Source organism: Dermacentor silvarum, chromosome 1 (assembly GCF_013339745.2).
Source record: "Dermacentor silvarum isolate Dsil-2018 chromosome 1, BIME_Dsil_1.4, whole genome shotgun sequence".
Lineage (NCBI taxonomy): Eukaryota > Metazoa > Arthropoda > Arachnida > Ixodida > Ixodidae > Dermacentor > Dermacentor silvarum.
In genome coordinates this window covers 53,439,719-53,506,650 of record NC_051154.1, presented here as the reverse complement: position 1 = coordinate 53,506,650, position 66,932 = coordinate 53,439,719, and the positions used below count along the sequence as shown (strand labels likewise).

The following is a 66,932-nucleotide window of genomic DNA, read 5'->3' as shown; positions in this document are numbered from 1 at the left end:
TTCACCTCGTTTTATGTTAGAAACGCCATTCCCACTCAGCAAGCACGCAGAAAGTGGCTGAAGTGGCAAAGAAGCTATAGCGCAATAAGAGGCAGCCATTGGGCGCTAACCTACCTCATGAAATTCATTTATTTGGTTTATCCACTCGCGAATGCGAAAGTAACTGGCAAAATCTTTCTTTTGATTGTTATTTTTGTGCTCTTAGCGGCACATCATTTATCTCGTATAACGATCTTGTGTTGAGAACTAAAATGATCAACGACAAGGAGTGTTTGCAAAAGTTGTCCACCTCTGCGCCCGGCGCTCCATATGAGCATTTCCTCAAACCAAAGTTGTGATGGTGTCCAAGTGTCTCTGCCCCTGCGGCTAAGTTGGAGCCGGTGGCCTTCTGTCACGCGCCGGCGCGTGACTCGGCTAGCGGTTCGCTGAAAACGACTCGCGCACCATCAGAATTGTTGCTTGAGGAAGCTCTCATTCGCAATCTCGCTTTTGATTAAATACCAAAGCTAAAGGATGCAGAAAACAGAAAATACTCAAAACACGATCAATTTCTTTCTTTTGTCTTTTTTTATGTGACTGTAACGCTTGGCTTGTGTCCTTGCTTTTCGTCCCCGTGTTTTTTAGTGCTTAATTGATAGATATAGTGTAGCGGTTGTAAAGAGAAATTTTGGAGTGGCAACGCTCGCAGATTTTTACCGGCAAAGATGAAGTCAACGCTCGCCCCTACTTCACCCTTGGAAGCGTGCTGTACTACACGGAGAACAGTTGCAGTTCAACTGCCCTTGATATCTTAATATATATTTTAGACTCATTGGAAAATAATGGAATGCTGTTTAGGGCTAAAATATTGCCATAGGCTGAGTAGTGACACCCTTATCTCCAATACAAGTTGCAAAGACGTCCAAGCTTCATCCTAAAACCATCCACACAGACAGGGACATCGAGAAACATGTCTACGGCAAAATTGGCCTTTTTAAGTCATTGGAAGTGAGAAGAAAACGTTTCCTTCTCTGCACCAAATGCCTGCGTTAATCGATTCCCCTGGTAAGACGGCGGCGGCCGACTTCCCCTTAGGACATCATCTTCACTCCACAAGTTTTTTTTTTTTTTTTTTAACCTTTTTGGTTTAGGTTCAGCTCTACAATCCAAGAACTATACTACTATACTACAACTAACTAACTAACTACAATACAAGGTCGCCGGGCAATGGCGTTTAAAGAACATTTACGAGAGAAGCTTTGCGAATTCAGCCCCTGCTACGTCGGCCTCGCGACCATTCTGTTGTCTACTCGGTGAGAACACACTCACCCCAAAGCCATCACCCTCTCCTCAGCACATGTTTCGGCCATTCACCTCGTTTTATGTTAGAAACGCCATTCTCACTCAGCATTGCAAGCACGCAGAAAGTGGCTGAAGTGGCAAAGAAGCTATAGCGCAATAAGAGGCAGCCATTGGGCGCTAACCTACCTCATGGAATTCATTTATTTGGTTTATCCACTCTCGAATGCGAAAGTAACTGGCAAAATCTTTCTTTTGATTCTTATTTTTGTGCTCTTAGCGGCACATCATTTATCTCGTATAACGATCTTGTGTTGAGAGCTAAAATGATCGACCAGGAGTGTTTGCAAAAGTTGTCCACCTCTGTGCCCGGCGCTCCATATGAGCATTCCCTCAAACCAAAGTTGTGATGGTGTCCAAGTGTCTCTGCCCCTGCGGCTAACGTTGGAGCCGGTGGCCTTCTGTCACGCGCCGGCGCGTGACTCGGCTAGCGGTTCGCTGAAAACGACTCGCGCACCATCAGAATTGTTGCTTGAGGAAGCTCTCATTCGCAATCTCGCTTTTGATTAAATACCAAAGCTAAAGGATGCAGAAAACAGAAAATACTCAAAACACGATCAATTTCTTTCTTTTGTCTTTTTTTATGTGACTGTAACGCTTGGCTTGTGTCTTTGCTTTTCGTCCCCGTGTTTTTTAGTGCTTAATTGATAGATATAGTGTAGCGGTTGTAAAGAGAAATTTTGGAGTGGCAACGCTCGCAGATTTTTACCGGCAAAGATGAAGTCAACGCTCGCCCCTACTTCACCCTTGGAAGCGTGCTGTACTACACGGAGAACAGTTGCAGTTCAACTGCCCTTGATATCTTAATATATATTTTAGACTCATTGGAAAATAATGGAATGCTGTTTAGGGCTAAAATATTGCCATATGCTGAGTAGTGACACCCTTATCTCCAATACAAGTTGCAAAGACGTCCAAGCTTCATCCTAAAACCATCCACACAGACAGGGACATCGAGAAACATGTCTACGGCAAAATTGGCCTTTTTAAGTCATTGGAAGTGAGAAGAAAACGTTTCCTTCTCTGCACCAAATGCCTGCGTTAATCGATTCCCCTGGTAAGATGGCGGCGGCCGACTTCCCCTTAGGACATCATCTTCACTCCACAAGTTTTTTTTTTTTTTTTAACCTTTTTGGTTTAGGTTCAGCTCTACAATCCAAGAACTATACTACTATACTACAACTAACTAATTAACTACAATACAAGGTCGCCGCGCAATGGCGTTTAAAGAACATTTACGAGAGAAGCTTTGCGAATTCAGCCCCTGCTACGTCGGCCTCGCGACCATTCTGTTGTCTACTCGGTGAGAACACACTCACCCCAAAGCCATCACCCTCTCCTCAGCACATGTTTCGGCCATTCACCTCGTTTTATGTTAGAAACGCCATTCCCACTCAGCAAGCACGCAGAAAGTGGCTGAAGTGGCAAAGAAGCTATAGCGCAATAAGAGGCAGCCATTGGGCGCTAACCTACCTCATGAAATTCATTTATTTGGTTTATCCACTCTCGAATGCGAAAGTAACTGGCAAAATCTTTCTTTTGATTCTTATTTTTGTGCTCTTAGCGGCACATCATTTATCTCGTATAACGATCTTGTGTTGAGAGCTAAAATGATCGACCAGGAGTGTTTGCAAAAGTTGTCCACCTCTGCGCCCGGCGCTCCATATGAGCATTCCCTCAAACCAAAGTTGTGATGGTGTCCAAGTGTCTCTGCCCCTGCGGCTAACGTTGGAGCCGGTGGCCTTCTGTCACGCGCCGGCGCGTGACACGGCTAGCGGTTCGCTGAAAACGACTCGCGCACCATCAGAATTGTTGCTTGAGGAAGCTCTCATTCGCAATCTCGCTTTTGATTAAATACCAAAGCTAAAGGATGCAGAAAACAGAAAATACTCAAAACACGATCAATTTCTTTTTTTTTTTTGTCTTTTTTTATGTGACTGTAACGCTTGGCTCGTGTCTTTGCTTTTCGTCCCCGTGTTTTTTAGTGCTTAATTGATAGATATAGTGTAGCGGTTGTAAAGAGAAATTTTGGAGTGGCAACGCTCGCAGATTTTTACCGGCAAAGATGAAGTCAACGCTCGCCCCTACTTCACCCTTGGAAGCGTGCTGTACTACACGGAGAACAGTTGCAGTTCAACTGCCCTTGATATCTTAATATATATTTTAGACTCATTGGAAAATAATGGAATGCTGTTTAGGGCTAAAATATTGCCATATGCTGAGTAGTGACACCCTTATCTCCAATACAAGTTGCAAAGACGTCCAAGCTTCATCCTAAAACCATCCACACAGACAGGGACATCGAGAAACATGTCTACGGCAAAATTGGCCTTTTTAAGTCATTGGAAGTGAGAAGAAAACGTTTCCTTCTCTGCACCAAATGCCTGCGTTAATCGATTCCCCTGGTAAGATGGCGGCGGCCGACTTCCCCTTAGGACATCATCTTCACTCCACAAGTTTTTTTTTTTTTTAACCTTTTTGGTTTAGGTTCAGCTCTACAATCCAAGAACTATACTACTATACTACAACTAACTAACTAACTACAATACAAGGTCGCCGGGCAATGGCGTTTAAAGAACATTTACGAGAGAAGCTTTGCGAATTCAGCCCCTGCTACGTCGGCCTCGCGACCATTCTGTTGTCTACTCGGTGAGAACACACTCACCCCAAAGCCATCACCCTCTCCTCAGCACATGTTTCGGCCATTCACCTCGTTTTATGTTAGAAACGCCATTCTCACTCAGCATTGCAAGCACGCAGAAAGTGGCTGAAGTGGCAAAGAAGCTATAGCGCAATAAGAGGCAGCCATTGGGCGCTAACCTACCTCATGAAATTCATTTATTTGGTTTATCCACTCTCGAATGCGAAAGTAACTGGCAAAATCTTTCTTTTGATTCTTATTTTTGTGCTCTTAGCGGCACATCATTTATCTCGTATAACGATCTTGTGTTGAGAGCTAAAATGATCGACCAGGAGTGTTTGCAAAAGTTGTCCACCTCTGCGCCCGGCGCTCCATATGAGCATTCCCTCAAACCAAAGTTGTGATGGTGTCCAAGTGTCTCTGCCCCTGCGGCTAACGTTGGAGCCGGTGGCCTTCTGTCACGCGCCGGCGCGTGACTCGGCTAGCGGTTCTCTGAAAACGACTCGCGCACCATCAGAATTGTTGCTTGAGGAAGCTCTCATTCGCAATCTCGCTTTTGATTAAATACCAAAGCTAAAGGATGCAGAAAACAGAAAATACTCAAAACACGATCAATTTCTTTCTTTTGTCTTTTTTTATGTGACTGTAACGCTTGGCTCGTGTCTTTGCTTTTCGTTCCCGTGTTTTTTAGTGCTTAATTGATAGATATAGTGTAGCGGTTGTAAAAAGAAATTTTGGAGTGGCAACGCTCGCAGATTTTTACCGGCAAAGATCAAGTCAACGCTCGCCCCTACTTCACCCTTGAAAGCGTGCTGTACTACACGGAGAACAGTTGCAGTTCAACTGCCCTTGATATCTTAATATATATTTTAGACTCATTGGAAAATAATGGAATGCTGTTTAGGGCTAAAATATTGCCATAGGCTGAGTATATAGTGACACCCTTATCTCCAATACAAGTTGCAAAGACGTCCAAGCTTCATCCTAAAACCATCCACACAGACAGGGACATCGAGAAACATGTCTACGGCAAAATTGGCCTTTTTAAGTCATTGGAAGTGAGAAGAAAACGTTTCCTTCTCTGCGCCAAATGCCTGCGTTAATCGATTCCTCTGGTAAGATGGCGGCGGCCGACTTCCCCTAAGGACATCATCTTCACTCCACAAGTTTTTTTTTTTTTTTTTACCTTTTTGGTTTAGGTTCAGCTCTACAATCCAAGAACTATACTACTATACTACAACTAACTAACTAACTAACTAACTAACTAACTAACTAACTAACTAACTAACTACAATACAAGGTCGCCGCGCAATGGCGTTTAAAGAACATTTACGAGAGAAGCTTTGCGAATTCAGCCCCTGCTACGTCGGCCTCGCGACCATTCTGTCGTCTACTCGGTGAGAACACACTCACGCCAAAGCCATCACCCTCTCCTCAGCACATGTTTCGGCCATTCCCCTCGTTTTATGTTAGAAACGCCATTCCCAATCAGCAAGCACGCAGAAAGTGGCTGAAGTGGCAAAGAAGCTATAGCGCAATAAGAGGCAGCCATTGGGCGCTAACCTACCTCATGGAATTCATTTATTTGGTTTATCCACTCTCGAATGCGAAAGTAACTGGCAAAATCTTTCTTTTGATTGTTATTTTTGTGCTCTTAACGGCACATCATTTATCTCGTATAACGATCTTGTGTTGAGAACTAAAATGATCAACGACGAGGAGTGTTTGCAAAAGTTGTCCACCTCTGTGCCCGGCGCTCCATATGAGCATTTCCTCAAACCAAACTTGTGATGGTGTCCAAGTGTCTCTGCCCCTGCGGCAAACGTTGGAGCCGGTGGCCTTCTGTCACGCGCCGGCGCGTGACTCGGCTAGCGGTTCGCTGAAAACGACTCGCGCACCATCAGTATTGTTGCTTGAGGAAGCTCTCATTCGCAATCTCGCTTTTGATTAAATACCAAAGCTAAAGGATGCAGAAAACAGAAAATACTCAAAACACGATCAATTTCTTTCTTTTGTCTTTTTTTTTATGTGACTGTAACGCTTGGCTCGTGTCTTTGCTTTTCGTCCCCGTGTTTTTAGTGCTTAATTGATAGATATAGTGTAGCGGTTGTAAAAAGAAATTTTGGAGTGGCAACGCTCGCAGATTTTTACCGGCAAAGATGAAGTCAACGCTCGCCCCTACTTCACCCTTGAAAGCGTGCTGTACTACATGGAGAACAGTTGCAGTTCAACTGCCCTTGATATCTTAATATATATTTTAGACTCATTGGAAAATAATGGAATGTTGTTTCGGGCTAAAATATTGCCATAGGCTGAGTAGTGACACCCTTATCTCCAATACAAGTTGCAAAGACGTCCAAGCTTCATCCTAAAACCAGCCACACAGACAGGGACACCGAGAAACATGTCTACGGCAAAATTGGCCTTTTTAAGTCATTGGAAGTGAGAAGAAAACGTTTCCTTCTCTGCGCCAAGTGCCTGCGTTAATCGATTCCCCTGGTAAGATGGCGGCGGCCGACTTCCCCTAAGGACATCATCTCTACTCCACAAGTTTTTTTGTTTTTTTTTTAACCTTTTTGGTTTAGGTTCAGCTCTACAATACAAGAACTATACTACTATAGGCACCGGGCGGCCGTCGTAAGGCGCCAGCGGCGCGCCGGCGAAACGCTGGCGAACAGCGCCGCGAACGGCAGCTATCAAAGCACTGGCATGTGAAGCAGACGACGGGATGAAGGCGCTCGGTGCTTCCAGTGATTTGGCACAGCGGGTTTTAAAGGCTGACGCACCGGAAAACGCATTTTTGTGTGTCTGCTTTTGAGAAAGGTCGTCACCTGTACGAGGCAGATCACATTCGTGGCATCAGGTAGTACATAAAGCAGAAAACGAGCGCAAATTGCGATGCAAATGCACCACGCGAACGGAGCTCACCGCGGCAAGCTAAGACGTGGAACTCCAGCAGTTATATTCCAAATGTTTTTTGGCTTTGCGCTTTAACATTACCGCGTATTTAATCATGGAAATATGCGAATGACACAAAAATTATGGACAGAAAAAAAAGGAGACATACGTCTTCCTTATTCTGTTTCTTGAGCTGCTTCGCCGATCACACATGTGTCAGTAAGTTCCCGCTCTCTGTCCGTTGTAGTTCTTTTATCTTTGCAATGCTTCCCCATTCTTAATTGCTTATAAACTAGCCCAATCTTCAGTCACGGCCCATTTTAAATCGCTTAGCGCGACTGGAGCCGTCGGTGGCGGCGAGTGTGAACACGCCACTGCGTTGGCGTTCGCCGTCGATGCACAGCACAGAGGTGTGCCGGACGCAACCAGAGTTGGGAATTGCTAGGAACGAAAATGTACATTAAAGGAAGACTGATACACTGATAAGACGGTAAAATGACTACACGTCTGAGTGTTCGCCTTCGGTGCCCAAGCTACAGAGCCGTTACACTGCGGAGGCGAAGACAGGTAAGCGGGACATGAAGCTCTTGCGTATGAACGGCTCTTTTATTAACGTTAGAACAACTACATCATAGCAAATCAGCGTCGGAAATGTACAGTGCCCAGCGATTGAAGCGCTGGCAGCGCGCGGCTGCCGCCGTTTTTCTTTTTTCTTTTCTTTTCGTGCCACAGGTGAGCGCCGTGGGATCAAATGCAGTCATAATGCGTTACGAAGGTTCTCGCTTTCACTCTACACCACAATGCATCAGTTTGGTGTCCCCAGCGCTTACAGTCAGTGCAAAAAGCGCTGGCGACCATGCGATTCGAGTATCGCGTTTCAATTGCTGAGCACTGAACGCGCTGTTGCCTACAGACCGCACATATACAGACTTTCCGCCTGAAAAACGCGATGCCGCGATGAACAACGGTTAAATTGAATGGCCTAACCAGCTTAAGTCATGTTTCAGTAACTGTTTGTGCACCCAAAAACGCAACATGTTTGATCAGACTTGGTTTCACGGCAGCGCCTGCTGCGCGCGGCCCAGCCGCAACATGCCATTACATTCGCGGCGCCTCCGCATGAAGGCGCCACCGGTCCAAATTCATCCCGCGCCCGGTGCCTATACTACAACTAACTACAATACAAGGTCGCCGGGCAATGGCGTTTAAAGAACGTTTACGAGAGAAGCTTTGCGAATTCAGCCCCTGCTACGTCGATCTCGCGACCATTCTGTCGTCTACTCGGTGAGAACACACTCACGCCAAAGCCATCATCCTCTCCTCAGCACATGTTTCGGCCATTCACCTCGCTTTAGGTTAGAAACCCCATTCCCACTCAGCAAGCACGCAGAAAGTGGCTGAAGTGGCAAAGAAGCTATAGCGCAATAACAGGCAGCCATTGGGCGCTAACCTACCTCATGGAATTCATTTATTTGGTTTATCCACTCTCGAATGCGAAAGTGACTGGCAAAATCTTTCTTTTGATTGTTATTTTTGTGCTCTTAGCGGCACATCATTTATCTCTTAAAACGATCTTGTCTTGAGAACTAAAGACAATGATCAAGGACCACAAGTGTTTACAAAAGTTGTCCACCTCTGTGCCCGGCGCTCCATATGAGCATTTCCTCAAACCAAAGTTGTGATGGTGTCCAAGTGTCTCTGCCCCTGCGGCTAACGTTGGAGCCGGTCGCCTTCTGTCACGCGCCGGCGCGTGACTCGGCTAGCGGTTCGCTGAAAACGACTCGCGCACCATCAGAATTGTTGCTTGAGAAAGCGCTCACTCGCAATCTCGCCTTTGATTAAATACGGAAGCTAAAGGATGCAGAAAACAGAAAATACTCAAAACACGATCAATTTCTTTCTTTTGTCTTTTTTTATGTGACTGTAACACTTGGCTCGTGTCTTTGCTTTTCGTCCCCGTGTTTTTAGTGCTTAATTGATAGATATAGTGTAGCGGTTGTAAAAAAAAATTTTGGAGTGGCAACGCTCGCAGATTTTTACCGGCAAAGATGAAGTCAACGCTCGCCCCTACTTCACTCTTGAAAGCGTGCTTTACTACACGGAGAACAGTTGCAGTTCAACTGCCCTTGATTTCTTAATGTATATTTTAGACTCATTGGAAAATAATGGAATGTTGTTTCGGGCTAAAATATTGCCATAGGCTGAGTAGTGACACCCTTATCTCCAATACAAAATGCAAAGACGTCCAAGCTTCATCCTAAAACCAGCCACACAGACAGGGATATCGAGAAACGTGTCTACGGCAAAATTGGCCTTTCTAAGTCATTGGAAGTGAGAAGAAAACGTTTCCTTCTCAGCGCCAAGTGCCTGCGTTAATCAATTCCCCTGGTGTCACAAAAGAGCGCGTAATCCAAGCGCGCGCCGCGTATCACGCAAGCCAGCGAAAGAACACGCCGGCCCCGCGGCAACTTCAACAGAGGTGGACAGCGCATACGCCTCAAACAGCAACGCTAACAACGGCGCCGAAACGTCTGGAAGAGACTCGACGGAGCGACGTTAACCGGAGAGAGAGAGAGAGAGCACACGCGCGCGCCGAGACACCTTCTCACCCGGCGAGTCGACAGACATAACTGCAGCGTGAACGCGCGCCAACAGCATGAGTCATCACCCCCCCACCTCGAGAATGTTCCGATAGCAGCGGTCGAAGGTACGAGAAAAGAGTAGAAGCTTCCCAAGCTTTGGCCATGCTACGAGATCACGACACCGATAGGAAGGTTCGAGAACGCCTGTGGAAGCTATATTACCGCCGTGCGAGAATCGTCTAGTGGGAATCCAGGAATTCAGGAGTTCAGTCCGCACCGGTGAAGTGATGCAACGTGAAGACCGAGCGTCTGCGGAAGGGGATTCTCCGGCAAGCTAGTCGACGGGTTCTTCGAGCGTCTGCATTTCCGGAAGAAGTTCCTTCTTCGAGATTTGCCCCCAAGTTACGCCGAGATCGTCTGACTCCAAGACCAACCAGCACGGTGAATACGATTGGACACTTAGTGTTCCTATTTATTTTGTACTTTACGTGTTGGACTCTTAGTGCTTGTCGTTAATCATTTTCTTGTGTTTGTTAATACCCATCTGATTTGTATTGTGTTGTGTCTAGCCTAAGTGTGCAAGTGTGTGTGTAACTGCCTTGTGTGAAGAATATATTTTGTTGTGTTTTTGACAACTCTGGGCTCTGACTCGGTCTTTGGACAGCAACCGGCGTTCGCTGGCGCACCAGAGGGCCCACTCTTAATTGTCCTTGCTTTCGTGGGATTATTTTCGGAAGCTGATAAGTCGGCTTTGGAATTTAGTCCGGCGTCTGCGCCTCGTTCACCGGGGTCTGTGACAATATTTCTGGCGTCCGCGACAGGACCTTTCTGGTGCAAATTGTGTGTCCATAGTAGGGAGAAAGAGCCTTGGGTCGTTTACATTGCTATTGTAAACGATTTTGAGTGTTGCACCACGTTTTGCTAACTTGTGTGCAGAGAGCAGTTCGATTGTTTAAATCTAGGCAGATAGTTTTTGCACGCGGCTAGATTTTTGAAGGGCATTATGGATCTCGAGAAATTAGTTGCCCTTGGTGAGAAGATGGGTCTTTGCGGAGCAGAACTACGGAAGTGGGTTAGCCAGAAGGAAAAAGAAGCTCTAGAAAGAGAGAGAGAAAGGCTAGCGGCCGAAAGGGCCAAAGAGGAAAGAGAAGCAAAGGAGCGAGAAAGAGAGGCGATGGAGCGAGAAATAGAGGCGATGGAGCGAAAAGAAGAAAGAGAAGCAAAGGAGCGACAGATCAGAGAAGAAAGGGAAGCTGAAATAGCTGAGAGAGAAAGACAGAGACAGCATGAGTTAGAACTCGAGCGACTTCGATTGCAGCAGCGTACAGACGCTCCCGCCCAGGCAAGAGTCGATAGCACTGAAAGGGAAGAAACTAGCTTCCGTCTGAACCCAAGCAAACTGCTTGTGGCATTCGATGAAAGAAAAGATGATCTGGATGCTTATTTGCATAGATTTGAGACAGTTGCTAAAAGCCAGAATTGGCCAGAGGATCAATGGGCCACTGCGTTGAGTACGTGTTTGAGCGGTGAAGCACTTAGTGTGTACGGTAGGCTGACGCCAACCGATGGCTCTAATTATGGAAGGGTGAAAGCTGCTTTACTGAAGAGATTTAGGTTCACCGTAGAAGGCTTCCGAGATAAGTTTAGGACTGGAAAGCCCGCCGATGGCGAGACTGCCACGCAATTTGCAGGGCGCGGCTCAGTCACTATTTTGATAGGTGGACTGAACTTTCAGAGACTGCACAGGAGTACGGTGCACTTAGAGAGCTTCTGATCAAGGAGCAATTCCTTATCAGTTGCCACCCGAGCCTGTCACTCTATCTGAAAGAAAGGAAAGCTAAATTGCTTCAAGATATGTTGGAATTGGCAGACCAATTTTTGGAAGCACAGGGAGGCACCAATCTCTCCAAGATCAGAAAAGAGGAGCCAGGGGACGCAAATAAACCGACATCCGATGAAAGGAGAAACCCTCAGAAGCCGGTTCCGAGGTGTTATCTCTGTAACCGACTGGGCCACCATGCTAGCAATTGTCGGACCAATTTTTCGCGCCCCAACGAGGTTAAATGTTTTAAATGTGGGCGAACGGGGCACAAAGCCGATTCATGTCGCAACGGAGTGAAGGAAACTCCCCAAGCATCCTGTGTGTATGCCCCGCCAAAACATCAAGAAGAAGACATAAACGACGGCTTTGTAGAACTTCGAGACGGAAAAAAAATTCCGGTCGTTAATGCGGTGATGACACAACGCCCAGAATTTTCCGATAAGGGCATGCCCGTACTTGCCGGGAAAATAGCAGACAAACAAATCACGGTGTTACGAGATACCGGCACCAGCACAGCGATCGTGCGAAGGGACCTGGTCGAAGACAGTGAGCTCACGGGTGAAACCAGTTTAGTTTTCCTGATCGATGGTACGACTAGGAAGCTTCCTGAAGCCAAAATTGAGGTCGAGACCCCCTATTACAATGGGAATGTCACAGCGCTTTGCATGGACAGCCCACTGTATGACCTAATTCTAGGGAACATCGATGGAGTTCGCGCCCCAGACGATCCAAAACCTTTGGAGGAATCAAGGAAGCTCGAACCCTCGACGATCGAGGAAGCTCGCGGAAATCCATCAGCAGCTGACGAGAACAACGCGGCAGCTGTCACCCGAGCTCAAGCAAAGGCTCAGGCAAAACCTTTCCAGCGCCTTTCCACGCCCAATTCCGAAAATAAACCGACCGGGACCCATAACCAAGTCAAACACCAACATCGAAAAACCAAGGACAGGAAATTCAAATTTAAGAACCGATGACGGTTAGTGTGTGGTGCAAAGTGTTTTGATTGAGTGCACCGAGTGTTTATTTATGCATCATGGACATTGTGTTTGTTTGTGTTCTGTAAACTACCCTGTCATAGTTTTGTATACTTGTTGCACGTGTTATATTTGAAATGTTTGTCTTGTTACGCGAGATATGAGATTTTGTATAGTATAAGTGTAATCATTACGCGAGAGATGTATTATTGTATAATATAATTGTACTAGTTACACGAGCGATGTGTTATTGTGTAGTCCAAGTGTGCTTGTGTGATTTGTGTTTGTATTCGATGTATCGCGAGTGATGTGTGATTTGTGGTGGACTGAATTATGGACCTACGGACTCGTGCGTAGTGGACTTTTGTGCGCGCTCCTTTTGTGTTTTCTTGAATATTATTGCATAATATTCTTAAAGTGGGGGGCAGTGTCACAAAAGAGCGCGTAATCCAAGCGCGCGCCGCGTATCACGCAAGCCAGCGAAAGAACACGCCGGCCCTGCGGCAACTTCAACAGAGGTGGACAGCGCATACGCCTCAAACAGCAACGCTAACAACGGCGCCGAAACGTCTGGAAGAGACTCGACGGAGCGACGTTAACCGGAGAGAGAGAGAGAGAGCACACGCGCGCGCCGAGACACCTTCTCACCTGGCGAGTCGACAGACATAACTGCAGCGTGAACGCGCGCCAACAGCATGAGTCATCACCCCCCCCCCCCCCCCTCGAGAATGTTCCGACAGCAGCGGTCGAAGGTACGAGAAAAGAGTAGAAGCTTCCCAAGCTTTGGCCATGCTACGAGATCACGACACCGATAGGAAGGTTCGAGAACGCCTGTGGAAGCTATATAACCGCCGTGCGAGAATCGTCTAGTGGGAATCCAGGAATTCAGGAGTTCAGTCCGCACCGGTGAAGTGATGCAACGTGAAGACCGAGCGTCTGCGGAAGGGGATTCTCCGGCAAGCTAGTCGACGGGTTCTTCGAGCGTCTGCATTTCCGGAAGAAGTTCACCGGGGTCTGTGACACCTGGTAAGATGGCGGCGGCCGACTTCCCCTAAGGACATCATCTCCACTCCACAAGTTTTTTTTTTAACCTTTTTGGTTTAGCTTCAGCTCTACAATACAAGAACTATACTACTATACTACAACTAACTAACTAACTAACTAACTAACTAACTAACTAACTAACTAACTAACTACAATACAAGGTCGCCGGGCAATGGCGTTTAAAGAACATTTACGAGAGAAGCTGTGCGAATTCAGCCCCTTCTACGTCGGCCTCGCGACCATTCTGTCGTCTACTCGGTGAGAACACACTCACGCCAAAGCCATCACCCTCTCCTCAGCACATGTTTCGGCCATTCACCTCGTTTTATGTTAGAAACGCCATTCTCACTCAGCATTGCAAGCACGCAGAAAGTGGCTGAAGTGGCAAAGAAGCTATAGCGCAATAAGAGGCATCCACTCTCGAATGCAAAAGTAACTGGCAAAATCTTTCTTTTGATTGTTATTTTTGTGCTCTTAGCGGCACATCATTTATCTCTTAATACGATCTTGTGTTGAGAACTGGATGCCCAATCAAGGAGCAGAAGTGTTTACAAAAGTTGTCCACCTCTGCGCCCGGCGCTCCATATGAGCATTCCCTCAAACCAAAGTTGTGATGGTGTCCAAGTGTCTCTGCCCCTGCGGCTAACGTTGGAGCCGGTGGCCTTCTGTCACGCGCCGGCGCGTGACTCGGCTAGCGGTTCGCTGAAAACGACTCGCGCACCATCAGAATTGTTGCTTGAGGAAGCTCTCATTCGCAATCTCGCTTTTGATTAAATACCAAAGCTAAAGGATGCAGAAAACAGAAAATACTCAAAACACGATCAATTTCTTTCTTTTGTCTTTTTTTTATGTGACTGTAACGCTTGGCTCGTGTCTTTGCTTTTCGTCTCCGTGTTTTTAGTGCTTAATTGATAGATATAGTGTAGCGGTTGTAAAAAGAAATTTTGGAGTGGCAACACTCACAGATTTTTACCGGCAAAGGTGAACTCAGCGCTCGCCCCTACTTCACCCTTGAAAGCGTGCTGTACTACATGGAGAACAGTCGCAGTTCAACGGCCCTTGATTTCGACACACACAGATGCGACACACCGCAAAGCTTATACCAAACGCAGACGTGATCGTAATTAATTTCTATGATAGCTGGATAATACGCTCATAATTGCATTTGGTTATTTTTGACGTGAATCTAAACAACGCTTAAATCGTCACTTAAAGGGGCCCTAAACCACTCTTTATCGAAGTCAAGAAGTTAAAATAGACTATTTCAGAAATACTATGCCGGGAAAAAGTATTTCGAAAAAAGCAAGGTTCAGCAGGAGCGGAGTTATTGACAATCAAAGATCGCCGATGGCCCTTTTAGCGGTGCTCCCGCTCCTTCTTCAGTGCCTTTCTTTGCGTGGGCTATGTCGGAGCGTGGAGTCCCCACAACTACAGTGTACTAGAATATCCCTATTCTAGAACACTATACCACAACGCTCCGCCTACTGAACGTCACCGTGGCGCGCAGTTCAAATTTAAGTTTGGATGTTGTTAGGATTCCTTTATAGCTGCGATGCCCGGACCACGTTTAGTAAACTCCGATTCACGTTGAGCGACCATGCTCGGACCACGTGCAAACGCATGGTAATCGGTGTGCATAACGATCTCGCTCGTCAACATGAATAGACGTGTCAGTCGCGAGGGTCAGAGACGAAACCTGACGTGTCGCCTTCAACCTTTCCTCCCCCCGCTGAGGACGTTCACCCCGCTCCGGTCACTCATCATCTCAACTCCTTCTGGTTTGCCCTATGTCTTGCAGTGGAAGAGAAGAGAGGGGGATATTGACCGGATGGTGGAGGGTATAAGAAAGCCAGCCAGCAGCCACGTGAAGAACACTTTTGCTTTGCCCTAGCGTGCAGGTGCATGCACGCTGAACTTTTCTTGTATGTTTTCTTTGGGGCACACCGCTCACCCGTAACCTGTTACTTGTTTTTACGTCGCCTCGTCTTCCCTGCCCCTCTCCGATGGTCAACCTGGTACCCCCAAACCTCGGTCCTTAACAGTGTTCAAGTATAGACGCCACTTGGTTCGATTTTGGCGCCTACGACGAGCCAAACGATGTTGTCCTCAGCGAGCCGCAGTGCGCTTAGCGAGCAGACTCGGTACCTACGCTACATAGCAAACCGCAGCTACACGCAACTGCGGCGTCTGCTTTGTGCACGACAGGGCTTGAGTGCGCGCTCGCGCTCATATGCTCCTGTTTGGCCATGCTGCGTGGTGCGGACCGGCTTTGTCCTGCACCAACTTGACTGACGGATATTATAGTCACATCCGAGTTGCAAATTTTGAAGTGCTGTCCATAGCTCAATACGAAGCGAAGTCTGCTAAGTAGTGAGCACGTGCGTGTGGTCTCACCTTACGTTTCGCATCATTCGAGACTAATTCAGTGTTCAAAACTAATCAAAATTAGCAAGACCCGATGGCTAAGACACCAATAAGCAGTGTGGCCAAAGATAAGTTCCTGCGCAGGCGGCCGCGGCCGAGCGAGAGCAGACGATAGTCGGCTTCTTCCGGAAGTGCGTAATTCTTATAGAAATTCGAAAGCAGATTTTCGCTTACTTCAGGCTGTTTATTAAACTGCGTCAATAAATATACACAGTAACAGTAGGAAAAAGCGCACTGATTCAAACACTTTCTTGATTGATGTCAGTTATTGGCCGCCGCGTACGGGAATATGCTACATGACGAAATATAGCTCCCGAAAAGGGTGAGGAGAAGGATTCTGTTGAAAAGAGACTGTTCAAGAAAAGGGTGACTTGGCGCTGAGCCGTGCTCCCTCAAGGGCTGCAGAAGATAGCGCCAACCTTTCCCTCAAGAACCACTTATCAAGGGTGACTTCGCGATCTGCTTGCGAGCTCCACGCGACGCGCACGACTGCAATATTTGGCTCAGATGTTCGCAGTAGCGTATACTATCCGCGGACTGTGTTTTTTGTTTATTTACTTATTTATTTACCCAAAGGTCTCTTTTTTGAGGCATTACACGAGGTAGTGGGCGGTTAATGACAAACAAATATAATAAAAGTCAGGATGGGATGTTTTCGATGAATCGCTTCAATGCTAGTGGGTCGATGATAGTGCCAACTTCGGTGGACAGGCCATTCATTCCAGTTTCGTGCTGTGCGCAGGAAAAATGACTGCTGAAAAGTGACACTATGAGCTTGTGGGGGATATACTGTGTTAGAGTGACTGGTGTGGGCAATGCGGTGGGCTCTTTTTATGTACCGGTTATCAAACGACCTATTCTACTGCGCGAGGCTAGAGCGGGTAAGTTTTTTTTTTTTTTTTTTTTTTTTTTTTGGGGGGGGGGGGGGGGGCTTTTATTGCTGAGATGCTTGAATTGTACGAATAATTAGACAGAATAAATCGTGCCGCGCGGTTCTGGACCGACTCGAGGGCGTTAGTAAGTTTATTGTAGTGGGGATCAAAAATAGCATTGGCATACTCCAACTTGGGCCGCACAAAAGTTTGGAAAGCAAGTTGTTTAATAGAGGGAGAAGCAATGGAAAGGTTACGGCGTATATAACCTAGAGTATGACTAGCAGAATTTATTAGGTGTTTAACATGACAGGTCCAAGTTAAAGGTCACGCGAGATATACACACCAAATATTTGAATGGATCAGTTGTTGCAATCTGCATGTTATTGATGCTATAATTAGGCACAACGTAATTACGACGACGGTGAATAGACGTCAACACGGTTTTTTATAGATACATTTAATGACATGTGTCAAGTGTTACACTAGTTCTGTGTGCGCGTAAGATCACTTTTTAATGCGAAATAGTCGGTGGCCGTTAGTAATTGTGGTCGGTGGGTTATATTGTGCTCGGTAAACCACACAATCATCTGTGAAGAGTCGGATATGAGAAGAAATATTACAAGGCAGGTCATTAATGTATATCAAGAAAAGGAGGGGGCCAAGTACGGTACCTTGCGGTACGCCTGAAAGCCCGGGTGTTAAGGATGAGGAGTGTGAGTTGGCGTATACGAACTGCTGACGGTTAGTTAAAAGCCCTCGAGTCCAGCTTAGAACACATGGATAAATGTTAAGACGGGATAACTTTATTAAGGGAAGACCATGGGGGGCCTTATCGAAGGCTTTTTCGAAATCTAAAAATATTGTGTCAGTTGGGCTGTTGCGATTTAGGTTTAAATGTAAGTCGTGCAGGGAAAGAGCAAGTTGAGTTTTTTTCACCAAGCCCGAAGTATAGTTCAGGACCCCTTTAACTACAATCTGTTAATTGCCTTTTGTATCAACCGACCGATGCTGGACCTATCCTTAACAATACACTCTCGCTACCCTAACATGACCCCCCCCCCCCCCGTAAAAAAAAAAAAAAAAAAAAAAAAAAAAACAAAAAAAACGCGCTTTTCATCCTGAGAAATTGTGAATACCATGTCAATAAGCTGGCAACGAGTCAGATTATCGTCAGAATTTTCGTAGCTTATCAATCAAGACCACATAATCTAAATAAACACACATAAACTATAAACACATAAACACATAAACTAAATAAACCGCGTTAGATTTTGGTGATAGAGCCACCGTCGCGACAAAAGTTATTTTATTCTGCCTGAAACAAACGTTGCTTAGGTTCTTCTGTTGACAATATTCAAAAAGCCTCCCAAAATTCAAAAGAATTCACTTCAACACGTTAAAATAATTATGTTAAAAATGCAAGCGGCTATATCTTCAGTTATTTCCGATGCGTAACACGCTTATTACGTCACTGTTCTTGCTTACGTTCAGCCTGAAGGCGCGGCTACGCACTTCGTGCCTCGGGGCTTCAGCCAACACAAGGCGTGGAAATGCTCTAGCAGAAACGTTGGAAGGAGAGCTAAAGTCGATAATAAACTGGATGACACAAATGCACCCAATTTAGCGCATCAGTGCATAGCGAGATTTATTTGCAACTTTCGTACACGTTATCGGCAAAGTCAGATATGCGCTATAAAAGAACCGATGAATGAACCAGCCATGCACTTCGAACCAAGGAATATGTTAAGTTAATAAGTTCTTTCTTGTGCGTGAGGTAACACATTGTATTGTAGGCTGTTGGGACTCGGGGTAGCGTTTGCGCCGGTGATCCTTCAGCCGGAGGGATAAGTACGTCCGGGAGTAGAAGCGGGAGAGAAGGGGGTTTATTCTGCATATTTACAGTGGCTCCAACTATATGGAAGCCCACTCCATGGGGGAGCACTTTTGAATGTCTCAGCTCACTACATGTCTCAGCACATATCAGAATACGTCAGGAAACACCACTGCACCCAAGGTGTCCGCTTATGAAACAGCTGTCTTTCCTAGTTGACTCGACTAGGGAATCTCATGATCTTGGTGCGGCCAATCAAAGGGGTCGTATTGTTCCCATGTTGCAGCCTCGCCCTCGCATTTGCCGCAACTGCGTGGCCATCTGGGAAACCGAGATCGTCGCCGTTCCCACGGTAGTAATGCCACGAAGTTGGCCCCTCGCATCAATCAGTGGCATCCCTGCGACGGTCAGCTTGTCATGGTCGGTGTCGGGCACTGTCGCCAGATAGGCGGCCGCTGATGAAGGAGGTGGCATCGGGGGAAACCCACAAGGAGGCGCACTGCCGATTTGGGATGCTTGTTTGCCCGTTACCATCGGTGTCAGGCACTGTCGCCGTCTGGGCGACGCTGATGAAAGGGGCTGCCTCGATGGAAGCAACCAAAGAATGCGCCCTGCCGATTCGGGACGCAACAAGGCGAAAAACAAAAAAAAACTAAAAAATTGGAGGGCGCTTAAGCTTCGCCTATAGCGATAGCATTCAAAGATCCCTGATTGCTTCTCACGCTTCCCGGCAAATTAATGGAGCTTATGTAACCGTAATGTTTACTGGGAAATGCTACCGGAGAACTCTATGCACGAAGCCGAGCTTTCTGGTATAAAATTAACACGGCCTCTTGCGTGGGCCGATCTTCCGTTATTGTTTCGCACTTTTAATATTTAAGATTTAATATCAAAGGCATGTGCTGTCGGTGTTTTGTTTCATGACATTTGTTTTTGGGCCGTCATTCTGAAAATTACAAGGAATAACTTTGTAAAGAATGTAAGACAAGGTATGGGCAACTTTAATGATAGAACTTTAGTGCCGTATAGAATATATACGGCAATTTCCTGCGAAACGGGACCCTTAACGTTGTGGCGTTAACATCCTTCAGTAAGTACGGCTGGCGCGATCTGAACCTCGGGCATGCACAAAGCGAACGATCGAGCTTGCCCGGAAGCCGAGCAAGTGGCGTCCCGGCAGGGGCGTCACTCGCGAGACTGCGCACTGCTAACGCTAACGCTAAATTCTTGCGTTTGCTGCTATACGCTACACTATACCTATCTATTAAGCGCTAAAAACTACGGGAACGAAAAGCAAGGACACGAGCCAAGCGTTACAGTCACTTAAAAAAAGAAAAAAATGTCACAGTTTCACCCTAAGGGCGAAGCAATGAATGCGATAGCAACACAGCAATGTCATACGAAGTAAGGTGAGCGGCTTTGGTAGCAATATGAATTGTAGTAAACATGAGCTGATTAAGTAAGCAGGTGTGCTGCGGCGTAAGTAGACCGACATGAAGAGAGACTCGATGACCACGAGAAGGCGCGTGTGAAACGGTGGTGTTGATGAGAAGCGCTTCCCGTGGGCAGCGCGCGTGCGAAGGGACACACCTGTAGCGCTACACTGCCGATCCGGGCAGCATTACATGTGTAGCGTGCGTTGGAAAATGTGACCCGACTATTACTAACTGAATGAACAAGCGTGGTGTGAGCGCGCACAAACAAACATGAAGAGATCACACTGAATGACTGCAGACAACGACTGTCAAAACGCTGGCGGCAAGCATACGCCGCTGCGGGCGAAGGTACGTGCGGTCTATCGCTTCAAAAGAGCCGTGTGGAGATAAGAGACGGTGCGGCGAGCGGCGAGCGCGGTTGTTGGCAAAAGTGCGCCCCCCCCCCCCCCCCCCCCCCCGCTTCCTCCGGCGCTGGCTTCCCGCTTCCTTGCTTGCGCGTGGGAGAGATAAGAGACCGTGCGGTCGAGCGACGAGCGCGGTTGTTGGCACAGTAGAAGTGCCCCCCCCCCCCCCCCCCCCCTTCCACTCCCTCCGGCGCTGGCTTCGCGCTTCGTTGCTTGCGCGTGGGGGATTGAGTGCGTTCGCTCTCCGTGATAGCGCGCGTCCCAGCACGCTTGCGCTCGGGCATACGGCGCGCGGTGAAGATTTTATCTATACGGAACCTCACGGCGACGGCGACGGCGACGGCGACGGCGACGCCGACGGCAGAAATCCGGTTGAAGTGTCCATATAATTGCTATCGCAATAAAAAAAAAAGAAAAAAGAAAGAAAAGAAATTGATCGTGCTTTGAGTACTTTCTTTCTGTTTTCTGCATCCTTTAGCTTTGGTATTTTAATGGAAGGCGAGATTGCGAGTGAGCGCTTTCTCAAGCAACAGTTCTGATGGTGCGCGAGTCGTTTTCAGCGAACCGCTAGCCGAGTCACGCGCCGGCGCGTGACAGAAGGCCACCGGCTCCAACGTTTGCCGCATGAGCAGAGAGACTTGGACACCATCACAAGTTTGGTTTGAGGAAATGCTCATATGGAGCGCCGGGCACAGAGGTGGACAACTTTTGTAAACATTACTGTGGATGATTATCTTTAATCCTGAACACAAGATCGTTATAAGACATAAATGATGTGCTGCTAAGAGCACAAAAATAACAATCAAAAGAAAGATTTTGGCAGTTACTTTCGCATGCGAGAGTGGCTAAACACAATAAATGATTTCCGTGAGGTAGGTTAGCGCCCAGTGGCTGCTTTTATTGGGCGGTAGCTTCTTTGCCACTTCATCTCATCCACTTTCTACGTACGTGGTTGTTGGTCGGGAATGGCGTTTCTAACCTAAAGCGAGGTGGTTGGCCGAAACATGTGCTAAGGAGAGGGTGATGGCTTTGGCGTGAGTGTGTTCTCAACGAGTAGACGACGGAAAGGACGCGAGGCCGACGAAGCAGGGGCAGAATTCGCAAAGCTTCCCTCGTAAATGTTCTTTAATTGCCATTGCCCGTCACTCGCGAGACTGCGCACTGCTAACGCTAACGCACTGAAAACGAAATCTAACGAAATAATTATTAGTCTAAAACATCGCAATTATTATTAATGTTCAGTAATAACGATGTCCAAATAAGAATTAATGTCCAAAACAAAACAATCATGACGTTCTTTTTTTTTTTTTTTTTTGGCTCCTGCAATCGCTTTTAGTGCATGCGGCGTACAAAAAGCACGCCCTTCGAGATCCTCGTTTGTTGCTTCGACACTACCTTGGCTTGGAGATTTTATTAGTATTAATATTATTATTATTATTGAATTTTGTATAACTGGCACTATTATTCTCACTATCATGAGGTGGGACAATGGGTGGGGTCTATCATAGCGAGGTTGTGGCCAAAGTACAATCCAAATCAACACAATCCACTTGTTACGTTTCTGCGCGGCGGTGTGTTACGTCTGTGTACAGCTCACATGTGCATGTGTTTGTGCTTGCATGTTGTAATGTGACTGTCAGCGGTTTTGCATTTGATTAAACATGGCAAGTGGAGGCACTGATATGGCAGAGCGAGATATAAAGGCGATTATATCCATTATTGATTTGCTCATCTCGGGGAAGCACTTGGGTAAGTTATCGTTGTTGCGTTCTGTAAGATCTGAAGTGAAATCTAAATAGCGTACCCAGGCTACTGAGCGTACGCAAAGACCCTAATTCTTGTGTAGGATTTTGTGCTCTATTTGCGTTCTTTTGTTCGCCCGGCGAACTATGTAGTATGTTGTCACATTCTCGACTACGGACATTTAATTCCCAGCGTCCCTTTTTATCGTAATCTGGCAATATATGTCTCCCTAACTGCCTACATGAAAGCTGTTCTTTATTATTATTATTATTATTATTATTATTATTATTACACAACGCACGCAGCACGCTTCCTTGTAATATGACACAGGGCCACTTTCAATCGCAATCGAGCCCGATCCGGATCGAAATTCTCGCCCGCGATTGGCTCCCTCCCGCAGCCTACGCGAAGGACCTAATCGCGACCGAGAAATTCGATCCCGATCCGGCTCGATCGTGATCGAAAGTGCGCCGTGGGACATAGATAACGTCTTCTTACCTAAGATATATTTATGCATTACCTTCAAAAAGATGTTCGTAAACATTTTTTTATGCAGCAGGCTGAACTTGCGCTTGCAATCTTTCTGGCCAGTCGTTTCCCAACAGATGTAGTCGTATTTCTTCCTTAATATTGGTGTAATTGCCAGGCACGCTATTGTACTCATTGGAAGCTGTGAGTCATGCTGTGGCTCGCAACTTTTTCGGCATGAAATGTTTTCGTGCAGGCATTCGAGTCTTGATATACATCTATTTCTTTACAAGCATGTGAGCATAAGAAGAGGGACTTTGACCCTGTACTTGAAATGTCACACATGATTTGCTGGACATCTGTGATGAAGCATTTTAGGTGTAATTCCTACACATGCTTTATAAAGAAAGTGGCAAATTGTTCGGAATGTTAATTTTCTAGTTTAGGACTTTGCCAAAGGATGTGCTCAGCAGGTTTTGCAAAATCATTTTGGGCACGTCTGCTGTCAACAGTTAAATTTTTGTCCCAATTTGTCCTTGAGTCATCTTCAGTTTGAGTGAACTGTATTGCTAAATATATTTTAAAGCTGTTTACTCTAAATTATGTAAAAGATTTCCAAATTTAAATCTAGTGTTCAAGTACACAATATATAAAACAGCAGTTTTGTAAAATGATCAATGAAACAAACAGTTTGCACCCCCCGCCTTTCCCCACCTATGGCAACTACATTTTCAGCTGCTGTAAAGGCGAAGTGCTGTGGAAGATTTTGATGTTGTCGCCCAGCTGCTGGGGAGCCTGGCTACTGGAAGATTAAAATTGCCTAAAAATAAATGATTTACATGTCTCTTTGCACATGATCCTTGGACTTGTATGTATTGGTGATTTAGTATTGTAATACATGATTGTCACAGCTAATGTCTGCTGATTAAATGTGTTGAAAGGTACTAAAACAGCACATAACCAGCAGTGCTTACATTAGAAATAAGTTTCTGACATGCTGCATGCATTAAGGCTGCATAAAGCCACTTCCTTGTTGCAGTTGATAATGAAAGTAAAAATGTAAACAGTAATCTGATGCTTGTATTGTGTCCAGACTTTTGAAGGTTGCTTTTGGAAACCTCTGATTTAACTGACCTTCAATTTCCAGATATGAATGCACAAGTGGGCAGCTTTGACTTACTGCTGCAGCAGAGGCTTCGCTGTTTTTCCGAAGCAGTATCCGCTGATGCCAACCTTTCAAAGGTCCTCTCTGAAAATGCGCCCCATTTGCTTCAGCCTTGCGGCAGTGAGAACCTGTATTGGCTCTACCTTGATCACTGCATTTCACTGTTGATGCTTCTGAAAAATCTCTTGGACACAGCATCGAAGGCAGCAATGCCACCACAGCTTCGGGGCCCTTCCCAGCAGTCCAGTGCACCACCGGCACCTCCCAGCTGCCTTGGTGCTCTGCAGCAGAAGACTGTGCAAAGCCTGCTGCAGTTTGTGGTGGCGCTCGGGATCAACCCGAATTTGTTGCCGGGAGTGGGGCTGGCACTAGAACGACGGACACTCAGCCCTGTTCCTGAGTGCAGCACACGTCTGCTCCCATGGCAAAACCATAGATTCCTAGTAGCCTCTGTTCGAGCGCTTCTCGTGTGCATCCAGAGCCCCGTGCTTTGCAGCATGGTTTTGCATCATCACCTTGTTGATGTTCTGGCAGCATTACTACAACTTTGCCATGCGCCAATCCGTAAAGTGAGTTCAATTACCTGCTACTCTTCATATAGGATTTTCAGTAACTGCCTCACCACAGTTCTAACGAGAGCTGCTATCATTGGATAATGGGCATAAATAAAGTAGAATGTGTATTTGAGAAGTTGCATATAGCTATAAATAACTTGTGCCACTATAATTGTTTGTTTGAGCTGCCACTTTAAGCAGCCATTTTAAGCATTATCTTGAATATAACTTGAAATTGAAAAAAAAAAAAATTAGGGGGGTGGGGGGCTGTGGCCTTTTCCCATATTATATGCTAATTGTCCCCATATTGTAATGTTTATTTCATGAAGTGCATGTGGTGTCACCTTATTTTCATTTCCTACTTAATGCAACGCTATTAAAAGCCTGTCGTGCTCACATAAATTTCTTCAGTTATTGTAAACTCTTACGGTAAGAACGGTAAGAGTGCTAACCAAATGAGGTTGACCACTTCCATGAAACTCCCTATGTTTGCTTAGTTCAGCTTCATTTGTTCATTACTTCAAAGCATAGTGCCCTCAGTCCGACTTTACCCATATATGTGTAACTAGCACGGTATATGCTTAGTAAAATATAGCATTCGTCTTGTACATATTTTATTTATGACATGCCGGCTTCTGCCTGTTGTAAAGGTGTATGAAAATGCTGTGGTTTTGCTTCTTTTAATTGCAGATTGCTAGTGACGAAAGCAGCAGACCGCATTCTAGCTTGGAAAGCCATCCTTCAACTGTTAATCAGCTCAATTTATCATTAGCAAGATGTAGAGGTAGGTCGGCACACTTTGTAAGCCCATTCTGATAGCACTGTTCATAATACATTGAGTAAAGCTCAAGATCTTAACTGCTTGTATATGCATTAGAGCTTCTTAATAACAAGCCTCTTTCTTTATTTTCCTTCTTTCTTTAGCTGGTGCACCGGCTGATGATGTCAGTTTAATTCAAGAAATGATGGAGGACAGGCGATACCTATCTGCAGACTTGCAATACCTGTTGGAAAATACTCATCAACCTATGATTGTTCGAGAGCTTCTGCTGTTACTTTCAAATGCATCAAATCTCAAGTGTCAAAATGTGTGTAGTATTGCTTAAATTTCCTCTTTGTGAAATACAATGGAGTTTCTGTGCTATACTAATTTATCCATTAAAAGCACATCCTGTGCAAATTAGAAAAAAAGCATTTTTAGCAGGGATCGCTTTTTTTGTTGAAAATTTATCAGTTTAGAAAATTATTTAGCAGTAATCAAAGGTAACTGGTCATTTTTGAATAGTTTGGAGCACGATATTAGTATAGTGCTCTGTGGTTCTTAATGCACATTCATCTTGTTGATTTGATGGTGGATTCACAGTTGTTTGCTTTGAAAACACTAGACTACACTCAGTCATTCCATTCATCAGTTTATTGCTGACAAATACATTGTTGGGTGACATTTCGTAATATTTGACGGCTTTCTGTTGCATTTTGTGTACACAGCAAAGTTATCAGAAGAAGAAAAAAAACTGCTCACTTTGCTACTGCTTTAAGGTTCTGTTGTGATAGTAAAAGTGTTATCAAATTTATTACAGCGTAGTAAGTATGAACCAAGCAGCCCAGTAACTAGTGTTGATATGTTATCAAATCATTGCATGCATTTATTCATAATTGTAGTGCACTGTTCTCTTGAACATTTTAGTGTTGTTTTTTAGCTTAAATTTTACATTCTCAATTAAACAAGTTATGTGTGAAAGCCCCTTTATTTAGGACTGTAACTTTTATAACTGTAGAAAGGTAGCTTATAGAACTGCTCTGTAGAAATTTACATGGCTACTTTGTATGCCAGCGTGTCTTTTTCATTATTCTATCTGCTTCAGCTGCTTGCATATAGAAGTATAAACAATGATGTTACCAGTCTTTAAAAAGTTTAAAATTAAACTGTAGCCTCCTCAGACCCAATTACCATCCTCGTGGACGTCAGCTTTCATCCTTTTTATTATTCAACCAAAAACGATTCCATAGAAAAGTTTGCCGCACAACATAGAGCTAGGTGCAGGCGGCAGGATATATGCAGCGTTCCATCATTTGTTCCACCGTTTGTCAAGTAATGTATACTTCGTGTGTGATGTACGGCTGCTTCGCCACCAATGACGAAAACTGAACATGCAATACACTTCAAATACCGTGAGATTGTGCGGCTATGTAGGATGAAAAAAGGAGGTAACGGACTGCTAGGTGATGTTATACCTGTATCTATGTGTTAAAGCAAGCAAAAATCCTTGTTATCTAAACAGACTGGAGGAACTGACTCTTTGTCCACATATATGAAAGTGCTGCTATGTTCAAATACCCGCATGATCTCATAAGGCAATTAGTTTTTTGCATTTGCAAGAGGTCATTTGACAATACGAACCAATTATAGAAGGTAATGTGTCACTAAGATTACGTTTGGCCTGAAGAGGGTAGGATTTGACTCTTTTGTTACCGCGCCTGTAGAATCGATCAAATTGATCATTAGTTCTACGTGTTGTTATACATTTCTGTTGGAATTCTTCTACTAACAATATCATGCACTCTTTGAAATGATGACTGAACTTCAACTATTAGTCAGGTTTGACAATTTTTTTACAGACTGGGGAGTCTAAAAAAATAAAACTTTGACTGGAGGTATCTTTGAGATTAGCCTCCGGTGCTCCTAGCACTATTTCAATAAAGCGACTCAAAATTTGTGCTTATGTCGACTCAGCAAGATAATTTTTAAATGACAGCAGCAGCGGAGACACAGAAGCTTCTCTCAGGTGGTAATTTTTCTGATCAGACGTATAGGCTGTTTTAACAATGTCTCAAACAACTCTAGATGCTCATGAGTGCGTGTTATTTTGATAATTGTGTTCAATTAATATCAAGTGCAACTTTATTTTACCCCCCGTGGGTTGCTTTTAACCATCAGTAGTTTGACAGTGTATGCACAAATTATTACGAGCAATCTTTCCAGTCATTTAGAGTTTTCACCCACACAAGAGTGCGCAGTCTATTACAGACAACCGACCTTCGACCGAAGCTTGACTAGCTATCTAAGCTCTTACACTTTGAACACCGTTTGTTCAAGTGCCCTTATTCATTACTGTAGAATATTGTGCAACATTCCACATTACTGTACAGCACTGTACATGAACTGAACAATGCATGTGGAGGCTCCAGTGTCAGTTCAATGCACACTAGACCACCTTGCTTGCCCAGAAAAGCTGATTGAACAACATGATCAACTTTGATTAGACTCCTGCATACTCCCTGACCTGACAACCATTGCTTGGCAAGCCTAAAGAATACAGTAAAACAGGAACCAGGTGCCTGCTGCAATGAGTACAAATAAATGCTCCCTGTACAATAGGAACTTACCCGTTGTAAAATTTGTGAAGCTACTGCTTTCTCTCATAGCATGGCCACTGCTATGGCTATACTCGTGGACAACTTTCTGTGGCAATGAAGGGGAAGCTACGGAGGCAAAGTGCGCACAAATGAGAGCGCTTCTGAAAAGAGTTCCGCATTTTAATCCACGTTGGTTTAGGCTGGGGAAGAGAAAACATAAGCAGTTTATTAGCAACAGTTAAATAAGACAGAACACACCAGTGAAAGTAAAAGTTTGCTCATTTGTCGGTTTTTTCCTTCCGCGTCTGGGCAAACGCTAAACTGTCGCACGTGGAAGCTGCATCGATTCAGCGTCTGTTCCAAGCAACCAAAAGCACTGTCAAGCGCTGACGGACTACTTGGCGCGGTAACACATGTGCAGCATCCACACGCCTGTACCTTTCCCTTCATTGCCACAGAAAGTTGTCCGCGAGTATAGTATTCATGCCAACAAATCTTCATGATAATTTTGTTGCATCATCTGGCTTACGAAAATTGGGAACTAAGAACCAGGTGTATATTATGTATATTTCAGATTTTTTTTTTTACTCTTAGTACTTAAAATAAAAATAGCTAATTATTACTTGTATTCATGTTCCTTGGGGTGCTTCTTTGAATTTTCACATCAGAATTCTCAAAAATTATCTGAGCAATTATACTGCTATACATCCATTCAAAACACCAGTGATTAGGCTATAATTTTATGTATCGCAGTATATGTTGTGACTACTGCATCTTTAAATAAAATGTTAAAACATAAAAACACTAAAAATGAGCACATTTCTCACGGTAAGGAAAGAGTTAATGTTCCACAGCAACACAGTGGGCAGATACCGTAGTGGAGGACTCTGGATATTCAGCACCTGGGATTCTTTAATGTGCCCCCAAAGCGCCTAAAGTGCAGCTGAAGGACAAGCACGCCTGCATGTACATAAGTTAACCCTTTCAGGTGCCAATTATTTCTGTTGATTAAAATCTTACTTCACCACATTTCCTGCATCTTCAGAATTGTAAAAAGTTCACAGCTGCAGAATAGATTAAGAATTTTCAATTCTTTATTGAGTTTTGTCAAGTTTACAGAATGTGGACTCCATGCGAAAACTTGCTGCAGGACATCAGGTACTAGAATATCAACTATTTCATGTCTAGCAGGCTTGAAAAGCACCTATCCAGCCACTTGAAAATTATGCCTGATGCAACACATTGTGAACAACAATGAAAGAGGTAGACCTGCTACATACGGACATACCCACACCGAACAAGAACACCTAGCCGTGTATCTTCCCATTCATGTTACTAAAGCATTTTGCAAACATTATGTATTCAAACTTGCAGCACAATTCCAATCAGAAGTGTTTCAAGATGTAAAGATGTAAGTAACACAATTTAAATATCATTACTTTCATCAGTGCTTTTGCTGTTGATGGACTATCTTGTCGTACACAGTTGTGTTCATAGTGCCTGAAAGAGTTAAAGTAGAAGTAAATGGTTGGATTGGACATCCCAAAGTACAAATAGGCCAAGTGCGACGCCATAGTTAGTGTGTGTGTGTAGGGGGTGGGGGGGGGGGGGGAGGGTGCTCTGGATTAACTTTGATCTCCTGTGTTTCTTTAATAATCACCCAAAACACAGGATACAAGCATTTTTGTATTCTGAACCCATTGGAATGTGATGGCACTGTCAAGGAATGAATCCAATGACCTCGTACTCAGCAGCAGACATACTTTACCACTGCAGGGAGACATTAAAATGTTGAGACATCAGAGTTGTAATTGAATTTCCCTATTTAGAGTTTGAGTGCAACACAGTCACTGATTCGATCTCATAACCAGAAATATGCCTATGTGCAACAGTTTGTTTAATAGCAGGGTTATCTTCATCGTGATTTCAGTTTGTCAAGGTATCAAACCTGGTGCAGTCAATGATATTGTGATGTTCTAGTTTAGACGTACAAGTGTATAATGTTTTCAAAGCTCTCCTCAAAATAGTCACAAACATTTAGGGTAGACTATCCACGGTGGTGTAAGTGCCAGGCAGCTAAAATAGTGTGTTGCTGCACTGTTTTCATTCTCCGTAGTGGCAGAAATGCTCATGCCCTGGTCATCAACAGTTCACTGTGGGCACACAATACAGAAAAACGGGTCATATAAAATACTAATATGGAAACTAAGTTTTATGTGAAGTAGTTTAAAACTGGAATCTTCTAGGCTTAAAACTGACCATTATCAGCTAGAGTAGCAGTTTGGCTCACTTGCATATGATGGCATGATGACAGTCAGCTCAGCCAATGCGTGAAGTGAAGATGTATGCAGATATGCACAGGCAAGCAAGCAGGTACTGATTGTCGTTTAATTGATTTCATCATCTGTGGTACTTAAAGGGGATTAGGCTAACACAAAGAATCACCATTTCATGGCCATGAGTCAGCAAGTTCAGCACTATTATATATGTCCACTGTCTACAAATGTGGTACAAGTTTGTAAATGGGTAAAATTTTAAGTGAATTGAAGTGTCTGCAGTTGTAGACACTGCAAGCTTTTGAAACCACTTGAGGCTCATGATGACATCCCCACTCCTGCCATAACCCTAAATATGGCTGCAGTGTGTAAAAATAAATAAATTAATTACATAAATTAAATAAGTAAATAAACAAATAAATGAGCATGGAGCCTCTCTGCCTATTACAATAGATGCACCATTTTTTATGGTAGAACTTAGCATTATCTATTTGTTTTCAATGGCTTTTCAACCTTGTAACCAGCAAAACATTGGTATATCCACTAAATGACTAACTACTAGAAATGTGAACCTAAACCACTTCACAGAATAGAAAAAAAATATATATATATATATTCTAATGATATAACCAGAGTATTCTGGGGAATTCTTCTATTCTGCATGGTTAACAGGGCCTTTACTCTCATATTATGCAAGACTATAGCTGAAATTTTGATGTCTCTGCTCCATTAATGCTTTTGCTGATTTTTAATTTTTTAATTGTTTCATATTTCTGATCCCTGTCTTAGTAAATGTAATAGTGGCAAGTGATGCTGATAGCATCTATGCTCTCTAGGTTTCAGGTGCTAAGAACACACCACGGTGGTTAACAGGCATCTGTGGGCAACTTCTTACACAAAGTTTGCTGCGCAAAGGAGGCCTCGCTCAAGTTATCCTTGGCATATTTGACGCATGGTGTGGTAAGAAAAAAGTCTCATTTTGCGGCAAGAGTTTCTCTGCACTAATGGTCAATAGACTTAAAATAGACTTAAAATGTAGTTGAAGCACAATATTGCTACACGCGTGTGGCATTGGATTGTTTGAACAAGGTGCGCGGGCGCCATCACTCGTATTACTGTCTTTAATTCCCAGAAAGTGATGAGCCTTGCAGAAGAGCAGTGGATATCTTCATTGCTACTAATATAGTTGAGCAGTGCCATACCATCATAAGGTGTGCTTTCTTGCAGCCTTTTCTGTCACGCCGTCTCTGCCCTGAGTGACCAGGATCACTCCTTGCATTGGAGAGTTGTTTCAGAGTAGCTCGGAACACCCTGGCTTGTCTTCCTGAAAAATTTCACTTGGCATTTCATTGAATAATCTAATACTGCTTTATATTTTGGCGTACATCGTACTAGTGTCATAGCTTTATACAGAATGTAAGTTATTTTCCTTCTTGTGGTAGTTGTAAATGTAGATACACATTTTTGTTGAATGCCACATGTGTGCAGTACACTTGCTGGGTAATGAAACCTTTCACGTATGTCCTGGGTCTACATAAGTGTTACATGCACATCCACCACACCTGACAGCGCAGTGTGACTTATGTGCTAAGTGCTAGAGCACACTTCAGACACCGTGATAGGTGCAAGCATGCAGCTTCATGTTTTGCCACTCAAATTTTTAAAACTTATGACTTAGAACGACAGAAAGCTGAGCTAGTTGGTAAGGATTCATTATGCAAAAAAGGTAAGGGCATGCAGACACGGACACAAGAGGAGAGAAGTGGCCAACACAAACGCCGACTATCAACTGAAGGAAGCACTGAGGCGAAAAAAAGAAAGACACAAAACTCATCTGTGCATGCTCTGGAAGGGTAGCACCACGTGTCAATTGGGTACACGTGCCGGTCTACGTGAGAGATAACTGTTGAGGCAATTGATCTCTTCCTTATGTAAGGTAATCGAAGGCTGACTCATGCACGCACTTCCGCCATTATTGATATGTCAAGCCTCGACCATTAGACGCGTATCTTCTTTCCTATGCCTGTACAGTATCGCGCATTCATCTAACTCTGACGTGCAGTTACAATGTTGGCATTCTTGGCAATGTAAGGAGAGATTGGAAGGCGATCCGCCGGTTAATGACCTTTCGAATATTCATACAATTCAACAATCGAATATTTTCGAGATTTGGGATTTGCTTTATTTCGCCATTTTGGCACATCAGTACAGAACAAAAATGTACATAAATGGTGAGGATGGAGGGAAAAAAGCTGCTTTTTAGCAGCTTGACTAGCCCCGCCACCCCCTGCTTACAAAGAACAACTCACAAAGAACAATTCAAGTCAATGATTTTTTTTTTTTTTTACTAAGACGTCTGATCCTGTCCGACCGTTGGTTAATTATATTGTGGAGCATAAACTTAGACCAGCAATATCAGACAAGGAAGGTTATTTCGTAGTTATGCCAGATGACATGTTTTCAGAAAAAGCGTTATCAGTAGAGGCCGGATCTTTAGGCATTAAAAAAGAGTGCTTTAGGTGCCAAAAATAGGCAGGCAAAACAACATTTTAGGCCTCCAACGTCGTAAATATAGGCACAATAAATTTTACATAAATGCAAATAATTTCAAACGAAGACGTGCGCAGCCTATATCTACGATAGGAAAACAAGAAATGTTATTGTCTATGATGGCACAAAGGCACCAATAGTTGAACATAGCCATGAAATTGTCCCATAAAACTGCTGGACTAATGACGATCAATTGGCTTCATTCAATAAGCACACTGCTCATATTCATGTTCAATGGCCACTGTACTCGAGCGTTGCATAAAGTGAAACAGGCATGAAAAATACTTGAAAGCTGGGAATACTGATTAAAAAAACCGATACTTTATGTCTGCCTGACGCAATTAAATTAAGACACAACAAAAACAGACAAATAACAAATGCAAGAGAGACTACGATTTATTAAGAAATTAGCATGTTCTTAGATGAGGACTTTTAGGCACAACTCTTCGCAATTTTCTCATATACAATAACATTATCCGAATTGTACAGGCCAGACGTCCCAACACTGCCAAATACACTTCCGCCCATTTGAAGTGTACGTATTTGAAAAAAATATGTTTGAAGAGCACGCGGAACGTAGTCGAAAAATCACTGTGAAGATTGTGAAAAAAATAGCAAACTACCACCATCTCCAGATTTTCGGATTCAAAATTGTGCCTTTTGTCACTGAGAATGATCTCATACACTTAGAAGGAACGCCCGACGGCGGTGCACACTTTAAAAAGTAAATTACAAGTAAAACAAAAGCCGCGTGCACATCACATTTTTCTTTCTTCTTTTGCTCTTCACTCTCGTTTCCCCTGACGGCTCTCCGCGATTTCGCATTCGCCAACCGCTCGCGCAATGTCAGCGCGTCGGTGTGGGCTGGCCGGCGCGTCTCATTTCAATGCTGCTAGCAGTTGTTTTCCATGAGTTGGTTGAACTAAATGGCTAGGTTGAACCCCATAGAGTTCCGAACAGTCAATGTTGCCCGGTAACATGAATAACGGTCTCTAACTGCACTCGAAAGCAAAACTTCAGGCTAATTAGTGTTCATATAGGCACCGATATTGAAAATAGGCATTTATAGGCATTTATAGGCACTATAAAAACACTTTAAAAGCCCTTCTTAGCCTCTAATTCATGCTCATATATCAAAGTGGGGCAATAGGAGCGCAAGGAACAAAAAAGGCATTTGCCTAAAATCTAGTCTCTAGTTATCAGCTATAGAAAATAATTTTCAGCCAGTAAAACTCAAGCCTTCAGCAGTTAAGCAACGTGCGGTTGACCTCCCATTAAGACATAATCTAGATAGCATTGTCTCTGATGTCAAGAAAGCAAAATCGCGCACCTTAGAACTGTTTTTCTCGGCGAAGACCCATAAGCAAGAGATTCCTTTTCATGCTATATAGTACCAGAGAAAGGGACATGGCAGGTGTGTGTGGCTAGTTACCTGCAGAACTGCTTAGCTTCACTAGTTTTCTCAGACCCCTTTCGCTTGTGTAATTCTCAGGCATTAGTTCAGTTTTTGACAGAGGAAAATCCTGGTGATTGTACAGCTTTTAGTATGGATATCGAAGACTTGTATTACTCCTTGCCACATGACGGGTTGTTAAATTCCGTAAAGGAGTGCATTAAAGAACAAACGCAAGAGTCGGTTTTTATAGACAGATGCGGCGTTTCCACGGGTGCTTTTCTAGAAATTCTTTCAATGTACTTAAAGTCGACGCTGGTGGGGTGGAGAGATGGCGTGTTTCTGCAGAAATCAGGAATTTGTATTGGTTCAAGGGTTGCCCCTGTTCTTAGTGATATTTACCTGAGCAAGATCGACAGCTGCTTAGATCGACGCTGATAATTACCTGATTTTCTGCAATAGGGATGAATTTGATTCCACTGTTAGCTCAGTAAGTGGGCAATTTAAACTTAATGGAGGAGGACTAAAGTTTACAAAGGAATTGCCTCAGAAAAACGTTATACAGTTTCTTGACATTTCCTTGGTCTTCGAACAAAATCACGTGTATTGGCAGTACTCCCCTAGATTGTCGAAGTCATTGTTAAACTTTCAATCCAAGCATTCCAAAGTAGTAAAAAACGGAATTGCCATGTCGTGCCTTAAGTCTTCTCTCACCAGATCGTGCATGCACAAAATGAGCACCAGTTTTAATGCACAGGCCCGGCACCTATTAGAAGTAGGTTATCCTAGTGTGGGAGTGGCCACTGTAGCTGAACGCCTAAAGAAGTCGATTTCGCGGGGGACGGACGTGATTACAGAAAGCAGTATTAGCAAGAAAAGAGTCATGGCTATTCCTTACACTCATACAGTATCGCACAGGCTTAAGAAGGTTGCAAGTAGATATGGTGTTAATGTTGTTTTTACTGCTCCCAATAAGCTAGATAAGATATGTGCTGCCATGCACAGCAAAAAGGAACAGGTGAAAGGCAAAAAAAGAACAGATATTTGTCCAGTGAAGCACATCAAGAACAACAATTTTACTGAATGTCGTATGGGTGTGGTATATAAAGTTCCCTTTAGCTGTGGCCATTTCTACGTAGGGCAAACGGGGCGGTGTATCAATCAGAGGATGGAACATAAAAGATCATTAACCGGCGAATCGCCTTCCAATCTTTCCTTACATTGCCAAGACTGCCAAGATTGTAACTGCATGCCAGAGTTAGATGAATGCACGATACTGTACAGGCACAGGAAAAAAGATACGCGTCTAATGGTCGAGGCTTGGCATATCAATAATGGTGGAAGTACGTGCGTGAGTCAGCCTTCGATTACCTTACATAAGGAAGAGATCAATTGCCTCAACAGTTATCTCTCACGTAGACCAGCACGTGCACCCGATTGACACGTGGTGCTACCCTTCCAGAGCATGCGCAGATGGGTTTTGTGTCTTCTTTCTTTTTTTCGCCTCAGTGCTTCCTTCAGTTGATAGTCCCGTTTGTGTTGGCCACTTCTCTCTTCTTGTGTCCGTGTCTGCACACCTTACCTTTTTTGCATTATAAAACTTGTAAGTCCTGAATCCATTAATGTAGGAGCCGTGGTGTCTTATGATCACAGGAAGTTGTTGGACATGGGTGAAATTTTTCATTAACACTTTTCTTACAGCCAAAAATATATTAATTTTCAGTGCATTTATGTTTTATTGTTTCATTACAGCAAATATTAGTCACAATATCTACTGTGTACACCAGATGTAGCTTAATTGTTGATGTTTTTTTAATTGTTCAAAATGTTTCTGAGAATTTCTACTTGAAACTTCATTTATAACACACCATAAAGAGTGAATGAAATGAATAATTCAATATTTTATTTGAAAGTCCTTTAAGTAAAAAATATCTGAAATATACAACATATGTGCCTTGTCTGTGAATTCTAATTTCCCTAGCTTAGACTGTGCTAAGAAAAATTGATTTAGATTTTTGCTGAGATTGTTATTAGCGGATATTATGCCCATGCTATGTGGGGAAGTCATGGTTTGTAAACATGTAAAGCAGTACTTGCATCATACAGGGCTGCATGCGTTTATTTCATGCCCTTTTTGTAATTTTTTTCCAACATATACCTTGAGGCAAGTACCCTCATATAATAGTAATAAAAAAAAAAGTACACATCACTTATCATATAGAAAGTGTTAGTTTTGTCACCTTGTGGAAAGCATCTGGCTCCTTCCTTTCTGCATTCTCTTAGGCCTTTGAAGCAGTAACTATTGAGGTTCACTGCAGTAACTATCGAGGTTCACTTGGATCACTGCTCCACTAGCTTCCCTCTCGAAGCAAACTGGCCTAACCATGCACCTCGAACTAGTGTCAGAGCTCCCATGTGTCATGCACGATGTTTCAGTAAAGAATAAAGCCATTTTCACAGTTTATGTTATAGCAGTAAGAGATCAAAACATTAGGCCAGCTTCTGCACAAAGTCAAGCTGCAATTGGCTGCATGCTCATGTCTAAGTGAAAACTCCACACCAACAGGAAGCGCTCTTTACATGTACAGTAAACTCTCGTTAAGACGAACTCTGTTAAGCCGAATTCCCGCATATAGCGAACAACATGGGAACGTTTGTTTGCTTTTCCATAGACTCAATGCAAAAAAAAATCCGCTTAAAAATCCGGTTAAGACGAACATTTGGTGTGACCGCCACCGCTACCGATCCTGGAGGCACCCTACTGGAGGCCTGTGGCGCACATCACCCAGGGACAGATGCAAAAACAAGAGGGGAAAACAAAAAGAAAGTTAAAAAAAAAAGCGGTGAAGCTAGACTTCTGGCCTATGCCATTTCTCAGCGGCAGCATGTGACCTCGCATCACATGCTCGGAGCCTGCACTGATGACCTGTGAGGCAGCAGAGGCCTACTTGAACTCCCTAGTGAACTTTTTCCAGCAGCACGAAGGCATAGAAGCATTTGTAAGATCATTAGGTGGGATGACATCGTTTGCGGTTGCTCACCGACTTGCACAGAAGCGATAAAGATTCATCATGGACTGGATGAAACCAAGCACAAGTACCACTTGAAAACAGTTTTCTACTAAGTTCAGCTAAATAAATGCTTTCTATGTCATTTTCCCCCGTTGTAAGTCTACTTCATTTACCGTTTTAAGTAAGATGAAGTTAGTCTGTTAAGACGAACTTCAGATGAGATGAACTTTAGATAAGACGAACAAATTTTCATGGTCCCTTTGAGTTCGTCTTAAAGGGAGTCTACATTATATTCATTGTTGAAATACTAATAAAATCATCCCACTGCAGGGAAAAATGAAATTGCACTCTATATTTAGTGAGATGTAGGAATCAAAGTAATGTGCCCTCCATAACATGTGCCAATATTGAGGGGTTGTCAAAGCAGTGTAGCTGATGAAGCAGAAAATTGGTGAACTTGACAGGATTTGCTCAGTTGTCATCGCCACTGTCATTTTAAAAGTGGTGCAGCCTAGTTCATAAAAGTGCAAATTTTACATTGTTCAATTTGGGATGTACACCATGCACTGGTGGCCTGTTTCAATAATGCGTCCTGTAAAAGTTTACCTTTTGCACCTCCTCAGTGTGCCACATATCACCATATCGAACCAAAAATACAAGTGCACTTATTACTTCATACAGTGCATCACATACAGTGATGCACATACACATACGCAGTGCATCACAGAATTTAGAAGTCAATGTTTGACAGCTTGTCGTAAAGCTGTCTGTCTAATTGATGGATTATCTAGGTCATGCTAGGAAACAGTTAAACGTTGAACGATACATTTTCAAATGTCACATTGTCATGTACATGTGTCAATATGAAAATATTTTCCACTTGCCTTGAAATGCAGTATATGTGGATCTGACTGCAGACCTACTGCCCTCCTTGTTTTTTAGTGGATGGCACCGGGGGTGTGGTGTCTGAGGAAGACTGGAAGAAATGTGAAACATTTGCTAGGATTGTTGCTAGGATCCCAAGCACTAAGGGCATTACTGTGGAAAGCTATTATGAAGGGATTGCTGCACAGGTGAGTTGAGAACAACTGGAAACACTTGCGTAAATACTGCGTGCTTGCTAAATTTATAGATTTAGCTTCATGATCAGCAAAAACTGTGTTTACTCGATTCTAACATGCACATCTTTTTTTGAAAAATTCACTACAATATGCCATGCACATTAGGACCGAGTACGAAACCAAAACTGCAATTGGTGGGGTCCAAAAACTGCCCGCCAACCTTATATCCCACCTTTCATTCTCAAAGGCTGTGCTCTGCCATACTGCTGGTTCTGGAAGCTCCTGCAAGTGCCTCAATTTTGTCATCATTGGACACTACCAGCTGGTGTCCAAGTCACACCTCAAGTTACTTCAGAGCTTTAAATTTGCGTTTTCCAAGTGACAACAAGTCACTATTTTTCTCTCTTATCGTGACAGTCTGGTGAGGGAACAATCAAGGGTATTGCATTTTAACGCGGAAGCAGTTTTTCTTCAGGTCTCCCGCAGACTCCCGTTTCATGGAAAATACATCATTGCCCAACATGGCTCAACAGAGGACAACACACATATACTGAGTCAGTGCATACGTACAGCCATCTGTACTGCTGCTACATATGTGCCAGTCACCAGTTCTGTTCTCTGCGGATCCACGCAACAAACCAACATACGCTACCTAAATATCTCATTGCAACAAACAATACGCTGTCAAGTGCATCATTCCTTTAATGAACTGAATTTATTTCTTTCACCCTGTCTCCCATTTTAAAGCCACTAACTTTCTCTTGCTTTTTTTCCCATTTTCATCCTCGGACTTTCTCCGCTAAGAGCACTTGGTCTCATGCAACCGAGCTGTGCGGGGTGTGTTGGTGAATACAAACTCTCTGAAACGCACATGTTGTCACGTGAGACCTTTAGGGTGTCTTCAAGTTTAGACACTGTGTCGTGTTTCTACACCGCTGGGCTGACAGTTCCAAGCTGCGTTTGTCGCTGAAATCTATTGATTGTCTCTTCTTGAGATGGCACTGAAATGTACTCTTCTTTCATGGGTAATACACATTTCAATGCCATATACAGTATAGACCACTTATAACGTAACCGCTTATAGTGCAGGACCAGATATAATACGGTCTTTTCAGAGTCCCGTTAATTTTCCCATAGCACTCTATGTAAGCGTGTATCGCTTATAGTGAAGTTGCAGGGGACGAAATACCGGTTACAGTGCGGCTGCCTGGGAGTACGGAAGTCAGCTGAGATGGCGAACGCACCCCTCAAACGGGCACCGGAATTATTCGTGCACCATAGCACGATGCATGAACGGTGCGAGTCGTGAAACATCGCGGCGCGCAAGCGCATAGCGAGCGAGGGCGACGAAACTGCCGAAACTGCCCATGCCGGCCAACGCTCGCTTCCCGATAACGGCAGTAAACGAAACTTCAGGGAGCGGGCGGCGCCTGCACGGCGACGGAACGGGCGCATGCGGAGACCGTGGAAGGTGAGGGAGGAGGGCGGCAGGGAAGCGGATTTAGCCTCGGCAACTCCGCCGCTTCGGTGGCTCCCCTCGCCCTTCCTCTCAACTCTCTCGTAGCTCCCTCACCTTCGACTGTCCCCGTGCACACCCGCCGCCGTGCCGGTGTAGCCACTCCAGCCGGTCCGGCGCCAGCTCCCTGAAGTTTCGCTTTGTGCCGTTATCGAGAAGCGGGCGTTTGCCAGCGTGGGCAGTTTCGTTGGCCGGACTGGGACAGCGCCACTGCTTCCCTCTGCGCTGCAGCCACAGCGTGCAAGGTCAACACGTGGCTAGAAAGTAGAGGAAGCATAAAGGAGAAGGGTTCACTGCCATTTTCTACGCGTGGCTACGGTAGCGTGGCTGAGACGTCAGCACGTACACGCATGTTCCGGCGCAACGCAGAATCGGCGACCTTGCCATGTGAGAGAGTGTGAAATCTCCGCCGCGTTTTTTTCTTTCTTTCTGGTTCGTGCGCGGCTTGAGGGGGTTCTCCTAAGCTTTTACTCTACGGCGGTGCTGGAGCAATGCCGGTCGGAGGCGCCGCCGCGTGATTTGGCGCGCTGCCAAGAGCATTGTCGGTGCGTGGTACGTTCGAATTAACCGCCGCAAATGATTTCGCATTCGAATTACCGGGCGTTTTTGCACATTAAGATACACATAACTTTGACAGGACCACAGCGTCGGTTCGAATAAACCGGGAGTTCGAATTAAGCGTGTTTGAATTAACGAGATTCAACTGTAAATTGAATGCAAATGTTCTAGCCGCATTCCTTGACTGTCGCATACGCGTGGCGGCTTAGTGCACATGTTTTGCATATGTGCGGGCCTTGAAAATTTTTGCTTTGGTTGTAGTGCGGTACCGCTTTTAGTGCGGATATTCGGGACTCCGGGGATTTACGTTATAAGCGGTCTACACTGTAATTGCAATCTGATTTGTGACTACTTTCACTGTTTCTATGGCACTCAGCAGCCGCTACTGCTGCAATAACCTAATTTGGTTCAGAAATCAAATAGCTAAAAAAATTTTATAAGTGTGAAAATTGGGGTTCGCATCATAATAGAGGGTGCATAAGAATAGAGGAAGTACTGCAGTGACTGCTGCTGAAATCAGTTGTCTGATCTACTACAAAATTGTGCTGAAGTGAAGGATGTGTGAGAAGGCCACTTTGAAATCCTCAAAGCAGCTCCTGTCTTGTTGGAGATTGTGTTCGTAACTGGCTGAGGTAAGTGTCACAATCTACAGTGGCCAATGCATTACAAGATGACAACAAAGAGGGCAGTGAAATAAAAAAATAAGAAGGATACACATGCGATGAGCATAAAGTTCGGAGTGCTGATTTTCAATTTACCTTGCAAGAGCTGCTTCAGAAAAGAACATCTGCCATTTGCGGCTCTTGACTGGGAGATTCCATGCCTGTAGGTGTCTTAATGAAACATGTACCCAACTGGCTGCGTTCCAGCTTCATTAACTCCTGGATACTTCATCTGTGTGCTGAAGGCTCCAGCTAAAACCCCTTGAAAACTTTGGGCTGTGTGTCATGTCAGCATGCCTACAGTATTGTGATATACTACAGACCAGGTTCACAATCAGAGTTCCTCTTTTGAGAAAAATGTGTTGTTATCACAAAAAAAAAAGAAAAAAAAAAACTGATGTGGTATAATGCAGAAACACTGAAAGAATATTTTGTGCCATCGTTGTACATTCTCAGCCACCTTTTGTGTATGGCAAACGTTTTCAGCAGCATGTGAAATTGATCTAGTGTGTCAGCTTGTGGGTTTGCTGTTTTACAGTGAAGTAAATTTTTACTTATTGTTGGTCACCTCACAAATTTCTTCTCACTCACCCCATGTCACAACAGCTAGTTATTGGTCCTACAGGTTTTGGAACTATAGGAAAGGCAGTTTAAGCTGCTATTCAAGTTTTCTGTGCAAAATTTTTTTTATACAGCTGATAGCCTATTATATAGACGGTCAGCGTTCAGAAACATCGAGTGACCATGGCAGCATAAGCTTTCAGGACTGAGGTGCATGACAGGTGCTACCAAGCACTGCTTGGCAGCACCTCAGTCATGCAGCTGCCGGCATTCAAAACCTCCAGCGGTATAGGTGTCTCACCCATGCAGCAGGAACAGTCGCATTGTGGAAGGCACATGCTGTGTCATAGTGAGTTGGAGGTAGTGGGGTAAGTACTGCCACATGCAATACGAAAGGCAACATCCAAATTGCTTTCAAAAGGCCATAATGGCTAAACAAACATGGCCCACACAAACGTGTTTGATGGGAATAAATATTCAATAGGAAAGCTGTTTGTTACATACTAGCATGTTATGTTCGAATCCACACATTGCGAGTAATCGTTTTCCAGTATAATTTACTCACATGTAGTGTGAATAATTTTGCACTCTCTCTTCTTTTGTTTTTTCTGCAGAACAAATGCTTAGAAAATTTTGGAAAGTAATTTGTCAATCTAGGCTGATTAAGTGTTTGCCTATAAGGGTCCCTTTAAAATATTTCATTCTAGATAAACTGTCACCATCGTCTAATCATGTGTAGGAATGTTTGTCACACCACTGACTGATAGTATGTGAAATCATCGCAGGTGGTGGAACTTTTCTTCCAGCCACAAGGCTCCAGCATGGACAAGATTGTCTTTCGTGTCGCATGTGCTATTGTGGGCGCTATGCTGGAGGAGCAGCCGCAGAAAACATCGTGCCTTGTTTTGAGCAAGATCTTTAGACCCCTTTTCACCTGCACCTGTCAGCAGGGTAAGCATTGATTAGCTGTTTGTTTCATTTTATTTTTGCAAATAGTTTCTTTAAAGGGGCCCTGAATCACCACCCCTCGGCCTTGGTGAAAAAACATAGACCGCGGATAACATGTGCCGCTGTGAACTTCTCAGTCCAGTATTTCAGTCATACGTGGTGCGTGGATCTCGCAAGCTGAGCGCAAGGTCACCTTTTTCTCAAATGCTCTCTTTTCCACAGAAGCCTGCTCCTCACTTTTTTCTGGATACTTTATTTCGTAATATAGCAGATTCCCATACGCGGCTGCTATTGGCCAATAGCTGAGATCAATCACAAAGGGTGTTTGAATCAGTGCGCTTCTTTCTACTGTTACTGTGTATATTTATTGATGCAATTTAATAACCATGCTGAAGTAAGCGAAAATCTGCTTTCGAATTTCAATAATAGTTACGTACTTGCGGAAAAAGCCAACTGTTGTCTGCTCATGCTCGGCCCAGACCACCCGCATAGAAATTAAACTTTGCCCACCCTGCTTATTGGTGACTGACGTAGCCTCGGGTCTCGCTAATTTCGACTAGTTTTGAACCCTCAACTAGCCTCAAACCACGCGAAACTTGAAGTCAGGCCACACACATGCTTGCCAGCGAGCACTCACTCCTGGCTGCTTCTGGTTAGATACCTTGGCAAATTTCGCTTCGTATTGAGCTATCGATAGTGCTTAAAAATGCGCAAGTTGGATGTGGCTACTATTCGTCAGTCAAGCTAGTGCAGGACAAAGCCGGTTTGCACTATGTAGCATTGCCAAACATGCATATGAGCACGAGAGCACATGCAAGCCCTGTGGTGCACAAAGCAAGCACTGCACATATCCACTACAGTTGCATGTAGCTGTGGTCTGCTATGTAGCATAGATACTGCGGCCGCCGCAGGGTGCCACGACCAGTCTGCTGGCTGAGCGCACCGCGTTTGGCATGTCGTAGGCACCAAAATCGGAAGGAGTGCCATCTAGGTGAGCATCCAAAATCAAATTTGAACTTTGTGCCACGGTGACGTTCAGTAGGCGGAGTGTTGTGGGCACACCCCTCTCCGCCGTAGCCTTCACAGTGCAAGTTATTGAAGAAGGAGCAGAAGTACCGCTTACTAGATGTTTGATTGCCAATAACTCCACTTCTGCTGAGCACGTTGAAGTACTTTTTGCGGCAATGTATTTTTGAAATAGTCTACTTTAACTTCAAATGCATTTCTCGACTTCGATAAAATGTGTTTCAGGGCCCCCTTTAATGGCCTATGCATTCCTCCGCTTCCCATAAAGCACTGAAACCATGAGGATGAAACCAGTGTCTGTTTGTATGCCATGGTACTGAGCACTACTCCCAGGAGTACCAACCACTACAGGTTTGAGCTAGGCAAGCTGCAGGGCCACATCAGTCGTCGCCTTACAAATACAGGTGCACTGCAATGCGTGCACACTTGCTCCCAAAGGGGCACCGAGTAATGTGATGCAAGAAGCAGTAGTGCCCAAGTTACCAGAGGAGTGCCTTATTTGCACTGAAAATCTGGTGACACCTGGCACTGTGCAAATGTATGGTCCCAGGTGTCACAAGAAGCAAAGTCAAAGGCAAATACACAAAATGGACACCACCAGCACATTTCTGCGAAAGGAAAGGTTCATGTGATGCGTCATGAAGGTAGGATGGATGGATGGATGCACTTTATTTTGTCTATTTGACGATGGTTGAGCTCCTAGATGTCCGGGAGCCCCCTGGCCGACATCTCCAGACGAGCCCGATCCACCAGCCAGAGCTGCTTCCTACAGGAATGCTCCCTACAGGCATGCTGCATACTCTTGTGGTGGCCAAAGGGTCAGGTCGCAAGAGTCCAGGGCAACCTCTGATGCCGTGCTGCCTATAATGAGTGCGGCAGGGCACAGTAGGACCATGTACAATTATTAGGCACTACTCTTCAGCTAAGCACTCGAAAAGGAGCAATGCAAGGTACACACTTACTGCAGATGGAGCACACTGTAGACGAGCTCATGTCTGAGCAGTTCCCATAGCAGCTATGGGACAAGAGAAAAAGCATCTATGCACATTGCTCTACTGTCCCAGAAAGGCCTCTTGTGCTTGCTTTCATGGCTGTGTGTTGCACAACTCGTGCCATGTGCAACCGAAAGAGCAAGGGGTCCATTCCAGTGTAAATTGCCCACTAGACCTTCTTGAGCAGAGTGACACCTGAATGACAATGCAACTGTCATCCCATCTTACCAAGGATGGAAAGAGAAGAAGATCAGGGTTGAAAGAATAGGCATGTAATGGCCAATGTATCATGTAAGCTATGCTTTATTGATGCCGCAAGATGCTGATTTTGGCACAGTAAGCTTAATGCAAAGCCCATAGTTGCATTTTTCATATACTGAGGTGAAGCTTCAGCTTTGGATAGTTCAACAAACCAATTACTAATTAATAATATAGAATTAATTTCTAACTCAAGTAACATTTTCTTTTTTGTGTGTGTGTGTGTGTGTGTGTGTACAGATGTACTCTCCATGGCCAGAAATAATCAGTCAACAAGCGGTTCCAATTTTCCTTGATATGGAACTATGTTTGGGTGTTGCAGGGATAAAGGTGATGGAGTGCACCACAATCCCCACATCACTTACAACAGTAGGATAAAAAAGCTCATTTTTTGGCATCAGTAACGGGTACTCAAAATGGTGTTCAATTGCATTTAAAGGCAGTGTCATAGCACACAGCTATGACATCAACATGGCAAATGCATTCATGTGTTGTAATTTTACTGGGAATCCGCCTTGTATGAAGTGTGTAGTGTTTGCCAAAAGTTTTGAAGCCACTGTCTGATTTAACAGAGCGGCTGTCAGGTTTTTGTGTACAGGTACGGCCACTGCTAGCGGGAACACAAGAGCCCGTGCCATCGCTCCGCGGAGCGCCATCGCTGTGCCTCGTGAAGTCTTGCAGTGCAGGCGCAATCAAAGCGATAGGAAGAGAACTTGGTGCTTCATCTGCTCCAGTTCCTCCCCTTCGTCACGCACGTTGGTATCTCAATCGTGCGCGCTTGCAACTCTGAATTATTAACGCTAGATGCAGGCACAAAGAATTTGGGAGGAACCGTAGCAGGTGCCTGCACCACAGGACTTCACAAGATGCCGGCGGTGGTGCTGTGTAGAGCGCTACCACTGGATGCCGTGTTTCCTCTAGCAGTGGCCGGCCTTTACATGAATTGCTGGAGAATTTTCAGTCTGCTTTAAGAAGGGGGGGGGGGCAGTTGTTGCTCTCTTAAAGAGCTTTAGCTTGGGAGCTCCTATCTAAATACATGGGAAAGGAGAAATTATTTTTCTCAGCAACCACTGCACCGATTTCGATGATGTTTGTCGCACTTAAAAAAAAAAAGAATCTAGTGATTGCAGAACGCAGACCTTTATATAGGTTGTTAATTATTTTTCTTTAGTTGTTAAAAAGTTCAAGGTTGATTAATTAACGCATTAGACAAGGGTCAACCACAGAAACGAGGCATGCAGCACTCACTTCCAACTTAGCATCCCTCTGGCAGCATAGCCATCATCCAAGATTTACTGTCAATGAATAATTCCACAATTTCAGCATTGAATTAAATTTTTAAAAATTGGTCTTGCAAAAAAAAAAAGTAGCTCATTTACAGCATCTCAGTTATATTTGAGTCAAGAAAGACAAGCGTTTCACATTCTGTCTGATCCAGGTGCTGCCTTGGCCTTGAATGGTGCAGTTGCATCAGAAGAGGAGTTGGGAAACTGCATTGAATTGATACACAAGGTAGAGTGCTATGCCTGCCTTGGTCTATACGCTACTTAGTTGATAAGACTTGACCAACTCTTGGTGTTCAAGCTAGATAAAAAAAAAATTGAGTTTTGTCAGATGTCTAACAGTATTTACATGTCTAATTATTATAATTGCAGATGCCCTTGAAACTCTCAGAGATTTCACCAGACACCTAATCAACATGTCGAACTGTATAGCCAAAGTTTAGCCACACAATGTTCGCATGGCTACTAGGCCTAAATACTCATTTTGTCATTTCTCATCTTGATAACTACTTTTAGATAGTTTCCTGCCTTGACCCCAGCCATCCAATTCTTGAAGCAATAGTTCCAGTTTTTCCAGTAATTTTTGAGATCACCATCTGCACTGAAAACACGGTATCTTACCTGCGGTGAGTTTTTACTACCTTTACTTGAAATGACAGTGGGCAGGGTTCATGCTTTTATAGCATTAAAACACTGTATCTTGTACTTCCTGTTAATGCTGCTTCCTAGGTTTTCGTTTATCCCTTTACTGTGCCTTAATATTTAAGCAGCATGATTAGTGCACCTGTTTGACAATTGCTTTGTCAAGGTGTTACAGCAACAGCGGAAGATTCATGAGGAGAAGTCCTCATCAGAAGCATCGATTTCAGAAACTTGAAAGAAGGAGCCGTGGTCTTTTAAGGAGAATTGAGTCTCTCTACTGCAGTTACATGAACAATATTTGTATCAGACATTTATGACAGTATTGTGTACTTATCACAGCTTGTGTACTCGTTACTTGTACTAAAAGGTTACTGACACGAAAATATTGTGTCCTGCTTTTCTTGCATTTTTTGGTAGTTAACTCCATAATTATGGTACGAAGTTTAAATTCCTTAAGAGCACCACAAATAAATACAGCACCTTTTGTATGACCTGAAAATGCATGCCAAGCTCAGCATGTCTTCGAGCATAAAAAAGAAGACTTGAAATTGGCCCTTCCAATGGTTCTCTTCTCTTGGAAACCCAGGGGGCATGCTGTCCCTTCTTGTCCTGTCGAGTGCTGAATAGACTCAGCCTTTGGCAGTATGATCCTAGTGTGTGTTTATGCATCCATGGTATCTGGTACTGTGAGACAGCTGCAACAGATTTTGATGACTTGATCAGTCTTCTCTTTCACGTTTGAAGCTGTGCTGTACTTGGGGTGTATTTTGAACTGGTTGCATTAAAAGATAACATAATTAATTATTTGTTGCAGTCTGAGGAAATAGGGGCTCCATAGCATAATTACTCAGTTGACGGCTGTCCAATAAAGCAATAAAAACGAGGTAAAGATTTTCATACGGCACTCCTTTAAAATGAAATGCAGCTGATTATTTCACAGCATTGTATGCATGACAAAGGATACCATCTTCTAGCCCATCCCCTAGGGCGTGACACCACCAGGTTCTATATTTTGTGACAGTTCTTCTCAGTTTCCATTCTTTCTGCCCTTTGCCAGTGGCTGACATGAAGCCGACAGGATCAGCCCCTCAACAGGGTGTATAATAAAGAATGAGTAGAATTGTGTAGTACAGAAGCCTTGCCAAAGGGTCTGGCGACAGATCTTATCACTTGCTGAGTTTCTTGGAAAATTTTGACGAAGACTGCGCCTCATGAGTAATGGGAATGTAGTTGTTTGCATAGCGTATTTTACACTTTGATGTTTATAGTTAGCAGTTGCTGTACTTTACACAGTTTTTTTTGTTCAAATCACAATGATACTCTTTTTAGGAAACTATGTGAAGAAGTTCTGTGTGCAGTGTACCACAGCCTGCCATCTACAACTGCAGTGGAGTTACTACACTGGTGTCTCTTCAAGGCTACAAATCATCTTCCACTTGCAACACTACGTAATGACATTGTTTTTGTGCTTGGTAGTTCTGGTGGTGTTGAAGCAATCAATCGGTTGTTGCCATTGAGGTAAGCAGTGCTCACGTCACATGTATCTTGTATATGTTTGTCCAAATTTGTTTTTGTTTTTTCAGCCATTGTGCTAACTTTAATCTTGCAAATTTAGATGCCATTCTGTTTACTTTACTTTGGCATCTTATTTTTAAAATTATTATTCAAGCAACATTAGTAACCTTGTGGCACTCTAACACTTTATTGCTGTCATTGTCATTAAAGGGACACTAAAGGGAAAAATGATTTCTTCTGTATCAGTATATTACCCTTCCACAATACCCAAAACACTACTCTTACTGCGAGAAGCCGCTTGGTAAGCCAGAAAGAAAAGAAAAACACAAAGGCGAGTGGTGACGCCACCTTGAAGTTCCCACACCAGCTCACCGTGATGTCATGGATTTTGACAGCGTCTTCTAGGTCTCAGTTAATTCTTTAGTGATAAAGATTGACCACATTGTGTTCTAAAGGAGCCCAAGATTGAATACGGCAAGTTTCGTGAACTTTTATTGAGCCAACATGGCTCAAATACGAAAAAATACTTTAAAAGTCGTGATGTCACACTGAAGTGCTGGCATTGGGGTTTCCGTGCGAAATTTTAAAAAATTAGCGTTGAGCTTCATTTTCTCTTCTAATAATTGACCCATTGCAGTGTAATTAATGACAGCAGAGTTTTTTAAGAATACTTTATCAGTCTAAGTTGATTTATTGTTTTACTTAAGTGTCCCTTTAAAGTAATGTACATAACAGAGCGATGAATTGGGCTCCTTTGTGTATGTTCATTGTTCCTGCACCATGTACGGCACACATTAAAGGGGACAAGAGGAACATTGACTATGAAGGAAGGCTCAAATTCTTCGTGTCAGTTTGCATCTTCCTTCTTAGTGTACCTGTTTTCCTCGTTAGCATGTGCCGCAAATACAGCTGCACAGAAATATTCAAATGTCATGAAGTGTTGTGACAGAGTACATGTTGTCATGTTCCAGTGATGAAGAATGGCTGAAACGGTCAGACCAAGCTTTCCTAGCTGCAGCCTCGGTGTTCCAGCATGGCAGCTTCAAAGAATCATGCGTTATATTTTTCATGTCTCTGCTGAAAGTGAGTGTCCCTGTTAATTATGTGAGCGCCTGTCTCCATCTTTCTAGATGGTGGGAAATTTATACTTTCTTCTTTTTCAGGCACCTTTATTTTTGTATTATTTTTTAATGGTGCTAAAATACTAAATGTTCATGCCTCATTTTTTACTTTAATAGTATAAAAACTTCAACAAGGCTACTTTAATGCGTGCAACCAATGGTTGGTGCTTTTCATTGTTATTGGAATGGTTGATGGAGGCTTACTTTCCATACATTTTGGTTCATTGGCATTGTAAACTTTCTCTGAATTTTGGGCGATCCAAACAGAATGTCTGCCAGCATCATCTGCACAGTGATTGCGTCACTTTTAAACATGAATGCTCCTGCTCCTTTGGCCTGTTGTGCTGATCTCAGAGGGTGAACCCGCAGCAATAGCCAGTATGAACTCATTGAGAATCCAGTGCAAAATCAGTGAAATTCATTGATTATCATTAGTTTTGATGAAGAGAATGAAATTCAGCTCAGTGGCACAACTGCAGGTCAAACCCACGCCCAGTAGCAAGGTGCAGGTTGGAGCCAGACATGCCAACCACTGAGCTCTCTCCCTAGTTGCCCACTTGAAGTGTGTGCGACACAGCACACATTCCACTCGTGTGCACATGTACTATAGAGGTAATAGAAAATAATTTACAGGCAATAGAACTGACAACCAGGCTAGTTGGTGATGACCGTAGTGCAAGAAAAGACAAGGACCAAATAGCTCCCATCCTGTTTCCTTTCTTATCGTCATTTTGTCTTGTACTGCCGTCCTCATAATGAACAAATAATTTGCTCATGCAGACATAGCGGGTGCTGCCTAAAACTTGTAAAATTGCTGTGGCGGGTGTATATATAATTATTGATGAGTAGACAATTTTCCAGACAGTACTAGTGTGTCTTCAAAAAAGTAAAAAAAAAAGGACAGAAAAAGATTTCGAATTACTTGCCAAGAGTGAGGCCTTATTTAAGTTTGCTTTCAATCTGAAAAAACGGTTCAGATGAGCTTTTAAAGCAAAGGCATGTATATTGAATTTGCGTGATAAAGTTAATTCACAATTACTGTTCGAAACTAACAAAAAGTAGACCTCTAACTTCTAACTCATGCTTTAGAGCATAGAATGTACCAAAACTGTCGAAAAAGTGTGTATAGAATATTCCAGAAAGCTAAAAAAAGGTATGTCTTGCAATTTAACGCAAACACAGAAGGCTTTTGGGAAAGATCGAAACATTGTTTTAGTAGTTTCCAAGTTTCAAGTGTGTTGTATAAACATGCAGAAGCATGGAATTGTGCATAACATTAGACTGTAGTTAGTGTGCTTATTTTTTTTCTGAGATTTATTTGTCCTTGGGCAAATGACACATTCTACTAATTGATTTTTTCATTTTTTCTGTTGGAGGTAAATGGTCCACTCGGTGAACAGATTTGTCCATTAGGTCACCGTATTGAAGACTACCTATAGACAACATGATGACAAGAGAAGTGTCACATGAAAGAAATTTTTTCCTGCAGGCTCCTTGCACCATTAACGATTTTTCCAACTAGTGAAGAGCAGTGGACAAGCTGAAGCTGTCTTAAAGGGCCCATCACCAATCCAAATAAAAAATTTTGATTATACGCTGGAAGTTGTTATGTGCCCTCTAGGGAATGTTCTACCGCAAGAATATTTAAAATTGGTTCATTAATAGCCGAGATAGAAATATTTCAGTGCCGCAAACCAATAATTTGAGGAGGCGAGCTTCACCGCCAGCATAGACACTCTCTCCACTTGCCCTGTCTAGCCTCCGCAAGCGAAATTCCTTCCCAGCGTTCTCCCATACCGGAGCTCGAAGATTGCATGACGCATACGTCACAGGCCCCGCCTTCTTTTTTGTTTTTTTCCTTGCTATTTTGCTATGCAGCGCACTTCCACTGATGGTGTCGCGCGCGAGCTGTTGTGTTTGTCTCATTTCGCACGGCGCATGATTTTGCACGCTGAGCACGAGAACACCTGGCTAGCAGTATAAGTCAATGCTACACGAACATTGAGACAGACACAAGCAGATCACAGAGTATGATCAAACGCTGGAGCATGGTAGAAAATGTCATAGTTTCGTTGTCTGCGCTCGCGACTGCATGACGGGGGAATAAGCAGATGAAACGTGTGGGGTCTCACATGTGCTCTTGGGACAAAGGAACAACAACACAGTAGTGCAAACAATCAAAAGGGCATTTATTGCACCTTTCATACACTAATGCACACTAGCCGAATTACAACCAATTGAAAATTCACACGGGCGCGCGACAAATCAAGGAAGTCCGACTCACCGCGACCCGATAGCGAGCGAATACGTTTGCCCCAAGCTATGACACCATCGCCTAGTCGTTCACGTGTACAGTCACGCGAACGGTGGCGCGCTCGAACGATCCGTGTTCGTCCATACCGGTGTCCTGCTCTTAGCCTCGCGCGACGGTCGCGCGAAGCGGGCCGGCGCACGCGTGAAGCGTTCGTGCGTGTTGGCCGCCGATCCCAAGCCCAAGAGGGAGCGCCTTCGACCTTTTTCTCCCAAGTCACCCCACCGTTCGGTGGTGTTAGCATCGCGACACTAGCGCCATCTCTTGCAACGCGCCGCAACCACTACGACCACCGCCTGCACTTAGCCACGCGGTGAAGCCGGACCACAGGAGACGCGTGAGAGTCGCGCATCCCCACATCCCCTCAACCTTAAATCACTACACATACTCCGGCGAAACATGTCACAAGGTCTATCAACGCGCGCGTCGCAAACAAAAGTTAGTACATGCGACAGTGGTGCCACAACATGCGAGCCGACATTGTCTCTGGGGTTCACCGCTGGCGTCTGTTGGTCACAGCATCAGCTCTGCAGATTCGATGGCACGACTCCAGCACAGGACTCCGGAAACGGCGACGCAGAAGTCGGCACGAGCAAGCGTCGCTCGCGCCAATGCGCCCTGCCGGCGAGAGCCGCTGTAGCCGTTGGTGACTGCCGGCTCTTTTCCCAGCCGCCGAGGGTAACGAGCCGGACACAGGCGGCCGCCGAAATCGCTGCGCTGAACTGGCCGCAGGCATCTGCATCGCCTGGGGTAGCTCGTTCGTAGGTCGGGGCAGCAGCGCAGACGATGTGCAGGTGACAGCAAACCAGGGGTGACTCCGCTCACGCTGCGTACACTCAACGCACTCGACAAACACTAAAGTAGTGCAAGGGAGAGGAATTCGGCACACGCATTGCCCACGTGGTACGATGTTCAATTCGGCTTGCAAAATTTTCGGGTGGCATTTCAGATGCTAAGTTCACGTGAACAAAGCTTGCTTTCTTGAGTCGAACGAGTAATTTCAATTCGTGCGACGCTAACTAGAATGAGGGAAGCAAAGTGCGACACCTCAACACAATGGTCCACCAGGTTTTGTCCCTCCACGTGCGACAGGCGGCTTCGTAAAGCCTTAGGCCTAATGCGTCGCTACCCTGACAACAACCGGCATCCAAAAAAAAAAAAGAACAACACCCAAAATGGGCACAAGAACAGGCAGCCGCGAGGAGACGTTAGCTCTGTGAGGTGGTCCTACCCCGCTCGGTGCACACAGCATCCGAGTTGACGGCGCCCACCGTCCCAGACGGTGTCGGAGTGCCCGGTGCCAGGCTGCAATACCAGTCAGCCCGTAGCGGCACCCGCGGCCACCCAGCTCCCTGAGCCGCGACTTCCGAAGTCAAAGAGATAGAAGGAGCTATTTGCATAAGAAATTCGGACCACCCACTTGGCATTCCGTACTCACTCGCTTCAGGCTTGCCAATGCTCCGCGGGCGTTAGGCCTCGCTCTCCCAGGATGCAGACCACGTGGCTCTCGTACTGACGAGTGTACTTCAACAAAACACTCGCGAAAAGGCTTAGCATGTTGAAAAGTTCAAACACGCTACAGCAACCGTCGTCTCTCTCAAGAAAGTACGCCGCCGACACTAGCGATCAAAATCCGCGCTAGGACTACGCTTCGGTTGAAACAAAGGTTGTCTCAAACCGAGCAAAACTGTTAAAATTATCGTCTGATGGCCCAAGAGGCCCCACGTTGGGCGCCAGATGTGGGGTCTCACATGTGCTCTTGGGACAAAGGAACGACAACACAGTAGTGCAAACAATCAAAAGGGCATTTATTGCACCTTTCATACACTAATGCACACTAGCCGAATTACAACCAATTGAAAATTCACACGGGCGCGCGACAAGTCAAGGCAGTCCGACTCACCGCGACCCGATAGCGAGCGAATACCTTCGCCCCATGCTATGACACCATCGCCTAGTCATTCACGTGTACAGTCACGCGAACGGTGGCGCGCTCGAACGATCCGTGTTCATCCATACCGGTGTCCTGCTCTTAGCCTCGCGCGACGGTCGCGCGAAGTGGGCCGGCGCACGCGTGAAGCGTTCGTGCGTGTTGGCCGCCGATCCCAAGCCCAAGAGGCCTTCGACCTTTTTCTCCCAAGTCACCCCACCGTTCGGTGGCGTTAGCATCGCGACACTCGCACCATCTCTTGCAACGCGCCGCAACCACTACGACCACCGCCAGCACTTAGCCACGCGGTGAAGCCGGACCACAGGAGACGCGTGAGAGTTGCGCATCCCCACAAACGGAAGTGTACATATCTCTTGCTATGGTGCGAAGTAAAACAAAAACATGCAGACATTCGGCTTGTGTGTTTTATTATTTCTCTAAACTTTAATTCGTCTATTGAAATATGTGGAGATGGGTTTTCACAAGGCTCACCCTACGAGCGATGGTCAGGAAAAGGCACGACGCTCCTCTACTCCGAAACGCACAAAGGTGCTACAGCAGGGTTCGGCGACTCTCCGACATGGCGCAAAGAAGGCTCCTGAGTCAGATTGCCAAGAGACCCTGGTTTATTCACCCAAGATACAGCACAGTCCGACAGTCACATCGCTTACAGGCAAAGGTTCACCGCAAGACCGATCGAGTATGCGCACCGGCTGCACTAGGGCTAACCGGGTGGCGGCCCACCAAGCGCGAGAACGAGGAGTCACGAGAGCAAATGTCCCACGCAACCAACTCGTTGCGCGCCTGTGAGCATCTGCCGCGGCGATGAAGCGCCCCGCGGAATAGAGCTTAGGTAGAGAGGGTGCCCTGGGACCACCACTAGAGAGGCCAATCAGGGCGCTGTCCTGATGACGTTTGCTCGTGCGGTGACTCAAACCTAGGAGGGAGAAGCACACTTTGCACGGGAAATTAGCTGCGGCATGCTAGCCACGTCTGCCATGCTGCCGTTAGGGCGGCGATTCCCGGAGATCGAGTTAAGCACAACGCGTCAGCTGGGGGACGAGGCGTGGGAAGGCACCTTCATCCCCACAAGCAACAGATTACACAAATAATAGATGTTGCCTTAAATAATTCTCGAAGTCCCGTGCCACTATGAGCGACGTCACAGCACAGACATGTACGTAGATGCACTTGAGCATATACGTCAACCCTCCAGCTTGGAGTATGGTGCCCGCAAGGAGAAGGGCAAATGGCGTCTGGTTTAAAATTTCAGCTCTTTCCGCGGCGAGTAACAATGTAATACTTTGCCGACACGATTGTTAGCGTGCATTGTATGCACTGTGCTTGTCAGCTCAGTATGGCCAGACTTGGTGAGGGGCCCTATAAGGACTGCATTGCTAGACCAAACATCTTTAGAAGAGCAGAGCTCATCTTTCATGTTTTCTGCAAAGAAATACTTTGAGCTGAGCATGTCTTCCATAGTGTTAGAGATAAGCTGTCATGTCATCTGAGTTAACGTTATTGCTTTTAGTTAACCATCTATGCAGGAGTTTCCATTGAGCACAGTGTAGTTCTGTACTGGTGAAATTCTTATTTTCTTTGTGGACTGTGCACGCTGAAACCTCATGCTGAGAGTTGCCTCTGTAAAGTCCTGTGCTGAGTGACATCTTCATGTTCTGTTAAATTGTGGCACTCATTCAAGTTTGCTGAATTAAGGTGATCAACTTTGCTTACATTGTTACAGAAACTGACTGGGGCCGTTGGAGACCTTCTGTCAGGAGAGACCAATGACACAGTTTTGTCGCCTACATCACAGTGTGAGCTCAACTCGCAGGAAGTAAAGGACAACCTACTTCTGTTACACCTTGTTGAAAATTTTGCTGATTTAATATCTGAAACTCTTTTACAAAATAAGACCTCCCTCTTGGAATTTGTTGTGGTAAGTACATTGCTTAATATCCTTAATCAATTCAAAAAATAAACAACGTTCCTCGGTCTTTTTGCTCTTGCACAGGAAACATTAAACCGAGTTACCCAGCTATCGAAGAGTGCTGAAATCAACAGTCTGGCCTTGCAATCTACTATATTCTGCCTTACACTTCTGAGTCTCCTTATCTCTGCAGAAGACATGGTATGTTCATATTTACAGTGTATATATGATTGACAGGTACTAAAAGTCGTGGGTATTTTGTGTTTGGGCATAAGAAAAATATTAGTAGTTGGGGTTTTGAGTGCCTAAGGTGCTTTTTAGATTGTGAGGGATGCCATAGTGGAAGGCTGCATATTAATTTTAATTTAGTCACTTGTCGTTCATAACATGCGTGAAAATTTATGTGCACAAGATTTTTTTTCCCCTTCTAACACGCTGGAATGCGGCCCCATGGCAGGCAGAATTTGATGACAACCTTGTACTCAGCAGCAGAATGCCATAGCTACAGAGCCGCTGTGGCAGATGAAAATTGATAACATAGAAACTACAGTATTTACCTGTGTACCACCAACCTCTTATATTCTGTTGTTTGGATTAATTCAACCATGTTGAAAAGTATTAAAGTACACCCACGCATATTTAAGCATTCCTTTAACTTGAATCTGGGATAAATTGTACCAAACCTGCATATCCCATTGAGGTCATAGTATTGGAAGCTCACTGCCCAAATTTGAAGGGTAAAACATAACAGAACCAGCTGTGTGCAAGACATGTGTTTTAGGGCAATTTATGGGCAAAAGTTTTCATATTTACTTGTAAAATATTTTACATGTAGTGAGTAAATTTGGGAAATGGGACAAAGTAGTAGTGTACGCATACTGAGGGAACATGTGATCTTTAAGTAGGGATTTGCTTAATTTTCAATGGCAACCAAATTTTTGTGTGCGTTTTTTTTTTCTCTGAAGGCGGCAGCAAAGAATAAGGAATTGTGGCAACAGTGCTACAAGTGCCTGGCATCTTTGGCAGGCAGCCACGGTAGCCCCGAGATAAGAAACTTAGCACACCAGTTGCAGGTGTCAGTAGCAAGCCAAGGGGTAGCAGCACCACCACAGAAGCCAAGTGCTACAAGTAATGCTGGCTTCTCTTCTCCACCAGTGGCAGATGATAAACACACCAAAGCTGCACGTCAAAAGAAATTGGCTGCTATTGCAGCTGGATTTAACATTTTGTCCATTGATGACAGCCTTAGCAATGAAGCAGTGGTTGCAGAGGCCTCTCAACAGCAGCTTGGAGAGGAAACTGCTAGGGTGGCAGCAGAACCATCAGGAGTCCCACCAGCTGCTGGGGGCACAGAATTTGGGCAGTTATGGTGCGAGTTGCATGATGGCATGGCACCCATTCGAGGCCATGCATTTATTCAGCTGCGCCGAAAGCTTCTAGAGGGCAGTGCAGAAGTATGGCAGCAGCGAGATGAGTTGCTTGAAGCTTGCCACTCAGGCATTCAAGATGAAGATTCATATGTCTACCTGAGCGCCATCCAAGCTTTGTCTGTTCTTGTTGAGAGAGACCTGGACCATCTGCTTCCATGGCTGGCAGAGCAGCTGTCCCTGGAGCAGCTTTCAGTGGAAGCACGCCTCAACTTGGGAGAAGTTCTTTTACGAGTTACTAAAAACTTTGGTGAGTGCTCACACGGCAAGCTTTGAATTAGTGTCTGATGCTGTCTTTTCCGACAGGCAAAATCTGCGGTTTTTGAGTGATTAATTTGCAAAGTCAGCAATTCCAAGCCCATGGGCCTACTCTTCATTGCACAAGGAAACAAACATATGTTTGCACATGTAACCACTGTTGTATGCTTATTGAGAATTTAATAATGTTCACTAAATTTCATTCCTTTTCTCTTTATTCCCTTAAATACCCATAGTAAAGGAGTAACTTACACAGATACATTAGTAAAATATACACAATTGATACGGGTATAATCATGTTGAATTGTGAACATAAGTATTGTGAGATGCAAACAGGCTATATATGTAATTTAAAGAGCAATTAAACAAATTAAACAATATACAAATGCTCAAACAAACATCCAGCCTTTTGGATGGCAACGCTCTTTATTTCCAAGTGCCATGTGATATTTTCTGAAGTTTGCAAAAGCAGCTTACATTGTCGTAGTGTTATTGATCTAAGAAAGCTTCACATTACAATTACTCATTGACACATGAGACTACATACATACATATGAGATGTATACATACATATGTGAGAATACATACATACATATTAGATGCTTAGCAAATAGGAAAAGTAAGCATTGTCGAAGAAATTATAAGCTTTGGAAGGTGTAATAAAATTGTCAAGGATGCAATCAAAATGTTAGCTGAGTAAGGGAAAATGTAGACATGATGGTGTAAAGCAAATTATGATGGCCCCGTGAGAAGTCAGTTCACGTGTCATGCCTATCGATGTCACATCTTTTGTTGGCATCATGGTACCACACATGAAGAGATTGAACACTGTAGTGTCTGGTGAGCCAAAGAGGTGCTCACAGGAAGGGGAAAAATTTCAGCAGAACCCATCTCACGATGAATATCGACGTTAATGCGATTATCATCAAAGTAGCAACGCACCGTATTGCCACCACCCAAACGCATCACGTGTGCACAGCCAGGCTCCTTTGCTTGCTTTTGAACACACTGTGCCATCTTGCGGTGCCGCTGTGAAGTCCGCGCATGGCGTGTGTGTGAATTCAGACAAAATTATCTGACCATATATGATAAGGGTTCAAATCCGGCCAGCACCGGAGAAATTTTAAAGGATTTTTTTTGTCATTGAAGAGCGGCACATACCCTGTGGCAGATATACCCAGTGACCCAAGCTTGTGGGAAAGAGGTTTATTGAAGAGCAATACATGCCCAGTCACCCAAGTTGGTCTGACAGTCGGTTTCGAACTCGGTTCCCTCAGCAGAGCAGCCAAATGCTCTACCTGGTGCCAATGACTACCAATGACTACCAGTGACCCAAGTTGGCCGTAATACGGTTAAAGACATAAATAGATAGGCAGAGAGATGCTAGAAAGTGCATCAAGTATCTTAAGAATGCTAATTGCATCGTAACATAGGAAATGAAATCATTGCAGTGGTGACTGTGGCAGGAATTATCGAAGGTCCACCATGCCTGGTCATTGTTTTCTACTGCTTGTTCATGATTTTAAATTCTTTTCAAAATTGTGTGTAAATTAAATTTGTGTCTAGTTTTTAACAGAACTTCATGTATTGCTAGGCGGAATATGAGGTGCCTGAGAAAGGTTTTGGAGCTTCTGCGCTTTAAAATAATGAAGACAGGTGGAATTCATCAGCCCTCAGATGGTCACATTTAATTACTTGAAATAAAAGCAGACTCTTTAATGAAGCCCTGTTTGCAACTTCTGTTTTTGAAGGAAAGGCAGAGGTTCAAGAGCATATGGAGCAGGCTTGTGCTTTGAATGTGTTTTGTGTGACTACAATAAATTGTTCTGTTTGCTACTTAATGTTGTGTATTAAGTTACATTGACTTCTAGATTTTGACCTCCTAGTGCAATCAGCAGATTAGGCAGAGTACCTTGCTAGATAGCCTACTCATATATTTGGTGATGGCTCTCGCGTTGTGCCTTTCTCTATGGCATATCTGAAACTGATTTTGTTCTATGGAATAAGTTGTTTCTTGTACGCTGTTTTTGTATAGAAACTTTTAGACATGCATCTAAATAGTGCATATATTTAAAAACTTATGGACATAGGTTGGCATTCTGCTTCTTTTATATGTCAATGTGTTTGTCTTTCATTCATAGGTGACATGGCTCCTAAGTACAGAAACCTGTTGGTGAATAGCTTTTTGTGTGCTGCAAAGCACTCTGACCCAGTCATCAGATGCTCAGCCGTATCGAATCTGGGTGAATTGTGTGGAAAGCTTGGTTACTCATTTGTTCCAATCACACAGGAGGTAAAGGCTGTTTGTATATGTTTTCCTTTAAAAAATAATTGGTGTCAAGCATTTAAACTTTCTGCTTTTGTTCTGCTAGATCCTTAACTGTCTCCATGGCCTGATCAGGGATCCTGATGCCTTGGTATGTCATGCTGCTGTGTTGGCTCTAGGTTGTATTATTCAAGGAATGGGTCAAAGGATATTTCAAGTAAGTGTTCTTAATGTGTAGTATCCCTAATAATTACTAACAGTAGCGACACTGTTCTGCTATGACTGGTGCACGTGAAATCCACTGTGATGGGAAATGAGAGAACTAATAATTTGCTTCTGGTAATTAGTCACATAAGTGATATGGTATGTTTTATTGTAATCTCAAGCATTTTATTTTGCAAAATAAAATCCTGAATCACATGGATACGTTGACATCACAACATTGGACAATGTTTTACCAGCTGTTAGATGCCCGAAAGCCACTTTCGCATATCTGGAGAGCTGTGCATGGCCTGTGTTCACGTCCTGAACAGCGCTTTCCATTCACTGGCCGGCTGTCTGCAAAAGGTAGTGGAGAGGACGACCCTTGCCCTCTTGTCTAGAAAGCCATATCGTTTACCAAGACTCCATGGCTGGCCTTCGACGGGACCATTCATCAAGAGATAATGTTGTGATCGATAGTGTTACTTATGTCCGACATCAAAAATAACATAAGCAACTATCTGCGTCTTCGAGGACAAGTCCCTTTGTCGAAATGTTGGCTACAGTGGCATTCCTTCTTCAAGTGCTGTTGACCACTTCAAGCCTCCATCTTGCTATATCTTGGTTGGATATCTGCTGCTTTATTTCGGGATGTCAAGGGAGCATATGATAAATATTTCACGAAGCCATTCTTGATCTTCTTGAGATGGTTGGCTTTGGGGGTTGATTAGTTAGAACTTGATTATGAGGTCGCTTTGTGTGTACAGAAGATGGCCTAACCACATGACACTAAGAGGTGTGTTCGAAAAGAAACTGAACTTTTGCTATAACACCTTTACTGCTTATGGTACAACATTTTAAGTGTTGTCCCCTTCAAAGTAGTCTCCTCTACTGGCAATACACTCTTCCCATCTTTTCTTCCATTTTTGGAAAGCTTCCTGGAACACACTTTCTGGAATGGCACTGCAGGTCTCTTCTCGCATTGTCCTGGACCTCCTCTACGGTTTGGAAACAACATCCTTTCAAGGTGGTTTTCAGCTTGGGGAATAGAAAAAAGTTTGCTGGGGCTAGTTCCGGAGAATATGGTGGGTGGGGCACAATAGGAGTGTGGTGTTTCGCTAAGTAGCTGCGGACAAGGAGCGACGCGTGAGCCGGGGCATTGTCATGATGCAACATCCAAGCCTGATTTTCCTACAATTCAGGCCTCTTACTGCACACAGAATCTCTCAAAGATGCTACGATTCCCTGGTAAACTTCTTTGTTTACCATCTGACCAGATGGCCCGAATTCCTGATGGACTTTTCCTGATCCTGATGGATTTTTGACAGACTCATGCATGCTTTTTTTGGACGAGGAGAACCTTTGGCCACCCACTGCAATGACTGCACTTTCGTTTCAACATCATAGCCATAAACCCATGTCTCATCGCCTGTTATGATGTTCTTAAGAAAGTTTTCATCATCATTTGCAGCGGCGAGCAGTTCCTGGCTGATTTCACCACGGGTCTGCTTCTATTCATCAGTCAACAAATGCGGCATGAATTTTGCACTGACACGACGCATCCCAAGTTTGTCACTCCAAATTTTATGACATGACCTTACACTGATACCCACTTCGTCAGCGACTGCTCCAACAGTCAAACGACGATTTCCACGAATCACAGTTTGAACTCTCTCGACGTGGTGATCATCTGTGGATGTGGAAGGTCATCCAGGCTTGGGATCGTCACCGACCAATATTCTTCCGTCTTCAAAACGCTTGAACCAATCATACTACTGCGTGCGCCTCATACAGTCCTCTCCGTATGATTGGCTAAGCAACTGAAATGTCTCTGTGAAAGTTTTCTGAAGTTTGTAGCAGAACTTCACACACACACGCTGTTGTTCCAATTCCTTCATTGTCACTTTGGCACCAATCCAAAGAACAGCTCGTTCATGTGCTTACTTCAGCGGCTGTAGCTCGCCAACTAACGGTCAGAGCAAAACGCGGCAAATGGCAGTTTGTTTTTCGGTCATTAGCGGCAGCGCGCTCCCTCTGCCGGTTGGCGCGCTATTTCAAAAGTTCGGTTTCTTTTTGAACACACCTCGTACATCTACTAGGGTGTTGCTTAAACTACAGTACTAAACCCAACACTGTTGAACCTCACACTCATTGGCCTAGTTGAACATCTGCCAACAGCAATAAAGGTATCAATGCATGCAGACAATATTTGTGTCTGGACGTGTGGAAGATTTAGCAGCTGCATTCAGAAAAGCATTTAGAACACTGAGCAGGCAAGAAACCTACAAATATCAGTGGATGGCCCGAACATTAATTTGAAGTTGTTGAGGTGCCTGAAAGAGGAGCTTGCTGCATGTGATGCGAGTCAAATATTCTGGACACAGGGAGCTGTGCATTACAAGTTGTGAGCGGCGCATTTGAAACAGGACACAGTGGGACATTGGGGTATTCCTTCGCAGCATATACCATATAGACTCGTGTAATGACTGCACTTTATTTTCACAATTTTGATGTGGTGCGGCCCTTACTCCAAAATCTTGCTAAGCAGGCTTGTGGCTACCAATATCGGCCCATATAATGAGGTCACTGGTAAGCTCTTCATGAATGCAGGGACATGTTTCACAAACAGAAATGGTAGGTTACAATTGCTAGCCTGTTTGTTGATAGCAGGTTATTGATAGCTAATAATAGCAGGGGTTGTTTGATTCATGACATGTGTGAAAAGTCATAGCTTGCAGTCTTGCTCTTTTTATGTCAGTAATGCCAATGCCTGCATTGAAACGCAGTTGAGCAGCCAGTTCTAATGCCGCTCCCAACTTTCATCACCAACATGGTGATTTCTGAATGCTCTCCTCAACTGCATGAGAACAGTTGGGGAATATGCTTAGAATTGTCAGAGAAAACCTGGAAAAGTCAGGGAATTTGAAAAAAGTAATTTGGTAGACACCCTGACTAGGCACGTTGCCCAAGCCTGTTCCCTTTATCTTGCCTTAGAAAGGCCGTAGACATCATTTTGTGCTACAATCTCTGATTATTGTAGTGGCCTTCCATCAGGCTCCACTCCCATAACAAACCATTGATTTCTCCTTGGTGTCTTGTTTGACCAGGAGTGCACCTCATTGTACCAGAAATCAGAAAAATATCTGAACTGTCATCTCCCGCTCGTAAAAAAAATTAATGCAGAAACTTCTCTGGGAGTTGTCGAAGTATGCATAAGCATTGTGCCACTTGCTCATCTCCACGCAGCCCGGTGTCAGTATCAATGTTATGAAACTTGATCTGACCAGTATTAACGACAGCGCTGCGGCGACACGAAATGCTGTGAACGGCAGCGCAAGGTGAATTGATGGCGCAAGCACTCTACATAGGTGGCGGTGCCAGGTCTGCTGATGACGTTCTGATCATTATAAGCCATTATTGATCTTTACCACCTTATTCATCTGTATCGAACATTTACCAACTGTGATCAACCATATTCTGGCGACAGCTGTGTATGACGCCGCTGCGCGGGCCCTATCTTGAAACTGATCTGTGATGGGGACCGAGTGGGCCGAGTGCTGATAGCGTCATGTGTGCTGTGTTCTTGCTGCTTAATTCGCGTTGAAGTGAGACATGCGGGCCCTATCTTGAAAGCGATCTGCGATGGGGACAGAGTGCGCCAAGTGCTGATAGCTTTGTGTGTACTGTGTTCTCGCCGCTTTGTTCCCGTTGAAGCGAAAGGCAGCACGAAAGTCAATTCGCTTGCTGCTGCGGGCCCTATCTTGAAAGTGATCTGCAATGGGGACCGAGTGGGCCGAGTGCTGATAGCGTCATGTGTGCTGTGTTCTTGCTGCTTAATTCGCATTGAAGTGAGACACGCGGGCCCTATCTTGAAAGCGATCTGTGATGGGGACAGAGTGTGCCGAGTGCTGATAGCTTCGTGTGCACTGTGTTCTCGCCACTTTGTTCCCGTTGAAGCGAGAGGCAGCACGAAGGTCAATTCGCTTGCTGCTGCGGGCCCTATCTCGAAAGCAATCGGCTTATGTGACGGATGGACGAGTTTCCTCATTGGGTAGGCATAGAAAGTCTTACGCATTTAAAAACTATCCCTGCTTTTTTTGTTATTTGAGGTAGTACACTAACCATGTCCATATGTATACTGAGGCCTCAGTGACTCTGCAGGGTTTGGCTGGAGTCGTGGTTTTCCCAGCGAGAGTCACTATGTCAGTTTCAAAACATTCCACCCGAAGATATCGATGACTGCAAAACTTGCAGCTCTTCATGCTGCACTTTATGGCATCAGCCATGAACAACCTCGTAGATTATCCATATTTGGCGACTTGAAGTTAGCACTGCAGTCTTACTAAGTACCAACTGTGCAGCATGGACCACAAGTGGTGTTTTAGATTAGAGAACTCATCCATACCTTAGCCGATGAAGGCCATCACATCAAATTTTGGTGGCTTTCATGTCACTTGTCACTGCAGCATCATGCTGATGACGCTGCTCAATCAGCTCTAGGAGACAGCACACAGGAATTGATACTGTTATCAAGGTTAGATGTCACTAGAAAACTTTGCATGCTTGCACGAGACATCATGTCCTCCATTTGGAACACCTCACGTTTTCAAAACAACCAACTGCACTACCTGGACTCTTCAGAAGACTCTGCCTTCACATCCCATCTGGTCTCTGTCGATACAGGGCTATCCTACTTTGTTGCCAGGCAATATGGCTAGGAATGACCTAGACAAAATCTTTTTTTTTTTTTTTTGCCTTTCGCATTAGAATGGCCGACAATGCTACCTGTGAACACTGTTCCCGAGGAGACCTTTGAACACATTCCTTTATTGTGATAGCAATTATATGGACACTTCAACCGGATTTCAGCTGTCGCCGTCGCCGTGCGGTTCCGTATAAAGTCCAAGGGCGATAAAATCGTCGCCGCGCGGTATGCGCGAGCGAAAGTGCATGGGTGACGCGCGCTATCACGGAGAGCTAACGCACGGCGGAAAGCAATCGCGACCGTCGCGCGAAAGGCCGTGGGAGTATGGGAGGGAGGGAAGCGGGGCGACGCTGTGCTCCGGCACCAAAGGCGTATCTTGCAACCGGGCGTAAGGGGAACTTGCCACTCCATCTCCGACGCGAAAGCAAGAAAGCGGGAAGGCAGTGCGGGAGGGAGGGGGGGGGGGGAGGCGTGCAGCTTCTACTCTGCCAACAACTGCGTTCGCACTTTGCCGGCTGTGGCGGTCGCCCACACCATCTCTTATCTCCACACTGCTCTGACCTTTGTATGCAGTGTGCATTCGCCGCTCAGTTTCCGTTGAAACGATAGACCGCACGAACCTTTGCCCGCTGCGGCGGCTGCGCTTGCTGCCAGCGTTTTGACAGCCGTTGTCTGCGGTCATTCAGTGCGATCTATTCATGTTTGCTTGTGCGCGCTGACACCAAGGTTGGTAATTCAGTTAGTAAGTGAATGTGTCCAAGTTTATGCAGCCGATAAAACTACTATCCCTACTCCGAATAGCTCTCTACTAATTTGCTATAGCAATTGATGCTTCGCCTTTCGAGCGAAACTGCGACATTTTTTTACTCTCCTTCACACAGTGTATGGAGACAATCGCCCACAACTGCACTAGCTCATGTTGATCACAAGCCATAGTCAGAACAAACCATTTTGTAATGCCGACGTCATGTGCCATCACAGCATGTGGTGATGTATGGGCATTGTTACATTTTTAAGGGCAACAAACTGGCACAAATGGCTTTAATCTTCATTGGTGTTCATTTGTGGTGCATGTGATCTTGGTGTGATTGTAACTGGCTGTGATCGTTGCCCATGCTCTGTGTGTCACCCTTTATTTTCTCCTGATCTATCTGCCTACCCCTCCCCCATCCCCCAATGTAGGGTGACAAACTGAATTCTCTGTTCTGGTTAACCTCCCTACCTCTCTCCTTTCTTTTCTCTCACTCTTTCTCTTAAGCATTACATTTGAATGACCTGCATCATGTGACATCAAAGCGCCAACAACCAGATTTCCATGGTGCCAGGTTATTCATATGTAGCTATGCTAAACTTTTATGGTTGTTTTCTAACATACGGTAGAGATTTTAACTGTGCCATGCATCGAGCACTACATGGCAGCAAAGTGAGGGCAGTGCTGGAGCTGTATCCGTGAGCACCAAATTACACCTCGAATAGGTGTTTCATTTTGTAGTATTTTGACAGCCAATATATACTACGAAATATACTATGTAATTCATGTTAAGGGACCGTTTTTTCTTCCTCCACAAATTTTGAACTGAAGTTTTACATTAGATTGTCTAATGCTGCAGTCTTTGAAACTCGCAAAATATTCTTGTGATGCAAAGATGTCAGAATGAAATGTGTGCAGCAAAAATGCAATTTCTTTATTATGTTAATATTCATAAAAGCATGCCAGCTTATGCAAATTCTTGATGGTCTATTGCAGAAAATATGTTTATCAAGACATTAAACAGATACAGTGCATACTGTCTGTGTGTGTGCATGTGTGTGTGCATATGTGTGTGCATGCGTGCATGTGCACTAGCTGGTCAATATGAATCCGCAGTCCTCCTCATAGCTCCTGTGTTGCTTGTATCTCTGTATACATGTATCTCGCATGTGCCTGTGTGCAATACTTGTTGTAAGTAAAAAGCATTTTGTAACTCTGTCTTTATTTATTTATTTATTTATTTATTTATTTATTTATTTATTTATTTATTTATTTATTTATTTATTTACCTATTTATTTGTTATTTATGACATATTGCTGTCCAAAGACCAAGCAGGGGAGTAAGCTTCACGAAAACATGAGTAGAAAGCAGGAAGATGGTTCACAGAGCTTACATTTGTGTGTCATCTCATTTACCTTGCAGGTAATGCCGCATGAAGTGAAAGACATCTATCGAGATCTAAAGCATTTGTACACCACCACATCTGACAGTGTGACAAAAATACAGGCACAATTGGCTATTGAAAACCTCAACTCTGCAACACAGGAATTTTTACGGTCTCAACCTCGTATGGAAAAGCGTATTCAAATACTGGATTTGTGCAATCCCAGTGGAAGCTAATTAAGTATGTGCTGTTAAAGTTATTTGTGTATCAATAAACTACTCTGAATGGGAATCCTGTGTGTTGTTATATAGAGAAAAGTTTACAATGCAAGAGGTGTATAAGGACTTTTGAAATTCAGCATGGGCCATTTTATAATTATAATAGCCATTTTTCTTTCAATTACAATGTAATAATACCACTCCTGTTTTATCTTTCAAAGCATTGAGAAAACACTGAACTCGACTCTCTTCATTAGCTGTAGATGAGCATATCAGCACGTAAGCTCTCTCTTCCAAGAATTTAAAAGGGTTTTGAATAAACTTCGACAGTGTACAGGTAGCAAGCAAGCATAAAATTGAGTGGCAGGAATTTTAAGCAACCAAAATTTTTTTGGTTCTCTTGTGTGCACCTCTTCTGTCGGCACATTTCCTCAAACCTGCTTGTGCCCAGCCTTCACAGGCTATTATGGTGAAATATTAACTCATCCAAGCATGTCACAGTGGTGCTCTTTTACTTTGGCTTTAATGTGCACTTATGATAGTGTGGCAAAGAATCACAAAATACCATGTACACCCAAGCAGCAGACACGACAGTATTGGATTATAATTTGAACATATCTG

General features: G+C 44.3%; 1 protein-coding gene across 1 annotated transcript; it reads left to right on the top strand.

Annotated features, from left to right (window-relative positions):
- The first annotated feature begins 21,838 nt into the window (after positions 1 to 21,838).
- LOC119463342 (transport and Golgi organization protein 6 homolog) lies at positions 21,839 to 66,384 on the top strand. The gene is made up of 17 exons (XM_037724159.2): positions 21,839 to 22,018; positions 23,628 to 24,214; positions 24,890 to 24,983; positions 25,124 to 25,287; positions 30,669 to 30,792; positions 37,729 to 37,859; positions 41,930 to 42,095; positions 45,807 to 45,880; positions 46,168 to 46,277; positions 47,623 to 47,811; positions 48,780 to 48,891; positions 54,915 to 55,109; positions 55,185 to 55,301; positions 56,066 to 56,777; positions 58,927 to 59,078; positions 59,158 to 59,268; positions 66,132 to 66,384. The coding sequence occupies exons 1-17, from the start codon at positions 21,931 to 21,933 to the stop codon at positions 66,327 to 66,329; spliced, it is 3,324 nt and encodes a 1,107-aa protein (XP_037580087.1). The 5' UTR covers positions 21,839 to 21,930; the 3' UTR covers positions 66,330 to 66,384.
- Positions 66,385 to 66,932: the final 548 nt, after the last annotated feature.

Bases quoted from the DNA above. Each gene is read 5' to 3' on its own strand.
- LOC119463342 (XM_037724159.2), top strand. From the start codon at position 21,931: ATGGCAAGTGGAGGCACTGATATGGCAGAGCGAGATATAAAGGCGATT. The intron at 45,881-46,167 runs GTAGAGTGCTAT...AACTACTTTTAG, and splicing joins GCATTGAATTGATACACAAG to ATAGTTTCCTGCCTTGACCC. The intron at 56,778-58,926 runs GTGAGTGCTCAC...TTTCATTCATAG, and splicing joins ACGAGTTACTAAAAACTTTG to GTGACATGGCTCCTAAGTAC.